Below are 71,118 nucleotides of genomic sequence, written 5' to 3' on the forward strand. Positions count from 1 at the left end.
GACATGCCTAACTTTGAGGATTTAATTCTAAAGTTAGGGTGAATGATTTGAGCTATAATTTATTATGCTCATCATTTGGTATGTCTGGATCATAGATTAATTTTGTATAATTTGGTTCAAGGTTTAGAACTCAAGGGAGGGGTTCTAAATCATTCTACTGCTTTTTCATGTCGCTATTTTGTTCAACGTGTTGTATGTTGCCATGCGAGTGTTTATGGTTACATGACCATGCTTAAAAGAGTTTATGTTTATGCATGCATTATTGCCCTAATCTCAAAGCGCTCTTTGAATTGAAGTTAGCTCCTGTGGAGATATGATATAAATATGAGAATGATGGTTTTTCTTTAGGTTGGTACATCAATTGTTGATGTCTGCATAATGTGTTTGTGGGAACCTCCTTGAGGTGGGATTAGGATTTCCTTGATTTTAAGAGATAGGCTTTGAGATGAATGTGTAAGTTTATGATAAGGAATAATGGATAGTAATAAGCTTTGATATTTGGTTTAGGTGTTACCAGTATCCAAGTCTAAGCTCCTTCGACTTTAGGCTCTCGGTTCCTCTGCTTTCAGGTAAGGGATAAGTTATATGAGCATTTGATAAGTTATGAGGTTATTTTAAAGTCTATTCTGCATTAAAAGGCTTTTAATTAGAAATATGGCATGTAATCATGTTTTAGATAAAGATATGTTCGTGAGCTTTTGAAACCCTATGTATATGATTTAAGCATTATGATGCTATTATTAATTCCACAAACATGATGTTTAAAGAAAAGAATGGAAATGCTATTATTATAAAATCTTATGCAAAATAAGAAATTTCAGTATGATGTATAGGTATAAAATGTTTTCGGGTTATGTCCTCTGATGATCTGAACTTTGCCAGTAGGGGTTTAATTACTGACTTTTCATGGAAAATGTTATCTGATTGACCATTAAGTGGGACTTGCTCCGCTGTACCCGCCCTTATTGGTTTCGACTAACTTGTGAAGGAAGCTAACCTACCCCCATGGTTGGAAGATATATATTATGATGTAATCCCAGGAATACCTGGCATTGTAGAGAATGCTAGATGCCTAGCATAGTGGTGCTAGAAGCCTTCCAAATAAGTACAAACTTATCAGATATGGACTAACCAATATGTAATTATGAACAGCTATATTATATTATTAATCATAAGAGAATGATTTTGTTAAATGCATTGTGAAAAGTTAAAAACTCTTATGAAAAGAAGAAGTTTCTTATGAAAAAAAAAAACTGTTATGTAAAGATAAAAGTTTCTAAAGTTTTAGCGTTCTATAAAGATAAAGTTTCTGATGAAAGCACAAGTTAATGTTAAAAGTTATCAGATATCTATTCTTTATGAAACGTTAAGCTTTATGATTATGAAAGTTATAATATTTTACGAGAAGAAGTTATATAAAGAAGAAAAGAAACAAGAATGAAAAGAAAGAGGAAAACTTTTGTAAAAGTTAAGTTGGTTCTTGTTAATATCAGGTGTAGGCTTGATATTAGCATACCGGTCAAGGTCACAAATCCGGGTATCGGGTTTGGGACGTGACATCAGCTACTTAATCTACACTAGTTTCTAGAAGGAGTGGTATACTTTGTTCATTTCTAAAGAAATTTTTTTGATCGACCTTGTTCTTCACCTATGCCAATCTCTTGAAGTTACCCTTGAAGTATTTTAGACCCCAAACTCTTGCTTCTAAGTAGCTAACATTGCTCTCTTTGTTGGTACCTAAGTCAAGATCCCTATAGTTAAGATAGGTAGCCCTAGGAAACTTTGACACACAAGGCCTCATGTACTTGTAAAGCATTCTTATCCAATGTACATGCTTGTTAGATGCCTTAATCCCATTCACATCCCACCAAACTAGATACCATATGTTATACAAATTTTCCTATGTGGAAAAGGTATTTCAAATTCTGAAATCTCATTCATTCGTCCCCCATAAGGATCCATTATCATAAATACGCTCTCTTCTTTAAAAAAACCATACCCATATCCCTTTTAGTCCAATTTCTGATAAGGGTTCCTTGACAAAGTCAGATTTTGCTTTCAAGAAGTCCTTATAGATGGTTTTTTTTTGTCCAGTAAGACTTCTAAGGGATCACCTGTTTGAAATCCATTAAAAAAAAAAAAGATAGATTGTATCAAATTCATTTCATTGCAATTTTCAGTTTGAAGTCCCAACTCTAGGAAGCTTTCATTCATCCCTATACGGTTTTGGTGCGAATTTTGCGATTTGTGCGGTTTAGTGAACACCCCTAGGCATGATGATTGATTCATTTATTGCATCATATCCAATGTAACCATGAGTCATATCACTCACATTACAAAATACAATTCGGATCTATCATTAAAGGATCGGATTTAGTAGACATATTATAAATTAATCATGAACTAAATAATTAATTGCTATTGGTTTATTAATGACTAATAAGATCCATTAAAAATAAAAATCTGATTTTTCTATAGGAGTATGGATAAAATAATTGGGCCATTTGGCTATGATGAAGTTAAATTCATATTATGAATATTTTATATTTTCTTTTTCTTTTTCACCGACAATAAGTAGGGATAAATTGAAGATTTGAACTGAAAACAACATCACTAAATTATAAATTTTTCTACTGTGTTAGAAATATTTTTAACTATAAAATTTTTAATGTATTAGAAATATTTTTAACACTAGAAGTAGAAGGTGATAAATGTTGTGTGCTTGCAGGTCCATTATATCATATTAGTGTGTAACCCCATGCATATGTACAAGTACATTTAAAAATAATCATATATATAGATAATTTATAATTTAATTGGATCCATTCTTTGGTTGAAGTATGATATGCATCAAAGACATTTATTACACGAAAAAGGAGAGGCGGGTCTGTGGGGTTGGATTAATGAAACTGATAATGAGGATGATGACTTGGCAAAGGGATGGGTATTTGTTCAGGCAATATCAATAATAATCCTATGTCAATTAACAACTTTTCTTGGTTTTTTTTTTAAATACTTATTAATTAAAAGAAATATTTTATAATTGGTGAACTAGTAGAGAGTTGAGATCCAAATGTTGAAAAAAGGCTGGCTTTGACATGTGGTAATAATATAAGAGAAATGTTAACGAATACCCTAAGGGCATTTGTTAATGAACCATTTTAAGAAAGTTTTTATGGGAAAAAAAAAAGTAATTAATGTTTTGATAGTTTTTTCTATTTTCCATAAAAGTGGTATCAAAACTTTTTTATAATGGTTTGTTAACAATTGTATCTGAGCATTCGTTACACCCATAATATAAAAAGAGTTCTCAAAATATAATATATACACACACACACATACTAATACTACATGCAAACTCATGTGATGCACTAGAGTTAATAATATACATATTATAGATATTTTGCAATATATCATTTATTAAAAAAAAAATTCATAATAAAATAAAATAAAATACAATGGGAAGAAGTATTTAACTTCTATTCTTTTCCATAGTTTAGAAGTGTTGTCTAACCTAAAACGTTATTGGGTTGCTAGGAGCTAGAGATATAAACTGTTAAAATTAGACATATGTACTTATGTTGTCAACAACTCAGTGCAGGTTTATAATTATAGAAACCTAGCTACAAAATAATTCACAATTCTTAAATTAATAAAACAAAACTCTCAAAAGTTATATATATATATATATATAGTTATATACACGTGCTCAAAACTAATATTGTTTGAATACATACATATTGTACAACCAAGTCTTAATTTTCCCATCAACCATTCATCATTCAATAATTACACACGAACACAACAACCTTTACAAGTTTGGTGCATTAAAAAATTTTAAATTATTTTTATGAGTTATTCTTTTTTATTAATATTAAACTTACTTGAGGAAACAATAGAACTTGAAGATGGTCCAATACTTTGGAAAATGATTTCTACATTCACACGATGAAGTTACAGAGATTCTGTCATATATATACTGAACAGAGTAAGAGGAAAAGATAGAAACTAACCAACTTACAAGAAACCAATTAAAACAAACACCTTTAGCTTATCATATACACATGAAAAAGCCTATTATTTATAATCCCATCAGCAACTGAAAAAAAAAAAGGTCACGGACCCGGTCAAAGCCTATCAACAGAAGTTTTGGACTAGGCTTTTGCAAGCCCTTCCTGAATCAACTCTATGTGGCCTTGCGAATTCGAAAAGCCTAGTATGAACACGGTTTTCTTTCGGTGTAGTGGGGGCCACTGGTATTTTGTCTGGTTTTTTTTTTTTTTTTTGATTCCTTTGTCTGGTTTTGATTATTGAGTAGTAGTGCGTGTGTATATGACAATTGACACAGGTTGCTTTAATAATGGTGAAGAGTGAACAGGAAACACTTGTGGTCCACACGGTTTTCTTTCGGTAGTGCTGAGGGCCATTGTGTTTTAAATGATTGATGCAAGTTGGGGAAAGATGCATGTTTTGTTCACATCATTGTACCCCACAACTACGAGTTTTACTATCATCCAAGCACTCAAAAAGTAGGAGAGTCTTTTATCTATTGTTCAATCTGCTATTCCATCCCTTTTCACAGATCACAGTTCTCACAAAGAGCAGCATTCATTCAATTCTCTCTAATTCAAGAAATGGCGGAAGGAGTTCTGTTCGACATTGCTAAGGAAATCATTGGCAAGGCGGGCAACCTAGCACTCAAAGAGGCTGCGCTCATCTGGGGTGTCAATGACGAGATCAACAAACTCAAGGAGAGAGTTTCCATAATCAGCGCTGTGATTTTGGATGCAGAGGCAAAGCAACACGACAGTGCAGAGATCAAACTGTGGCTGCAAAGGCTTAAGGATGCCATGTGTGATGCAGATGACTTGCTGGATGAAATCTCCACTGAGGCCTTGCGACGGGAAGTGATGACCCGTGACAAGAAGGCCAAAGAGGTACGCATCTTCTTCTCCAAATCTAACCAGCTTGCATATGGTGTTAGAATGGGTCATAAGGTTAAGGAGATGAGGGAGAGGCTAGTTGCTATAGCTGCGGACAGGCAGTTTCACTTGGATGAACGTTGTGAGGAGATACAAGTCAGGCATAAGGCAAGAAGGGAGACTCATTCTCTTTCACATGCTGAAGCAGTTATTGGGAGGGAGGATGATAAGAAGGCTATTATTGGATCTCTGTTGGATCCCAATGCTAAAGAGAATGTTTCGGTCCTTGCGATAGTTGGTCTCGGAGGACTAGGAAAGACCACAGTTGCTCAACTTGTCTTTAATGATGAAAAAGTCAAGAACCATTTTGAGCTAAAATTGTGGGTGTGTGTCTCTGAGAATTTTGATGCGAAAATAATTGTTAAGAAAATCTTAGAGTGTGTAAAACATAAGAAACCAGAAGACCTTGAAATGAACTTGTTAGCCAATGATGTTCTTAAAGAAATTAATGGAAAAAGATACCTGATTGTCTTGGATGATGTATGGAATGAGGATCGTGAAAAGTGGTTTAGCTTGAAAAAAATTTTGATGGGTGGTGCAAGAGGTAGTAGAATAGTAATGACTACACGTAGTCAAATGGTGGCAAAGATTTCACAAACTATTCAACCACATGTGTTACAGGGTTTAGATGAACAACATGCTTGGTCTTTATTTAAGAAGATGGCGTTTGAAGAGGGGGAAGAACCGAAGAATGCAAGCTTTGTAGAAATTGGGAAGGAAATTTTAAAAAAGTGTGCAGGAGTTCCGCTTGCAATAAAAACAATAGGAGGTTTGTTGTATTTTAAAAAAACCGAAATGGAGTGGTTATCATTCAAAATTAATGAACTTTCAAAAATACGTCAAAATGAAAGTGACATTTTACCAACATTAAAGTTGAGTTACGATCTTCTCGCGTCTCACTTGAAGCAATGTTTTGCATATTGTAGTCTATTTCCAAAGGATTACAAGATTGACAAATCAAGTTTGATTAATATGTGGATGGCGCAAGGGTTCATCACGTTGCATGACAAAATCCAATGTCCAAAAGATATTGGTCATGAGTATTTTATGGATTTACTTTGGAGATCATTCTTTCAAGAAGTTGAAAAAGATGAACTTGGCAATATTTCAACGTTCAAAATACATGATCTCATGCATGATATAGCAATACAAGTAACGGGATCAGAGAGCACCACCATTAATTCAAAAGAGAAAGACATTGACGAGAAAACTCGTCATGTGTCATTTGGGAATGTGTTGTACTCATCGTTGGAAATTCCGATCTCATTATATAAAGCAAGAAGGATAAGAACATTTCTTTTGCCATGTCAACCAAAGTATGATACCATAAGATCAAATGATTCAACTTATAGTGCAATTGTGGCTAGTTTTAAGTTCATACGCTTGTTGGATTTGCATAACATGGGGATTAAAACAATTCCAAGTTTTATCAAAAAGTTGAAGCATCTAAGATATCTTGATCTTTCTAAGAATGAAGACATTGAGATGCTTCCTAATTCTATTGTCAAATTGTACAATTTGCAAACACTTAAACTCTATTGGTGTAAAAACCTTAAAGAATTGCCAAGAGATATTAACAAATTAGTCAACCTCAAGTTTCTTGAGATTGATTTGTGTTGGAGTTTGACTCATATGCCAAATGGACTGGGCCAATTGACTAATCTACAGACATTGTCAAGATTTGTGATGAGTAAGGGTAGAATTGATTCAGTGCCTAAGAGTTACGGTAAATTGAAGGAACTTAACAGGCTAAATGATCTAAGGGGAAAACTGTCAATTGAAAATCTCAAACACGGAAAAGATGCCATATTAGAGTGTAAGGATGCAAATTTGAAAGAGAAACAATGCCTTGATAGGTTGGACTTAGACTGGGAGGGAGTGCGGGTAGAAGAAGACATTAATGAGACGGGTGCTGGTTATGATTACATGTCATTGGAAGCCTTGCAACCACACGTAAATCTCAAAGCATTGAGATTACAGAAGTACGGAGGAGTGATATTTCCACGTTGGCTTGAGACGCACACAAATCTTGTCCAATTTGATTTATATATGTGCAATAAATGCCAATATCTTCCACCGTTGGACCAATTTCCTTCTCTCAAAATTATCTTTTTGTACGGATTGGATGGTTTAGAGCACATATCAGATTCAGAGAGAGATAACAGTGATTCTTTATTCTACCCATCTTTGGAGAAACTCTCTATTCGGCGTTGCCGTAATTTAAAGGGTTGGTGGCGGGGAAGGAGGAATTCTCTTCCTTCATTTCCTCGTCTTTCTTATTTAGATATTATGGATTGCCCTAATCAGCTGACTTCCTTTCCTTTGTTTCCATATCTCGAAAGATTGACTCTAGAGAAGTGTAGCTTGAAGCAGTCATTGGAGAGGATGATGATAAACAACAAGACTTCTTCAAGGAATCTACCATCAATCGCTTCTTCTTCTTCTTCTACAATTGTTGCCCCTCTCTCCAAATTAAGTTTCATGTGGATAAAGGAAACGGAAGAAGCTTTGCCAGAGGAGTGGCTACGAAATCTCATTTCTCTCCGTACTCTATATCTAGACAAATGTCCTCTTCCTCAAGGCATTCGATATCTTACGGCACTTCAACATTTGGAAGTTAAGTTCTCTGAGGTGGTTGATTTAGTCAATGATTGGGATGAGATGGAATGGCAAGGACTTAGGACCCTTCTCTCTTTGCAATTCTATAAACTTCCGAAGTTGGTCTCTCTCCCAATGGGACTACAATATCTCAACTCTCTACAAAATCTCGAAATTTCATTCTGTCCTAGTTTGATAGCTATACCGGAGTGGATCTGCAAACTTATATCTCTTCAATCTCTTAAAATTTGGCACTGCCCTAATTTGGAATCATTGCCAGAAGGAATCGATGCCCTTACCTCTTTGCAAACACTACACATTTTGAATTGCCCTAAATTGGAATCATTGCCAGAAGGATTCGGTGCCCTTATCTCTTTGCAAACACTACACATTTCGAATTGCCCTAATTTGGAATCATTGCCAGAAGGATTCGGTGCCCTTACCTCTTTGCAAACACTATACATTTCGAATTGCCCTAATTTGGAATCATTGCCAGAAGGATTCGGTGCCCTTACCTCTTTGCAAACACTACACATTTTGAATTGCCCTAAATTGGAATCATTGCCAGAAGGATTCGGTGCCCTTACCTCTTTGCAAACACTATACATTTCGAATTGCCCTAAATTGGAATCATTGCCAGAAGGATTCGGTGCCCTTACCACTTTGCAAACACTACAAATTTATGGATGTCCCATCTTACTGAAAAGATGCAAGAAGCAAATCGGGGAAGATTGGCATAAAATTTCTCACATTCCCAATTTGAAAGGAGAACTGTCTCGGCCAGAAGAAGAGCCAGGTATTTAAAAGTCACCATTTTACTCCCAACCTTCAATTAAAAAAAAAAAAAAAAAAAAAATCCAAAAGCCCAATTCTTCTTCTCCATTGTTCTCTCTCAACGTCTGCATTTCTTGGTGATCAAATTTCAGATGAAGAAGAACCAGAGAAACCTGATCATAAGAATTGGGACTTAATTAAAGCTTTTGGGTGCTGCAATTGTTCAACAATTCAACAACTCACTCACTGGTACTATCTCCTTTCTTTTCTTTTCCATTTCCCTTTATCTAATTTCTTACATTTCAATAAATTTCATCTTTTTATTTTCAACCGGGTTGATGTGGTGATGTACTTGATGTGCTTCGTTACCCATTGTGTAAACAGAGTCAAAATTGGCACAAGGTAATATTACTAGGAGAATTGAACCGGGTAAGCATGCCATAGGAATCAGCTCATTCTACAGGTATTTTGTTGCTTTAATTCCTTTTTATATTTTTCAGCTTCCAGTTTTTTGTTATGTCTACAGATTTGCCATTTATCACAGTTTTTATCTTAAGTCAAATCACTATGGGGATCATGCTTTATAGTAAAATATAATTTTCAAGCATCCTGGTTTTATTTAGAAATGGAGCTTGATATTTAGAAAAGAAGATGCTAATATATGTTACCTAAACAATGAACTAACTAATTTTTCTCACTTTGTTGACTGATATTGTTGGTTGATTTGAGCTATAAAAAAAGAAAAAAAGAAAAAGAAATCTTCCACTGACCTGTTTTATAACACCTAATATACTTTATAGAGATCAAGCATCTATTAATTATTGTTATTGTGTTTACAGAAATATTCCAGTCAAGATGATTCCTTTTTTTTGAAGCTATTTTTTCTACGGATAGTAGAAGTGGAAGGGAAGGAACTCAAAACTGCCGAAGCTGAACCCTTGCCTGACGGCTGCCGCGGTCTCCACATCCATGGCTGGGAGATCAAAACTCGCAAGCTCTCCATTCGCAACGCAACCTCCGGCTGTCAGTCTCTCTCTCTCTCTCTCTCTCTCTTTTAAAAATTACTAAACTCAGAGCATAAACTGAACCATTTCATATAATGATTTTGTTGTTGTTGTGTTAATTTTAGCTCGTGCAAATTGAATTTTGCTTTGTCTCTCACTATATCGATAGCTATATATAGTTGAAAAGCGGTGATTAGTCAGGTTTTCTTGAATGTGATGAAAATGTTAGGTGAAGTCTCTTGCCATTGTCATTATACTAGGAACCTAGGATCATATGCCACCTTCACCGGGATTCAAAATTTGACATAAAAAAAAACAAATGTACATTGGATTTTATTTGGTAGAGGTCAAGTGTTTGAGTTAAGGAATCAGCCTCTCCAAAACAAATTGGGAATAAGGCTTATTTGGTGGTAGTTATGGAAAATTGGAGATCTTCATGTTGCCAGAAGAAGTTTGATGATATATGTTAGGGGTTTATGTTACCGCCTAAGTCATGATGGTTATGTTATGTGCTTGTAGGTAGGAAGAAAAGCTTCAGACTTCTCAATTGCCAGAGATGGTTTTGGGGAGACTTGTTTAATTCTTAAACATGTGGATAGTGGCACCAAAATTCATTTCAATGCATTCGATGCTGTAACTGGCTGGAAGCAGGAGGCGTTATGTCCAGTTAAGGTTACTGCAGCTGCAAAGTGGAAATTTAGAAGGTAAGCTAGGTGTTTGTATGTAATTTCTTTGTTGTGGGCAACTGGGTCTATAAATTTCTTCAAGTATAAGTCTTGAAGGATTACTGCTTTTGTGAACTGTTATATCACCTACTTTATTAGTTTACATGTGGAATTGTTTTTTTTGAACCTGATGCATCATTTTAATGCGGGTGCTGCAGGCTTTTGTCATGTACATTTATATAGCCAGCCTTCTACAGCAATATGTGGCTTTCTCAAGTGATTCATCAATGGAGGTAACTTATATACAATATCCTAACCTCCCACTCAAGTGTCTTTTGCCCTTATTTCTTTTGTTTCTTCTTTCACATCTTCGGTATGTGAGTGTGTTTGATGATTGTCTGTCATTTGATCCTGTCCATTTACATACTAACATCAATTCTTGTTTTACTGTATTTCTCATGCATCAGCACAAGACAAGAAGTGGAGAGTAAATATAGGGCCCCATGTATAAGTGTTGTAGTGCTTCTAATCTCAAAGTACATTGAGATACAGGGATGATTGCTTACATATAGTTTGCATATAGCCTCAAGACTCCTGTGAAAGGTAAGCCTACTTATCTAAAGTCGTAATGGTTTAACTACTTCTTTTGTATTTTTTTGGTATTTTAGATTTGCAACTTTTACTTCTCTTGTCTGATTCTGTTTCTAGGTATAATTTTTGCATATCCTCTATTTCCCTCTAAATATCCAACGATACTTCCCCTAGTAATGCGGTAGTTGTTTCACCAGTTCGTATAGCAAACGAGATATGCATTCATCATGGTGCTTCTTTTAAGACATTTTAGTTTTATCTATTGAATGGGAAAGGGGGAGGAAGAGGAGGAATTTAATCCTGCGAACCAAAATAATATGAAATAAATGATTGGAAACCACTTTGTATATCTTTTCTCGCATATTTGAAAAATGCAAGAGGAAATAGGTCATGAGTGCATTAACTTGCTCACATCCCAGAGATTGCAATTTCTTTTGGAAGAACAATAGGTATTGCATTTTGATTTCACACTGTATATTTGAGCTTTGATTTGTATGCACTGTAATGACAAATGCCCACAAATCTGAGACTAATTTTCTTTTATACAAATATATAGATGTTCAGCTACTTAATCAACACCACTTTTAGGAGTGGTATACTCTGTTCATTTCTGAAGAAATTTTTTGGATCAACCTTGCTCTTCACCTGTGCCAATCTCTTAAAGTTACCCTTGAAGTATTTTAGACCCCAAACTCTTGCTTCTAAGTAGCTAACATTGCTCTCTTTGTTGGTACCTAAGTCAAGATCCCAATAGTTAAGTTAGGCAGCCCTAGGAAACTTTGACACATAAGGCCTCATGTACTTGTAAAGCATTCTTATCCAATGTACATGCTTGTTAGATGCCTTAATCCCATTCACTTCCCACCAAACCAGGTACTGTATGTTGTACAAATTACCTTTCCTGTGTGGAAAAGGTATGTCAAATTTTGAAATCTCTTTCATTCGTCCCCCATAAGGATCCATTATCATAAATACTCTCTCTTCTTAAACAACCATTCCCATATCCCTTCTAGTCCAATTTTTGATATGGGCTCCTTGACAAAGTCAGATTTTGCCTTGAAGAAGTCCTTATAGATGGTTTTTCTATCAAGTAAGACTTCTAAGGGATCACTTGTTTGAAATCCATTCAAAAAAAGGATAGACTGTATCCAATTCATTTCAGTGCAATTTTCAGCTTGAAGTCCCAACTCTGGGAAGCTTTCATTCATCAATGGCATTAGTCTGTGTCAACTCCTCCAAGAAATAATGAATTGAAGGAAGCTTGGACTATCTTTTGAGTCCCATTTTCCACATTTTGAATGATGACTCTAATAAAGAGATCTTCATGTAGCTTATCTGATATGTACTGCCACTTGCTGACGAGCTTTGTGGCACCTTGCTCAAGTGTTTTCTTAATATTGAAAGTTGTCACTGTTGGTGGAACTCGAACCAGCTTGATTTTCCAGGAAAGTATGACTCCAAAGCTTTCTCCACCACCCCCTCTGATAGCCCAAAACAAATCCTCTCCCATTGCTTCTCTGTCCATAATTTTTCCATTAGCATCTATTAGGTAAGCATCCAAGACATTATCTGCTGCAAGGCCATACTTCCTCAACAAGGTACCTGTTAGAATAATGATCAAACGAAATAAATGTCATTCAAATTTTGAGATAATTCACACGTGAAGGAAGCATTAGAATAATGGTTAAATAATTGAAATCACAATTAATTTCTTAATAGTTTAAATTTATGGGAGACTTGCCAAAACCGCTGCCACTAAAGTGCCTACCTACCCCTACACTGGGGCATAGCCCTGCTGGAAATCCATGGATTCCACTTCTCTTGGCAATACTATAGTAAAGCTCGCCAAGTGTTGCCCTAGTCTGAACTCATGCAGTTTCATCTTCAAGATTTATCTCAACTGATCTAAGATTGAAAAGATCAACTAAGATAAATGGGGTTTTGCAGAGGTAGGACAGTCCTTCATAATCATGGCCTCCACTTCTTACTCTGATTTGTAAGTTGTACTTTTTGCTAAAAAGAATGGTTGCTTGGATTTCAGACTCTTGGAAAGGTGTAATGATGAGAAGAGGTTTTGGTGTTGAGGAATTTAACCATCTAGGATTTTGTTGGGATGATTGGAAAAGATGCAAATATAAGAGGGTATTAACTTTAAGAAAGATGTTGCTTTATTTGAGTGCAAAATATGATTTTGAGGTTATGTAATTAGGAAAAAGGAAAAAAAAAGGTCTTCTGTTCATTAATTTATAGCAATTTTATGCAAGCAGTTATGGGATATGCGAAATATAATGACACCAGTTAAAGAGTTCACGGGGCATACTAAAGGTAATGATACTTTGTAACATGATATTCCATTTTAACTGTATTATTGTTTTTATCAGTTTATGTTTATATGATTGCTGGTTTGGGAAACCATTAGCCATGCATGACTTTTTGAATTTTTTCCCTATCCCTCTCTTGTGCTTCCATATGTCTAGAATAATTGAATTTGATTGTATGCCCAATTTGCAGTAGCTGCTTGAGGAGTATTATTTGTTGATTACTATTGTTATTCTTCAAATAGAAAGTACTCATCATTTTTTTATTTGATTGATAGGAAATTATTTTGCCTTTTCTCATCATTTTTCCCTTATAAACTTCTCATGCTTTTCAAATTGACTATGAGTCACCTTTCCTTTATGAGGTCAGCTGTTCAGGCGTGTTCTTTAGTTGTAGATTCATCCAATATTTTGTTGCCCTGTTTCCCCATCGTTTGTATAACATTGAATGAGTATGGTAGCTATTCTATATATGGTTTATTGGAAACCTATTTAAGAAATTGACTCCAGTTTCATAGTGACTGAAGTTTATTCATGCCAAATTATGATCCTCATGATACTTACATGTGAATCCAGATGTACATAGTATTACAAATTGAATTATCTTTGAAGTTCAAATATTTTTTAATTGCTGCCTGATTATGTATATAATGGGTGCCATATTACTAGATTATAGAAGCTTTTGTTTTGTTTTGTGATTTGTTAAATGCATACAAAGATTTAGATGTGATTTGTTAAATGCATATAGAGATTTGGATTTCTATAAGTTTTTCTAGTCACCAATGGTTGGTGCAGTAGTATTTAATTAATGCCACCTTAGTTGTTCTAACTATGCAATACATATACTACCAATTTCCAATATACATATATCAAAATTTTAGTTTTGTTGTGCATGATGTTGAATATTTTTCACCTATCTGCATTTCTTACATCAGGTGTAATTGCGATGGTGTGGTGTCCCATTGACAGTTCTTATTTGATTAACTGTGCCAAAGATAGTCGAACTATTTGCTGGGATACTGTTTCTGGAGAGGTATGGAATTTGGCCTTCCTATCATGGGTCTGTTATTTTTTTTGAAGATTGTCCTATTATGATTTTTCTTCTGGGTTGTTCTTCAGTGTAGGATACTTTTTGCTATGGTAACACTTATTTGTTTTTGATTTTGACTCAGATTGTTTCTGAACTGCCTACTGGTACCAACTGGAATTTTGATGTACACTGGTATCCAAAGATACCTGGGATTATATCAGCATCTTCATTTGATGGAAAAATTGGAATTTATAACATTGAGGTATATACCAATTATATTTTTATAGATCTGTCTAAAAGGTTCTGCTTTCTTTTGAGCCTTATAACAAGTTGTAAGTTGGCAACAATTAAAATGGAAAATAATTGAGTAAAGTGATGGATCTTTTTATGCATATTATATGCCATTTTATCAATAACTGCAATTTAGCACGAGTGCTAAAGAGATGAGTGGGACAAAAGGGTGTAAGGGGGATGGGTAGAGCAACATGGGAATATTGCATTTACAATTTTTGTGGCATATGGATTCCAATATTAATGAATGACAACATGAACAAAAATAGAATGGACAATGATTGCATTTGTGTGAATGTAGAGTTGGTGTTAATTGGGGATTAGATTAAGGGATGGGGTGGGAAGTGCAAAGAAATTTTATTTAAAATTTGGTCTTATTTAATTTTGGAGTCAATTGAATATTTATTGGATAATTGCATTTTATTTTAGGTCTTAGTAGTTAATAAGTATCATTAGTAGCTTTATTTTACATCCTAGAGTTAGTGTTGTTTTTGTAATTCAATAATTGAGATTTCTCAAGTCATTTAGAATTAGGTTTCCTTAGTCAATTAGAATTAGAATTAAGGTTTCTTATATTAGTTAGAATTAGGGTTTAGTAGTCTATATAAGCACAATAATATACTCCTATGGAGAATTATTATTTTGATGATGAATAAAATGTCTCTTGAAATTGTCCCAATGGTTTGGTGCTAACTCTAGCCAACCCTAGAAGCTAACTCCTAGAGGTTTTCTTTTGCTCAGTTTGACTCCAAGCAAGCCTAGGTGTTGACTTCTAGGTTATGTATCCCTTTATTTCTTGTTCTTTAATTTTGTTGTTGCATTGTTTTGGTTTGTCCAGCATTAGGGAACTTGTCTAATATGGTTTGGAATGTGGAACAAAGTTTCTATGAAAACCTGATCTTGAAATTCAGAAAGCACACTGCTAAATTACCCATGCTCATGTGGGTTTTTCCAACCCTGGTAGAACAGGTTGATTCATTTGCAAAATGGCCTATAGTGGAACCTTCTTTGTAATGGATTTCGCTTAATTCTTATTGTAGTCGATATGGCGTTGGAGAGAATGAGTTTGGTGCAGGTAATTTTTTCTTATTAGCTCTCATAAATCATATCATCAAATTGCCTACAGTGGTTTGATATGCATACTGGTGTTTATTTTTACATACATTGTCTTGGCCATGGTAGCTTGTTTCTTAAAAGATTTGGGGGAGAAATTAGCACTTATTGGTTTTGAAATAAGTGAGATTTGAGCTTGTCTTTTTGTTGTGTCTTGAACTCACCTATTGATTCATCTCTTGAAATGATAGGCTTTAGTTGGCAAGAAGTTAACATGATAAAGTAATTGATAGGCTTTGGTGTACTTAAAAAGATATTAAAAAGTCTTTTTTATGGGCAAGTTACATATGTACCAAATGCTTCATTGGTGATATAATAAAAAAAGTATTTTTTGTAGACATTCATAAACTATATGTGTGTGTATATGGAAATAAACAATCTTTTGTTTATTTGTTTATTATTTTTGGGTTGTGGGTCACTAGTAAGTCACTTCTAAAAGGAGTTGGTTGTTTTGAGGATTGGGTAATGGTGCCTAATATGGGTCTATATGATCAATCAACATACATCCCATCCTTTAAAGTGTATGGTGGCAATCAACATACAACATTTGGTTTTGTCATGTTCAAGGAGAGTGATTAAGGCACCGGTAAGGAAGAGTGAGTTGATCCAAGTTGAGGGAATGAAAAAGGTAGAGGCAAACCAAAATAGCATGAGTAGAAGTGATAAAAATGGACATGTCAATTAAGGAAGTAACCAAGAGTATGATTTCAGATAGAATAGAATGGAGAAGAAGAATACATGTGGTTGACCCTAACTAATCTGTTGAGGTTCCATAGTTGAGCCCAAAAGTTTGAGACTAATACTTTGTTGTTGTAATTCTCTTCTGATTTGAAGTTAGTTGTCTGGTTTAATCCATCAATCAATGGAAAAAAATTTAATCCTAAAAAATTTTAAATCAGTTGGTAGTGTTTTTCATGGTTCTAAAGGATGAAACACTTTCTGAACTTGTATGCTTATGACTTTGTTGCTGATCATGTCTTGGACATTTTTTTTCAAGTCTTCTTCTAAATTGGTGCAACCTTTTGGGTAATTGATTCTTGTAGACACATTGCCATTCAATTGACATCCTGCAAGCTCAATTTTGATTTTGCCATTTTGAATTCATAAGCGTAACACTGCCTCTGCCGCATTGTTAATAGATTGGCCTTTGGGCTAAATGGCATCTCCACCTCTGTATAAGACCGGGGGTGGCTGAGATGCTGCAAATTCCAGTCTTGCAGAGTGCAAGTTCAACAACAACGCCTTAGTCCCAAAACATGGTTGGAATGATTTAAGCCACACTTTGACAAAGATCATTGTTTTTATTATTTTGTTTCTTGAGTTTCATGTAATAACATTATTTTTTGGGGGTTGGATCTAGTGTCCGTTTGGAAACAGCTTATCTAGCTTTTTGTTGAAAGTGTGCTAGTGTACTTTTCCCTTGAAAAAAGTGAGAAAAAGTGGGAAAAAGTGAAAAAAAAAAAGTGAGGTTTTAAAAAACTGTATATAAAAGTAAAAAGCTAAAAGCTAATACTAAAACCCAATGCCAAATTCAGCCCTATTATTATTATTTTATATGATTATTAAATGTCAAAACGTTGCATTCATTATAGAATTTCCATTCTGTAGTTGTTTCACCGATTAGCTTACATATGCAAGTCCTGAATTTCGTTGGGTAATTGCGAGCGAAATAAACAATTGTTTCTTTATAAAATGGATGAGTAGGGAGTTCATACAGGAAAGAGAAGATTGTACACTGTGTGAAGTAATTTAGGAATTGATGCATGCTAGTACTTATTTCTTTTTCTCCTCCTTTCCCCCTCCTTTCATCCCACAACCATTTGTTGTCACTTTTTGTAATTGATTATATTTCCTGTGAAATTCAGTTTCATAATAATACCTTTTTTATGCAGCCCCTCTGAGAGTTCCAAAATGGTATAAACGTCCTGCTGGGGCATCTTTTGGCTTTGGTGGCAAGCTTGTAGGGTTTCGCCCTAGGCCCTCTGCTGCAGGTGTTCCAGCTGGTGCTTCAGAGGTATCTTTATTGGTCAATGTCTCTTCGTTCTCTTATTTTATGTTGTATTTGTTTGTTAATTTTTTTCCCTCTTTGTCCAGGTTTATGTCCACACCTTAGTTACTGAAGACAGTTTGGTCAGTCGATCGTCTAAATTTGAAGCTGCAATTCCAAATGGGGAAAGGTCTTTGTTGAGAGTACTTTGTGAGAAAAAGTCACAAGAGACTGAGTATGTTATCTTTGCCGGCGAACAAATATTTTTATCTTTTGCTATTAGAAGTTGCTCTATTACTTTTGCATCTCTTGATTCCTTTTGAGCTGTTTTAACAGATCTGAGAATGACCGAGAAACATGGAACTTCTTGAAGGTTATGTTTGAAGATGATGGGACAGAAAGGACAAAGCTGCTCTCCTACCTAGGTTTCAGTGTACCTACTAAAGAGAAAGATGGTGTCGAAGATCTTTCCCAGGAAGTAAAAGCACTTGAACTTGACGATAGCATAACTGAGAAGGTTGGATATGGGGATGATAAAGAAGTTAACGTTTTCCCTACCGATAATGGGGAAGATTTCTTTAACAATCTTAGCCCAGCTGGAACGCCTGTGTCTACCTCTCATGGTGAAAACTTTGCTATTGGAGATACTGCCCTTGATTCAGAACAATTGCAACAAGAACCAGATGGATTTGAGGAGAGCACTGACCCAGCATTTGATGATGCTGTCCAAAGTGCTTTAATTGTTGGAGATTACAAGGGGCAGTTGCACAGTGCATATCTGCAAATAAAATGGCTGATGCTTTAGTTATTGCTAATGTTGGTGGTGCATCCTTGTGGGAGAGCACACGGGATCAATGCTTTAAGATTAGCCAATCACCTTACCTAAAGGTAGATTATTTATCTTGAATAGCCTCATTTTACTTTGACGAACATATGAAGATATGTAAAATGATTGGAGATAAATATTTTTTATCTTATCAATCGATTATTGACAATGTATTTATAATGTCTCTTTCATACATGGGGGTTTCATTTTTAGGTTGTTTCTGCAATGGTGAACAATGATCTCTTGAGCCTTGTAAATACAAGGCTCCTGAAATTCTGGAAAGAAACACTTGCTCTTCTTTGTAGTGTAAGTTTTATTACTCCTGGCAAAGATAGAGTTCTTTTTTGTGACATTCCAGCGCATTGTTTACGATTTAGATGCATGGAGAGTTAAATCAATTTTTTATTGAATCCAAATAAATGGTATTTTGTTGCTGAATTTCTTTCCCTGTTTCATGCTTGTTCCATTAATATATACTAGCTTTTAAACCAGTGCAAATGCACAGGAATTACATAAGTACATGTATTTTCGGGTTCTTGAAAAAGAAAAAGAAAAACAGCATCGATTTTCAACAAAATAAAAATAAAAGTAATGAAATTGAAAAATAAAACTTGGTATGAATTTCAAATTTAAAATGTATATAACAGTCAGTATGCTATCCATAAAAATATGTGTTGTCTAACAAATAGATTTTCTTTTAAGCCTATTCTAAACAACTAAAACTGTAACATTTGCTATGATGGAGAGAAATATTTCTAGCAATTGAAAAAAAAATCCAACTAAAGAGAATGGTGTGATCATCCTTCCTTGGAAGCAAATTGGTGGAGAAGCAAGATTGTTTTTCGTTTCACATTCTTCGTCTTAATACTTCATCAGCTAAAGAAATTGAAACCATGAACCTAAGTTTAAACAGGAAAAAAAAAAAAAATCAAAGAGATTTAGACATCAAATTTTGCAGCAACTTTGATAAGACAATTTTAATTATAAAAGTACAAACCAACCTCAAGAATATCTCATCATCTCCCAACCTAAATAAAACTTGCTTAAATTAATGTGCATGATAGTGGATGACAAAATCTTTGGTTTATGCAACAGTGAAAAACTAATGATTCCATAATGACATAAGACTTGATATGTCATATTAAACTTTACCTTGAAACTACCCAACTACTCATCTAAGCCCATTTTTTCACTAACAAAATAAACATTTCCAAGATGCATGATACTAAGAAAAAGCATGTAGTCCTTTCCTTACCTTGCATAGACTAAAGAAGTACCTTTAAATTCAAATGTAAATATAATATAAAGTGAAAAGTCCATCCTAGTGAAGTGGTAAATAAATTTAAATGTAAATATAAAAATTATGCTTGAACTATGTGTTGGGTAAGTACACTTTGGGGTGTGGAGCTATGCGGTTTTGGCTTAATTATCTACCGATTACTAATCTGTCTAATAATTTGCAAAAGTAAATATATTTTAAGCATTTATTAATTTGCTCAAAGTAAGAACCCACAAAAATAAGGAGATTCACAGAAGCAAACTAACCTAAGTAAAAAAAATAAAAAACCACATATAAGCTTGAAGCACACCAATCTAAAACTTACTTAACAATTTCAAATACCAAATCTGCTATTCTAAGGAACCACAATTGCAATTTTTTTTTTTTTTTTTGCTATCATTTCATGGTAAAGGAAAGAAATAAATTTTAGCATTTATTTGTAGAACCAGAACCCATATTTGATAATCTTCAAAACTATTTTAGTTCTATTTTAACATTGGTCAAACTGGTTGCGTGTCCACCACATCCCATACTATACAGTGTAAACTGGTAACTTTGATAAGGCACAAAACAAAACATTAGTTAGATAAAAAGGAGACAGGACACAAACACAACAGAAGGTTTGATGCAGACAGGACCAAAACAGAGCCCCTGCCTACCAGCAGAGGACCAAAAGATATTGACATCACAGTTTGATGTCATATTTGCATAGTACCTGACTTGACACAGAATTCTGGGATCAATCCTATTAGAGCCAACACTTCTTATACTGGTTAATAGACTTTGAAGGTCACCAATAGCACTTGCACTCACCCAGTCCTGAATTTGGCTGCTTTCAAAAAAAATTTCAAGCTATTTGCTGGTTGAGAGCACAAAAACACTTAGAATTCCCATATGCTTCAAGAGTTACAAATTAAATAATAGATACAAAGGGAAAATTAAGTTTTCTTGAGATACCAAATTCCTAAGAATAGTCAACATAAATGAGGTGCTAGAAGCTACATAAATGATCGGTTTGCCAAAAATAATGTACAATGATCATCATATATAATTTTGAGTGTAACTTTGCTTTAAAAAAAAAAAAAAAAAAACTCCAAAGCCAAAGTAATTCTTCAAGCACTTTGATGGTTTGAGGGGGGAAAAACTTATAATGCCATGAACATAATGTATATTGCTTTTGGATTAGATTAAATGCCATGAACACCACAATTGAGAAACAACAACAGTAGAGATAGTCTATAATGTGCCCCATCAAGATTGATAGTAAAATCATACTTTCTTATCAACTTCAATTGGTTTCTCTAACAACATAAATTATTCAATGGGCTATGGATGTTTTATTTAAGTAACAATAACATCAAAATAGGAATTTGGTGCTTCTCTCCAGAGTTATTAGTTCTATTATTCTTTTCATTATTATTTCAAGTTCTTTGATTTTAATATTGTCGACAGACCTTCTTCAATCAATTCTTTTCACTACAAAATGCTTATAGTTTTATTACTATTATTACGCAAACATCAATACTTGTATTAAGAGCTTACTTTTTTCAATTAAAAAAAGTAATTGAAAACTATAGGCACTCACTTAATCTTATTAGCTTCTTCCTGTAGTTTCCTCATGCTTAATAAACTCAATCGAGTTCCTCTAATTTTGTTTTAGAATAACCCAAACATAACCCTTTCTATCCCAAGTTCTTTGCAGGATTTCATTGAACACCTAGTACTCACTTTAATAACCCTCTAGATCTCCCTTTTGTTTTTTTCTTCCTTCTTTTTTTTATTTTTTATTTATTTTTTATTTATTTTATTTTTTTATAATGGAAGTTGCAATGGAAGTTCACTCAACATTCCCAAATTTGTTTTCAATATGCAACATTAAGAAGTAGGAAAGCAACAACAAAGTAGCATTGATCACATGAATAAGGACCTGAATAGGCTTGCTCTTGTGACTGCATTATTAAGTCATGTTACAAATGAAAAGAAGTAACTACATAAATTGAGAAACCAACACACAACATGTAAGGAAACCAAATGATTTAATTGACTAAATAGCTGTATGTTATAGCAAAAAGAGTGTTGAAATTACAACCAACCAAAAAAAAAAAAAAAAACTAAATAATGAATTTACCATAAATTGATAATATATATATATATACACACACGCCCACACACACAAAATATAGAGATGAAGGATAACAATGCAACAACACTCATCATGATTCCAAAGGTAAGCACTGATTAATCACATCAAGTGCAACAACGTAATAGAAAGCTACATGATAATTTCTGGAATCTTGCAGAGAAAAAAATATCGTATTTCCACATAATTGTCAAAAATTTAGACCACGGGACCCTCAGAACCTCTCTAACAAAAAAACAGAGTGCCATTTAAGTAAAACAGTCATCAGTTGCATACCTTATCCAAACTCCAATACCAACCAGTATAGAATGCCTCCTGAACAAACAACTATTATTATGTATAGGAATAGAAAAATCAAGCCTGTCAACAGTGCCATGTCATTAATAACACTAGAAATAGAAAGAACCTGAAGCATTCTATATCAGAGTCGAAGTCCCTTTTTTCCCACGTACACACCGCCTGTATTAGCAAAAAAAAATTAGAACCTTAAACAGGAGATATTACAAAAACAATCATCATATTCATAATATTGTCACTCTATTTTAAGTGAAAAGTTGAGATTCTTCCAAACAGTGGTATATTTATATTGCTGAATTACGTGCTCTTTCTAAAGATGAATCCATCATTGCCCAACCTTTCATTAAGTTTTGACCTATATCACATTAAAAGTAAGTCCCTCTCTCCCACCCTCAGTTTCACAATGATTATAAAATTAACACAATTATTATATGATAAGAATAAGAAGTAAATTGATTCCATACAAACAAAAAGAAACTATAAAATCTCTTTAAAAAAAAAACTATAAAATAAACTGATACAAACCTGAAGGAGAAAGAAGCCAATGATTTGAATCATTTAGGTACTATAATCATACTTATTTAATCTCAATGGTTTCGTAAAGATTAGAAACAGAAGCACCCAAAAACTCGAAACAAAAATAGAACAAAAGCGTACATCTAAAATTGAGAAAACAAACAGTTTGATAGAGAACCCAAAAACCCGAAACAAAAACGAATCAAATCTAAACATATCAACAAAAAAAAAAAAAAAAAACTCAATCAAAAGTAAAATTTCATACCCAAATGGCCAAATATAAGAAATGGGAAAAAAATTGTACCGGTGCCAATTTCAACGATCTGGGTGGTGGATGGTCAATAGTTTTTTATTCATGTGTGCTTGCGGTTCCGGTGGCCCAAGTTGGGCGAAGGAACAGACAATGGCCAGCCATAGATATTTCTTCTCTCCTAGCGCCTACGAACTCTGCTTGGTTCTTCTATCTCCATATCCCTTAATCAAAACCAAATTTGACCCAAAATGCCAATCTAAATAATAATTAACACCCAATTGATTCTCCAAATAAAAACCAAAAACCCTAAACTTTTAAATTTAAAACAAAACTTTACCAGTAGCGATTCCGGTAGTCTGATAGTGGGTGGGTGGAGGCTTATGGTGATGGCAGAACTTGTGGTGGCGCCCCTCTCTCAATCCATGGTGCGTTAAGAGCATCTTCAGGGGCTTGGGCATCCGGCTCTAGTAGCCAAAATTTGGAGAATGTGCTCCACTGTAGATGCTCCAACATGCTCCAACAGCTTCGGCAAAGGTGAATTTTTTTTTGGCTAATGAACAGTAGCCCATCAAGTCTGATGGGCTACTATTCATTCTTAAAATATATATTTTCTATTATAATAATAATGTAGTGTATTAAAAAATGTTGGAAGATGTGTAATTGTTAAAAAAATAATAAATAATGAATGAAAAAATAATATTTAAATGAGATAGAGAATGTGATAGAGAATCTGTTGGAAGTGTATTTGAAAAAGTGAGTAGGCAAAAGCTAAATGTCACTGTTCATTAGCCAAACAGTACAAAAATTTGGCTAATCTGCTGGAGATGCTCTAACAATCTAACGCTTATTCTTCCTCTTCTGCCAAAAAAATTCCAATCAGTCACTCTCTCTGAACAATAATTTCTTCGTATGTGGGCAGAAATCTATGTGGGCAAGTTTGGACTCTGTTGCAGAGAAGAAACAAAACAGTGCAAACTGCAAAGCAGATCGGCAAAGAAGGGTTTTTCTTTTGCCCGTTTGTGTTTAATGAATGGAAACAGCGGATGCTTTTAGCCAACGTTTAGCTTTGAGTCTTATTTTCGTTATTTATAGTGAGGCTTTCAAACAGTTTTGTAGTCTTGTAGAAGTAAAAGTTTAGTTTACTGAAACGATGTGTCGTGTGGGCCTTTTAATTTAAAAGTTGTATACGTGTCAGCATTTTAAGGGGGCTTTTTTGACTTACGTGTCAGCACCTGGTAAAAGCTTCTGCTTTTATATATAGTACTAGTCGCGGACCCGCGCGTTGCGCGTGATTATTTTTTTAAAAGAGGTCTCATTGTTATCATTATTTTGTAATTTGAACTAACTTAATGAAGAGAAATGCATTTCATAATCATGTTCATCACAAAATAATTTTTATTATTGTAGAATTGTTTTATTTAACTTTTGAAATCTTAATTCTACCATAGTTGGTTGACTAATTTGTACATCTCTAAGTCAATTATACACATTTTGCATGCTACATGTAAACCCTATTTTCCATAAGGCTGAAATAATGTGGGAAACATTTGATTCTATGGAAGTTAAAAACTAAATTCTTATATCTTGTCTTAATGTTGCCTAAATAATGTTAAATGAAATGTCAAAATGGGATTTTGAAAATTTCCATCTTCATTTTTTATATAATTCTATTATTATTGATGAATATCTTCTTTTTAGTTTTGATAAGAAATATGGTTTCCATATTAGAGTTTGATTAGTTTTAAATTTAAATTTTGTATGATTGTATTTAATTAAATGATTTAATTAAGTGAATGTAACAATTGATTTTATTGACATTCATATGATCATCTTTAATTAATTTTTACTCCTTCTATCAAACTCTTTGTTTTCCAAGTAACGGTTACTAACTGACATTTGATTTCTTAATGATAATTCTAATGTACTAAATATGCATTGTAGCGTTTATTTTTATTTTATTTTTTTCATTCCAATTTATGCCATTAACTTAGTGTATCCATAACTATTAGTTTGTTTATGATATGTTTGGTATGATATTCTATTGTTGTTGTTGTTGTTATTATTATTATTATTATTATTATTATTATAAATTTAGTGTTTCTAAAATAGCATGTGTTTTGTATTCCATTCTTCTATTGATGCATTGTAGCATTTCATGGGAAGACTTTATGAGAACATTTTTATTTATTTGAATTTAAGTAAAATATTTTATGTTTAATTTTTTAAAATAAAAAAATGATCGAAAATATAAATAATTTAATAATATGAAGGATATGGCTGAATTTAAATTTTGAATAAAATAAGATGAAAAGAAAAAATAGTAAAAATGAAATGTATATCAATAAACACCAAATTATTCTGAAGAATACCAAAAAAGATAACAACTTGAAACACAAATAAAATGAATTATGCATAGAATGGGAGAGGGAATTAAAAAAAGGCAAAATAAATGTAGATAAATGGCAAGATGGATAATGATATTAAGGTAGAGAGTAGTGGAGAGATGAAAAAGTAAAAGGGATGAGAAAGTGTAAAATAAGTTGAGAATTTAATAATAAGAAGAATAGTTTAAAAAAAGAAAAATATGATATTTTGATTGTAATATAATATATTTTTTAATTCACTTTAAACATTAAAAAAATTATAGGAAAATTTGGAAAGAAAAAGGATAATAACATAAAATAAATGCTACAATTGATTTTATTACACTATAAAGTTTTTAATGTCCACCGTAAGGTCATCTCTATTTTTTTTTTAACTCCTCCCATCATGTACTCGTCGGCCTCTTTATTTTCTAAATAACAGTTACAAATTGACGTTTAATTTCTTTTATTTTTCTTTCTCTCTCTACACTTTATTACCTATAAATCTCTCTCTTTTTGTTTATTTGTTGGCATCCTACTGTTTTCCCAAATTTGATAATAATTCTAATGTACTAAATATGCATTGTAATGTTTATTTATTTATTTTTTTCATTCCATTTTGTTGCCATTAAATTAGTATAGCCATCACTATTAGTTTTTTCAGTTATGTTTGGTTCGATATTCTATTATTATTATTTTTTTTAATTTGGCGTTTCTAAATTGGTATTTGTTTTGCATTTTCATTTTTCCATTGTAAGATTTCATGGGAAGACTTTATATGAACAATTTTTATTTATTTGAATTCAAGTAAAATATTATATGTTTAATTTTTTTTTAAAAGAGACAAAATATAAATAATTTAATGATATGGATTATGAAGCATGTTGCTGAATTTAAATGTTAAATAAAATAAAATGAAAGAGATAATGACTCTCTATCTCCACTATCTCTCTCTCCTAATTTGATTGTGGGTTTTAAACTTTCAATTTGGATAATAATTTGTTGCTCATGATTTAATTTATTAGGAATTGATTGCAACCGACAGTTTTAGTGTTTTCCTTCCTTTGGGTGAGCTTCCAAACTGGTTTGAGTACAAGAGTAAGGGATCAATTTTATATTTTGTTGTGCCCACGCTAGTAAAGCAAAAGATTCAAGGATGGTCTTTATGTGCGATATTTGCAAGAAGCTTTCGTGATATGGATGGATTCACTATAATCTATGAATTAAAAAATTATACCAAGAAAATCACATGGCAATATCGACAAAAGAATTGTCGTGTAATACCATGTTAGGAATATCTGTGATTGCATTTTATTGGAAGCCAGAGATGAAATGGTGTATTCAATAATACATAATAAGCAGTGGTTTCCAAGTGAAGAAGTTTTAAACTTTCAATTTGGATAATAATTTGTTGCTCATGATTTAATTTATTAGGAATTGATTGCAACCGACAGTTTTAGTGTTTTCCTTCCTTTAGGTGAGCTTCCAAACTGGCTTGAGTACAAGAGTAAGGGATCAATTTTATATTTTGTTGTGCCCATGCTAGTAAAGCAAAAGATTCGAGGATGGTCTTTATGTGCGATATTTGCAAGAAGCTTTCGTGATATGAATGGATTCACTATAATCTATGAATTAAAAAAATTATACCAAGAAAATCACATGGCAATATCGACAAAAGAATTGTCATGTAATACCATGTTAGGAATATCTGTGGTTGCATTCTATTGGAAGCCAGAGATGAAATGGAATATTCAATAATACATAATAAGCAGTGGTTTCCAAGTGAAGAAGTTTGGGGTCAACCTGATTTATGACAATGATGAAAAGAATTACCTATCATGTTTTGAACCAATAATCGAAAATGCATGTCTTCCTTGAAATGATGATTATATACTATTTTTGTATTACAGTAAGATAATATTTTACAATCAAAAGATAACAGCAGAAAACACAAAACTAAATCATATCAATTCAAAATAGAATTGTAAAGAATACAAAAGTTCAAAATTAAAAAATACACCAAAAACTGAGAGAGAGAGAGAGAGAGAGAGAGAGAGAGAGAGAGAGAGAGAGAGAGAGAGAGAGAGAGAGAGAGAACTTTTTGTGTGTGGAAAATAGAAAATTATGCATGAAATGATTGAGAGAACAACAAATTTATAGCAAGAGGTTAAGAATAAGAAGAGTCAAAAATAAAAGAAGATAAAGGGTAGGGGAATAGTGATATTAAGTTAGAGAGTAGTGGGGATATGAAAAGTTAAAATGGAATGAGAAAAGTTGAAGAAATAAGAAAGTATAATAATAAATAAGAATAATTAAAAATAAGATTAATATGATATTTTGATTTTAATATAATGGAGTTATTAATTCACTTTAAATGTTAAAAATTATATGAAAAATTGAAAAGAAAAAACATGATGACATGGCTGCTGATGTGGCTCAACGGGAGCGTAGCAACATTAAATGCTACGCTTCAGCTTTTAGTAATATATAGATTAGATTATTATATATATATATATTTCCCTCTTAGTTTGCTGAATGGTTTATTATGATCTTGAATGTTGTGGAATGGTTATCCGTTACTTGCATTTACATAGTATCTCTTCCTTTTCATGTTGATGTTAGCAAATGGTATACTCAACCTGTCTGACCTCCCTCCTCATGCCCACAGCTGAATGTAGTTGCAAGAATTGCTAGAGATATTGTTTCTTTTATGGGGCATCTTTTGTCTAAATTATCCTTGCATTCAGACATTATTATTAGAAGTCAACAGTCTGCCTCTTGAAACTATAAATTTAATGAGTTCCTGTTTCTGGATTTATTGTGGAGGTAATGAACTCTTGACTTGATGATCTTTTTGCTATGGCCCAAGAGATAGACAAGTTAAATTAAACACAATTGTTTCTTACTTTGCAATGATGGCTATCCTGTAGTAGTTGCTGTAAGAAATAGTTTCTTGTGCAATTAATTGCATTGATCATGAAGTTATTGTGTCTGCTAAATTCTTATTCCTTCTTTTTCCTAAAAAAAAGAAAATCATCATCAAACAGTTTGCACAGAGAGAGGAATGGACTATGCTCTGTGACACACTTGCTTCGAAACTCATGACTGCTGGTAACACATTGGCTGCTACTCTTGTTATATATGTGCGGGAAATATTGATAAAATGGAAATTTGGTCAAGGTGTCTTAGAACTGAGCACGAAGGGAAATCCTATGTTGAGCTTCTTCAAGTTAATTTGGTACTTTGTAGAGGTGTAATTTTGACCTGTATATTCTGGCCACAATACTTATTTATTTTTTAATCATTTGATTAGGATTTGATCAAAAAGACTATTGTCCTTGCCTTGGCAACTGGGCAGAAGCGATTTAGTGCATCTTTGTGTAAGCTTGTTGAAAAATATGCTGAAATTTTAGCAAGTCAAGGGCTTTTAACAACAGCAATGGACTACCTTAAACTTTTGGGCTCTGATGAATTGTCACCTGAACTTGTGATCTTAAGGGATCAAATTGCACTTGCTACAGAACCTGGTATGTGATTTTGGTAATATCTTCATGTAGTGTTAATTTATCTCAACTGATCTAAGATTGAAAGGATCAACTAAGATAAATGGGGTTTTTCAGAGGTAGGATACTCCTTCATAATCATGGCCTCCACTTCTGACTCTAATTTGTAAGTTGTACTTTTTGCTACAAAGAATGGTTGCTTGGATTTTAGACTCTTGGAAAATGTAATGATGAGAAGAGGTTTTGGTGTTGAGGATTTAACCATCTAGGATTTTGTTGGGATGATTGCAAAAGATGCAAATATAAAGAGGAGTTTGATGTGTAAATAGTCCCCACAAATTTGTGTGTAGGGACCAAATTGTGTAGACATGCACTGTATGAAGGTTTGTGGGGTTGGATAGGAAAAGGACATTGCCCATGATAGTGATATTGAAAGCAAGATCAAAAAAAGAAGTGTAAGACTCGTATTTCTTTTCTCTTTTGTGTGTGCATTAGGGTCATTGGTATAAGGACTTTTTGTTTAGTGCTCTGTCTGATAGGTTCAGGCTTGCTAGTATATTTGTGGTGTCACTCTTTTGTTCTCCTAAATTGTAATTGTCTTAAGGCTCTATTTTGTTGTATTTTTTGTGTTTATATATGAAAAAAATATGAAACTTGATCATTATGATAATTATTAATTTTTCAAATTTTTATATATAAATACTATTGAATATGAAATTTTATCATTATTTATCTCTTTGCTGAGATATCATTATGATAGTTATGAATGTCTATCTATACTATTAATAACAAGATTCCTTGTTTGGGTTCAATATTTTGTGTACTAAAATACCCTCACACAAATATTTAAACTCTCTAAAATACTCCTATCTTTTATATGGAACTATTAAATATATGGTAACCTTATTATATTTATTCTTTAAATGAAAATTCATCTAGACATATATTATTCTTATACTGATATAGACATAATTTTTTGCTTGAACTGATATGAATGCTCTTAGAATTGCTTGTTTGATACCATAACATGTTCGAGTCCAAATCTTCGTCTCATCAATTGTGCTCCACTTCATGCTCCACCAATAAAATTTAAACAGCTAGTATTTCTCATTAATGAGATATCTCATTAAATGAGACAACTAGCATTTCTCATTAAAGTCAGAGTTATCTCATTTAATGAGAGATACTAGCTGTCCAAATTTTTTGGTGGAGTATGAAGTGGAACACAATTGATGAGACAGAAGATTTGGACTCAACATGTTCTGATATTATTTATTATCACAATAAATTTAATAATTTATTATTTAAGTATTAGTAGAATAGAGATAGGATTTGAATTTGGATTAGTTGTTACTATTCTTCTATCATGCTAAATCGTAACTTGTAGCATACTAATTGGAAAGAGGAACTTACTGACAGTAAATGTGATTGGGGCAATTCCAAAACTTACAACTTTCTCTTAGATGGTGCTTGATGTCAAGATTGGTTGAGTAGCTGATCTTGTACATATGACAGCATGCATGTGCGCATTTATGTGTAAAATTAAGCTTTTTTGGGGGTTGGGGGAATTGTGGCCCCAATTTCTACTAGAAGAGAATGAAAAGGATGTGTGTGTGTGTTCACCATTTTGGTTGCATAATGGGCAAATAATTCTGTAAATGATCACATTTTCCCTGAGAAAAATCTTGCCTTTAGGACTGGAAATCCTGGGTTTTATCTGACAAATAACTTGGTTATATGAATTAAATAAAGTACATGAAAAATTCTGCTTATGAACAGGGAAGTAATACCCTGGTTGCTTTGATGGAAGTCCCAATTCTTGTATCTGCCTCAAATTCATTCAAGGCTATCCCAGAAAGGAAGATCTCAGTTTATGAAGAGTCTGCGCATGGAGGATTAAGTAAATGGATAAAGAATAATTGGGTTTATGTGTTCCAATTTGAATATGCAACTATTGAGTATTGGCCCTGCATTTGTTGATGATTATGTTTCACAAAAAAAACCATTAAGATACTCCATTTGGAATTTCAGATAGAAAATTGTAAGGTTTTATGAATTGATTACAATGTTGGAAATGTGTTATACAATAGTTGTCACTAGACAGATTACTATAGCGCCATTTAGCATTCTTATTCCAACTTCCTTCTTAATGTCAGTTTTGTCCCTTTCATATGATAAGTTTGTTGGCACTGATGTACAAGCAAAATAGAATGTAAGAATTGATCAAATGTTGGTTTTTTGCTTTTGATTCTGTTTTCTTACGTGCAGGACCTCAGTTGCTCATATGGATTCTCCAATATTGTGGACATGGGACTCTCCAGATGNTTGGCCTTTTTTCCGTTTTATTTTGAGTTGAGGCATGGGTGCAACGGTGTAATAAGTGTGTATGTATTTGCAATTCAAAAGCAATCGTGTTCTCTTTTGCAATTTATGTCAACTTACCTTCTAGCGAGTTTAGCAGACTCCCTTGGCTTTGATACTTATAGATGAAAAGCTCTTCTTTATTGGTTGAATGGTAACCAACAAGGGGTAGAATGTTTGGATGCTTTAAGCTCCCTATCTGGATCATCGTTTGGCTAAACTCCTCAAAGGATACCTGCAATTGCTTCAATCTTTTGACTGCATAGAGGGCACTATTTTTCAGTACTACCTTGTAAAGGCTGCTGCAAACGGTCTGGCTTTGCAAGTCAGCTGTGGCTTCAAAGAGGTCCTCCAATATGAACCTTTCATGCTCTTCAACAAAGAACACAAGCCCCGAGTGCCTTTCAACAGGCTTGACTTCCTCTCTAGCTTTAACTGGAGGTGTTTTGAGAGGAGAGTCCCGAACTTTCTTTAGAATCTCCCTCTCTTTGGCGGCCTTCTGTCCCGCTATGTACGTGTACAACAAAGAGTCCAATGCCAAGAACCAGATGTAGTACTCCAAACAGTGCAATCCAGTGTCCATTAAGCTCACTATCATGGTCATCATAAGGACTTGGGCCCTCTGAAAGTATGCGAGAATGCACTGCCTCTACCCAGTCACCAGTACTATTTCTCTGTAATGAACTTGATTTCGAGTAATAAGTATAATGAGACCTAAATTCCTGCACAAAATGCGGCTTGACGCTAGTTAAATGATTTGTAGAGATGTCCAATCTCCTGAGATATTTCAATTTAGTTAGAGCCAAAGGTAACCTTCCGCTCAGATGATTGTTGCTTAGATTTAAATAAGTCAGCCTTGTGCAGTGCAATATTGAGTAAGGAATATTTCCTCTGATGTGATTCTTTGCTAAGCTGAGATTTGGGAGCTTGCAAAGGGCATCAACATCAAGTATGCCACTAAGATTCAAATTTTCAAGCCTGATTTCTACTATAGACTGTGAATTGCATTTTACACCCCTCAACTTATGCAAGCAGGGATGTGCCACCAACCCATTCCAGGCAATTCCTAGTACATTTTGTGGATCAACAGCTCTAATGAAATTAAAAAAAGATTCAGATTCTGATAACTGACCTCCGATACAGACCGTGATTAAGAGAGGAAGGACAGTAATGCATACCAGCCTCTTCAAAAACAGATCCAGATCCCTCCTGCTCTCCATATTTGTTGTTATTAATATTATGTTGGATCATCAGAACTGAATGAATTATGCTAGTGGGAATTTTTTCTTTGTTCTTAAAAGGAATCTAAAATCCGATACTCAAGAATCTCGCTACATGATTGCTCCTCTTATTGTTTTGGTCCATCAGATGAGGACATCTTTCTCCATTGGTTCCAACGTTTTAATGACTAATTTTTTCAGTATGTGACACAACCAATGTAATACAGTAATTAGTTAACTTCAATGTGGCATTCAATTAAAAGAAATTTATCTTATATGTGATGATACATTCATGCATGTTATGTAAACAGTCATGAAGTCACAGTCTATTAGTAACTGGTAACAGTTTGGGCTACTAGTCATTTGTAACAAGACCACAGAATCATGAAAGAGAAACATTAATAAGGTATATGGAGAAATACATTTTTGATTTGCTGTACTTCAATAGTGGCAGTTTTGAAGCTGCCACCTGTGGCTTTGTTTGGAACCATTGTTGTTTACTATGTTTTAAGACCAAGTAAGAACAAATATTGGAAAGTTCATAAAAGGTCAAGTTCTTGAAACCTCAGACAAGAACTCAAAGTGGTTCTTTGCTTTTGACGCGCACTCGAACTTTCGCACGAGATCAATCCAACAATGCACATAGGCTTGATTTGTTTCAGCTCCATGTTAGAAATATCAGAGGTTTTCACGTGCGGACTCACCTATGATGTTTGGCCTTGGAAAAAAATAAAATAAAAAATGCAAAAAAAGAAAAAAAGAAAAGAAAAGAAAATAGTTTTAAGATCTCAACTGCTACTATGAAATGGAAATACATATTATTCTCTTTCTTTGTTCTTCTCTGCAACATAGTTATCACGAATACTGTTTTAAGTTCCGGGAACCAATAATTGATGCACACAATCAATATCACCTGTGATGACAGCTCGATTTACTCCTCTCTTCTTTTTTTTATTATTTTTATTTTATTTTTATTTTTTGGGAAAATTACAACTTACTCACCTCACTTGTGGCTGTTGTGGTTTAAGTTGCCTAACTGTGATTTGAAATTTGACATTTTACCCACTAAGATTTGACCGAAATTTAAGTTGTCTATTAGTGGTTTGAAATCTCATGATGCAAATGTTCCATTGGATTCTTTTTTATTTTGTATTTTTATGTTTTTGAAGGAGGGAGACATAAAAGTGGAGTAAAATTACATATTTAACCCTGTTTTTAACAGAGGTAAGTTATGGAACTCTAACTGAGCTAAACTCATGTGGATAAAGTGTCAAATTTCAAATCACATGTAAGCAACTAAAATTTCAAACAAATTATGTATGGGTAAGTTGTAATTTGCCTTTTTTGGGGGTCATTCCAACTTCAATGTTTATCTGGGAATCATGTGCAATAGTAATTCATTATTTAGGTGATGCTTTTGTTGGAAGAGGGAGGATCATCTAGTTCCATACTATACTACTTCTACATAGTGTACATTAGCTGTCTCAAACTTAGTTAATGGCTTATGCAACAAGATTGGACTCGTCAGTTTCTTCTTTCTCAAGTTCTTATAGCCTAGGGATGGCCATACCCATTGGGTAATGGATATCCAACCCTACCCGATCCATATATTTCGGGTAATACCCGGTTCTTCATGGGTAGAGCCTAATCGGGTAGGGTATGGATATTACCAAATTTTTTGGGTAGGGTATGGATAATATCCATACCTGACCCCAAAAAAAGAAAAAAGAAAAAGAAAAAAAAAAGAACCCTAAACCTCTCTCAGACTCTCACCGTCACTCACACAGTCACACTCTCTCTGCGTCTCCTCAGTTCTCAGTCCTCACCGTCACTCTCTCTCTCTCTCTCTCTCTCTCTCTCAGAGCTCCAGTCTCCGCCTCTCCTCACCGTCACTCTCTCTCTCTGTCCCTCCTCACTGCTTCTACACTATTGGTTTCTAGGTTTGACGTTTTGGGAAGGTTCTGTCTCTCACATATACACACAGTTATTGGTTTTGGCATTGAATTTTTGCTTGATTCTCGTTCCTCGTTCTCTACAAATCAACTGGGTCTTCCTACCGCTCTCTTCCTCAGGTAAATGATTCATTCTTTTTCCCTCTTTTGCTAGTTTGGCTTCAAAAGAAAATTCTTTTATGTGGGTATCTGGGTTTGATGTTTTGGGAGGATTCTATTGATAATTAGCTTTTGTTTCCTTTTCTAGATTGAATTTGTCAACTGGTGAGTTTTTTGTTCTTTGCATGTTGTTTGCTTGTGTTGTCTTGTTGAATTTATCGTATGGGTGTGTTAGATTTTGATTTTAGAGTTTGAATTCAGCTAGGTATGTGTCAATTTTGATTTTTGATTGAATTTTATCAACTGGGTATGTGTTAGATTTGGTTTTTGACTGCATTAAGGTGTTTGATTCTATGTGGGTATGTCTATTTGATTCAGCTGGGTATGTCTATTTCATTCAATTTCAATTCAGCTGGGTATGTGTCAATTTTGATTTTTGATTGAATTTTATCAACTGGGTATGTGTTAGATTTGGTTTTTGACTGCATTAAGGTGTTTGATTCTATATGGGTATGTCTATTTGATTCAGCTGGGTATGTCTATTTCATTCAATTTCAATTCAGCTGGGTATGTGTCAATTTTGATTTTTGATTGAATTTTTATCAACTGGGTATGTGTTAGATTTGGTTTTTGACTGCATTAAGGTGTTTGATTCTATGTGGGTATGTCTATTTGATTCAGCTGGGTATGTCTATTTCATTCAAAATTGAAATTGAATTAGAGTGTTTCATTTTCTCTTTTTTTTTTTTTTGATGTATTCTTTTAATGGCTGAACAATTAGTCTGTACTCTGTACACATTTAAAAAGAAATCAAATTGGACCATTATAATGGCTGAACAATTAATCTTTCTCTCTCTCTTTGCAGTTGCCTACATGTCTACCACATCCTCTGCCACAACCCCAGCCCCAAGGCCCCCAACTAGCACGACATCAGAATCACAATCATTGTATGGAGAGGAAGTTGAGTCCATTCCGGTTGAGAATCCACAACAACAAGGCACTAAAAGAAAAACAACTTCAGACGTATGGAATCATTTTAAGAAGAAGAATATTGATGGGAAAATTAAGGCTCAATGCAACTACTGTGGAAAACTTATGGCTGGAGCAAGTACATCAGGGACGACTCATTTAAAACTGCACATTGCAAAAAGTTGTCCAAGTGCTCCGAAGGAAGCACTTCCGGGGGAAGGAACAGATATAAGGAAGCAAGTTCTTGTCAAACAACACAACAGGGCAAGAAGTAAAGGGATCTCAAGCCCTAGTGTTTTTAATGAAGAGGATCAGAAGGCTTCGAGGAGGGACCTTGCCCGAATGGTCATTTTGCATGAGTACCCTCTTGCAATTGTTGATCATGTTGGGTTTCGGGATTTTGTTGGTGGTCTTCAGTCAAATTTTAAGATAGTAGGAAGAAACACATTGAAGCGAGATATCAAAAAAATTTATAATGAAAAGAAGCAGAAGACTATGGTAGAAATTGACAAGAATGCAAGTAAAGTTGCAATCACAACAGACTTGTGGACTGCAAACAACAGTAAGAGGTCATTCATGGTAATCACAGCGCATTACATAAACAACAGTCAGAACTCCATAGTGTATTTTATGTTAAACATTGTAAACTCTTTGTTTGTAAGCTTTAGTGGCTGGTTTAGGTTAAGATAAGTTGTATATGAGAGAAAAGTCTTAGTGTCCTTTATACTTTGCAGTAAAGTAATAAAGGTTTACGAGTGTTTTGCTTAAATATGTGTGTTTGTTGTGTATGTAGTACTCTATACGAAAATTCAGGAAAATACACTCATTCTGCAAAATCTTTTGGCTTCCTAATTTCAATTAGAATTTTGAGTGATGTAAATACAAGAGTTTCGAACATATTTAAAAATATATTATATACATAGATTACATCAACATCTTGCTTTGTTTCCTTTTCTTGTTCACGCTGAGGAAGGAGGGGGTTCATTTCAATCAAATTCAAATCATCACCAATAGTGTTTTTATCCAACGATAGAAATAGGTTAATAGATAGAAAATAATTATTTCCCATACCTAATTTTCATTAAGAAAATATTAAAAACTATTGGAAGCGCACTATATTGATTTTGAGAATGTGGCTTTTTTTGGGTCATGGGTATTAGTGGGAGTTAAAGTTGAGGCCTAATTTCTTAATGGAGTTAAAATTAGATATAGTTTCTTTGGTGCAATAAATTATATTCTTTAATTAAATTAAAAAATATGGTTGATTTGACCAATAAAGTACAAAGAATACACAAGGAGGATTGCTGATGTGGTCCTCCTTGACCAATGAGATGATACTATCTATGTAAATGTATGTGTGAGCTTTCTAATTAGCATAAGGAATAAAAAATAAAAATTACCATATGATGTCACATTTACATAAATAACAACTTTTTATTGGTTGAGAGGTCAAGGAGGATCACGTCAGCAGTTTTCCTGGTGAACCTAATAATTTCTCAATGATATTTTTTTTAGGGCAATTAATTTATATGTTTGAATTTAATAAGGAGCCTAATATAATTGTACCTAAATTTTGAATTTAATTAAGGAGCCTAATATAATTGTACCTAAATTTTATCCTTTTCATTCAGCCAAAAAAAAAAAAAAAGTTTTATCCTTTTCAATTTGTCATTATGTCCTTAATTTGTATATTTTTAGGATCATTATGTCATTATGCTTTAGTTTTATTTTTAAAACATAAAAATATAAATATAAATATTTTTCTAATAAGTATTATTCTTGCATCTTTGACCATTCTTTTATTAAAAACATTAACTAGTTTATAAAGAAAAACTTTTTCCACATATTTCTGGTTTCTATACTGAACCTTATCCACTGGAAGCTAATTTACTTAGTTTTCTAAACAATATCCTTAAAACAAGTACAAGTACCTGCTTTTAGGTTGTCCAAGTTTGTAAGTCTTAAATTAGAGGAAAATTAGTGAGAACTAGGCAGTAGAGATTGTATATAAGGTCTTGTAAATCTATTATTATACTTGATTTTGAATTCACTAATATTTGAATTGGCTCTGAGCTGTTCTTGACAACTATGTGTTTACGTCTCTATTTATTTTAATAAACTTAAACTCATTTCCTATTAATTCTGTACCAAATTGCGTTGCTATGCTGATCAGGCTCAGTGTCTCCCACTAAGATGTGATTAAAATGTCAACAATTCTGCAAGAAAAATAAGCTCTATCACTCGCATTCTTATGAAGAAGTTTTAATTGAGAAAAAGAACGAGAAAAAATGATTTTTAATTTTTGAACTTAATTAAAATAAAATGAAATCTTCCCAAGTCCTCCGATTCCATAATAGAACACTATAAGTCGAGGAAATAACAACCAAAAAAGGCTAAAATGCCTAGCCATTATAATCAAAGTATTTTTTCTAAAAATTGTTTGTGTTAACAAATGAGCAATCCGGCCACCAATAACATGTGCTTGAATGATGCCAACACCACCACCAATGCAACAGCGAGACGATGGCGACAAAGAGGTGACCTGGAAGAGTGAGTGAGGCAGTTGGAGAGGGAAACAGTGTGGAGAAAAAACAATATGCATCGAGAGGCAAGTGATCGACTTGGTCAAATCTAGCTGAGAGAAAAGGAGATGAGAAGATGATTGTAATCCTGAAAATAAAAAATTTAGTTTTTACATTATTTCATTTCATTATGAATGAATTACTTATAAAATGCAGGTAAATGTGATAATGTTGAATGGAATTATACTTTTTTTTATTGGATTAGGAGGTAACATAAACAATTTATGTTCTTTATTTTTTTAGTGAACATGAAAATTTTATGTTAATTTTTATAATTTGAACATGAAGACAAGATAATTGATTGTCAATTTTGTCACATACATTTGTATATTACTGCTAACCAGGAGGAAAAAAAAATTGTATTTTCCTCTACTTTCGAATTCTTGAAGTGCTTACTGCACTCATCACAACTTCCCTGGGTGTATTTCTAGAAAAGCTAAACTAGTACTAGTAGTATTTGATTTTAAATTTTTAATACCCATTTTTAATAAACGAGCCATAAAATGTTAAAAGTGTATCGCCATATCAAAAAGATCCATTAACGTACAGACAAAATAGAACAGGCACTTGAGGGAATGAGTGACTTTGACATTTTTTCACAGTCTTGGTAAAACCATCATCCTTCAGTAAAGGGAATGAGTGTCTAGGTGATGATGATCTTTCCCCTTCAAAAGTGGAACTTCTCATAATTAAGTTTGACCCAAGAAATAATGTAAGAAATTAATATTTGAAAAACATACTCCAACTCTTTGTCAAGAATTAAGAATTCCAATCCTTTGATCATAAAATTTTATCCTATTTTCCAATAGACTTTCAAAACTTTCATTCATATTATTAAAGATATAAGGTGAAGTAATTTAATTTATTATTATTATTATTTTTATGTTGTATAATTAAAAAAAAAAAATCTAACTATCTACATGCATTAAGACAAATATTCACAATTACCTTGAATTTGTGTGAAATTAATCATAATAAATATAATATGTTCTTTTTAAAAAAGATATGTTGGAGCTGACTCATATTTGTTATTGGGTCACTTACATAGTAAAAATGCTGTCGATGTGCATTATTGCTCTGCAATTGATGGTGACAATACATATGGGTGGGAACTATTTAGTTGAGAAAAATTACAAGATTGCTATGGTAACTTTGTTTTCATAATTTGGAAATAAGGAAGAGATGTTTTCATTTTCAATCATTCTAACTCATTTTTTTGAATTATGAGCGATGGAAATTGAGAAAAAAAAAATCAAGCCAAACAATTGGAATGGATGTGGGCCTCACAAAAAGTGAGTTATGGGTGATAAAAATTGAGTGATGAGTAATAAAAACTCTAACCAAACATGGCCTAAGTCGTGGCCTTATGGGAGTAGTGGAGTGGAGTGCAACAAGTGGAAAGGAACAAAGCAAAGCGCTAATATCTCATTTTCTTATATAGTAGTTGCTCGCTTTTGTGGATATTGATACATTGTTCTACTTCTATGTTGATTTCTCTTTTCTTTCTTCTTTAATTTCTGCATAAAGATATTATTTCACAACAAGATACATTTAAACTTGAACATATGGCCTTTGAACACTCATTTATTCCATCTTAAAAAAAAAACACCACTTTAAGACATATGAGGTTTCAGTATTTCGAAAAGAGAGGCACATGCAGTAGGAAATTGAGCGAGCTGTAAAGCCTTGATATTCGAAGAGGAATATAAGTCTTCCCCACTACTGTTAATAGCTAAAGACACCAACTTTCTTCTAGTTTTTTTAGTTTGAAACAATTTTTGTGCCAGCTTCTCTCTTGACACCTTGAATTCCAATTTGTCTATAGTAAAGAGAAAACCTGGATGCTACTATAACTCTTGAGTGAATGGAGTTAACTTGGTGTCTGTGTGGTCCTTTTCTTGGATAACACAATTTTTATACCCGGAAAATGCGTTTAAAGGGCCACAATAATAGGATAATTAGTATAATATTCGATGTCTATAAATTTAATTTCAGGTCAATGATCACAGCAAATGAGCACAATTATAGAAGGGCATGTCCTTTGATGTCTTGGATTGGAAGTGAAATGTTTCACTTTATGTTTTCACTTTGCAAAGTGACATGAAGTGAACTCGTTTTGATTGTTTTGGTGTTTGAAAGACAATTCCACATTCATCTAATCAAATAATTGCTGGAAAGACTATTTCACATCTAGAAGAAGACCAAAAAAAAAAATGAGAACTTAGAAATTTTTACAATTATTTGACCAAAAACCAAGCAAGAACATTTTGATATGTCATTTGTGCGTTTGTGGTAACGTCTCCTACTCTTTCTTGTTCTTTTTTGTTGACTTGTTGTGAGTCATGACCCGTTTCAAGGGGTTGGGGGGGACATAGAAACATTTCAGAAAACGGCAATTGAATGCATGCTCAAAATTGCTTGAGAATCCTGTGAGTTCCCATTTCAAATTTTTGGGTTGGTCTAAGATGATATCTGTAATTGGAAATACTACATGTGACAATCTTATTTACCTTCACAGGTTTTTTGCTTTTGCAATAAATATCCCATGGGGAAATCTTGTCGAATGATAGTTGAGAAATGGAGTCAATTAAATTTTCATTTTTCTTTAATTAACTAAATGCACAACAATACTATGATTGTACAAATGTGTGCTGAATCTTATTTTAGATATTTATTAGGTCAAACTAGGTTATATAAAGGATTACGATAAACCTTAATTGTAAATAAAACTATATTGACTTGAGGAGTCCTACTGGGGTAGCGTAAATGGGCTAACTTTTTTTTTTTTTTTTTTCGGATCATGACATTGACAAATGGTATCAGAGCTAACCTAATAACACCATGTATCTCAAGAGCAATGTGGTATATAACGTGTGCTTTGATAAAAACATTAATTAGACTAGTACTTTTGAGATATAGTATGGCATCAAATGTGATGGGAAGCAACATTCCAATTTTTGACCCGCAGCATCAGTAACAACTTTATAGATACATAAAGATGCAAGGGACCAAAAAAAGAAAAAAGAAAAAGAAAAGAAAAGCTAACATTAGTAGTTGGAGGCAGCAAGAAATTAGAAATCTGATCCATATAAGATAATAGCCTTTTCTTTTTCTTTTTCTTTTTGTCAAAAAAGAAGAAGAAGAAGAAATGACGAAATAGTCTCTCAGTAATGATCCCAGTTAGGTGCTGATGTTAAATAAAAGATGAAATGAGTTGGCATATAGAAATGATGACAGATCTTGAGTCCAGCCTTAATATCAGAGTTACTCCCAGATGAACCTCAATGATCAGATTACAAAATTGAGTGATTGCAAATTCTTATATAATTAAGTTTGGTTTGAAAGTGCAATGATTTTAGCCAACAAAGCACACCAATAAAAGACCATTGAGATTTAACAATTGAATGATGATCGTTTAATACAAATATGGTGAACACTGTCAAACATTGGTTGCCAACCTCCCTAGTCAGCCATACTGAGATAATGAAAATGATATCAAGAAAAAGAATTTAAAATCCAACAAAGAGTTACACTTGAATTTGAACTACCCTGCTATATGACATATGTAACAGATAACACCCAAAACAAATAAAAAGACATGGAACATTGTCATTATTATAAGGAGCGTATTTGGTAAGCTTTGTAAGAAGATGTTACAGCTAAGGTACCAACATAATGTTAATTTAAGAAAATCATGCTCAAGTAAGATACAATGACAGAGCTAGAGATTGAAAGGAAAATAACAACTCCACTGTTGAACTTTCCATTCCGTGCCAATAATATTAGAACTCAATTTGCTGCTCTAGCACTGAATAATATCCAATCCATCACATTTTATGAGGCCACTAGGGATCAATCATAGAAATGTTGCTCTTAAAATCTTGTTGTCATCATTGATTTGTATTATTGTATACTTATCTTTGAGCAGATGGGTCAAAATCAACTAGATATTTTCTGAGAAGCACACCATGGATAACACATGGGTGCTCTCAGGCTTGGATTCCACCCAAAGTAATGCTCTCTATCTGTTGCTTGTGTTAAATGAACAGTGTTCAGTATCAGGATTATATAAGCACCGCTTTCATGTGCTAGACCGTGGCACCTGACTGGAAGCATGTAGCGCGATTCTTTTTTCTCGTGTCTATGATTAGCAAGTCGAAAAATTTAGACTTATCTTCAGGCTCCAGATTTTGGAACAAAGTAAAAGATTATCCACTCAAATTCAAAACATCTGTTGGGTACAGAGAATTGATACAAGACTCAAGAGGCCATATTTGGCTGTTACTGTGACTGAGGATTCTTGAAATATGGTAAAAAAAAAAAAATCATTTCGTTAAATAATTATGTTTACATGAAAAGAAGGACAAAATGCAAAATTAAAAATAACAAAGGTATGTTATCAAAAAAAAAAAAAAACAAAGGTATCAGAACTACAGTTTGTATTAAAAGAGTACAAAAATCTGATTACTGCCCACTGATGGATCTTGATATGTATTCAGCAGCAACCTTTTTTCATACATTTCATGAGAAAGAAGGATAAACAACCTATAAGGGGGACATCAGCAATGTACCCTTTATCCACAAATGTGAATAAAACAACACATAAACATTTGAATCAACATGGAATAGGTTGATTTTGTAAAATCCACAAATAATGAGCTACCAACAAATCTACATCAATGTAATCTGCAAACAAGAGAAGCTTACAAGACTGGGTTTTGCTCCATTGTCGAATTGCTCTGAGTGAATGTTATGCAGTTAATTAGATATACCCTCAGCTGCCTGAGAACTAAAATTTGAACGAGACATTACATCTTCTCTTGAAAATCTATCTGAACCTTCCCCAGCAGATTGATTTTGCTTCAAATGGAGAACATCAGTTTCATTACCACAACTCCGGTGGAAATATCTTCCACTACCTAATTTAGCACTCCAATTCCCTGATTTAGAACCAGGCTCAACCTCATCACCCTCCCCATCATGACCAGCCATAAGTTCCATCAAGTTGCTCCTGAACCCCAAATCAGAATACACTCTCCGTGAATTCCTCATTGACAACCTATTAACTTTCCCATCTACAGCATCCAAATCCCCTCCTTGCACACTCTCCACTCTCGAATTCACATCTCTCAATCCCACCCCCACCGGAACCCCAACATTCTCTACCATCATACATGGATTATTAAGACCATTCCACGAGTGAAGTGGAACCAATTTACTCAACCCACTAAGCCACCCAACAACCTCCTTCATTGTCGGCCTCCTCTCCCTACACGACCTCACACACTTCCCAGCAATCACTACCAATTGCTTCTTCACAACCAAATCCTTAGGAAGTTCAATCCTTGGATCATAAACAGCAGAAAGCTTCCCTTTCTTTATAAGAGGAATTGCCCAATCCACAATTGAAGGCGGCGAATGCCCAACATCAATAGCCTTCCTTCCACTAATAATCTCCAACAACAAAATCCCAAAACTAAACACATCAGTCTTTGTGCTCAAGTTATCTGGGGTCACATAGCCCGGGTCTAAGTACCCCATAGTCCCAGCAGGGGGTGTAGACCTCAGTCTATAATCATCAACATGACATCTAAGTGCTAATCCAAAATCACCCAACCGAGCATTATGGTTTCTATCTATTAACACATTAGCAGACTTAATATCTCTATGAATTACAGGTGGGTTTGATGAATGCAAAATGTCAATGGCTTTAGCAGTATGCAAAGCCAATCTAATTCTTCGACCCCAACCAGGAGATCGAGTTGTGGAATGAAGAATGTCATACAAAGTACCATTACTCATAAATTCAACCACCAAAAGTCTATTTTCAGAATCAGTGGTAAAACCAAGTAGATTTACCAGTCTTGGGCTGTTGATTTTGGACAAGATTTCAATCTCATTATCCACCTCACTGGCTGGCATATCTGGTCTGAGAGAAGGAGTTCGAGACGGTTTCTTGACAGCAACTTGGCGGCCATGAATGAGGGCCTTGTAGACATAGCCATGGCTGCCTTTTCCCAACAGCTTTTGATCAGAGAAGTTGTTGGTGGCAGCTTCAAGATCACAGTAGTTAAAATGCTTGATCTTGATGGGTCTTTTGTGAGTGGTGCTGGGAAAATTTGAAGATGGGGTGTGGGAATTGGAGATGGAAATGGCTGATTCAGCTTTACAAGAAAGATAGCCCATCAAAGTTTGGTTTTTTTTTTTAACTGGGTCTTTGAGGTTTTATGATGTCTGGTTCTAGTATGTGAATCTAAAAGGTGTGGTCTTTGGTTAACATAAGATGAAGAAGAAGAGGGAAAAGTGAAGACAGTTTTTGAGGTTTTTTTTTTGGGTTTTGGCAGTGCAGATGTTGTTGGGATTGGAAAATAGACAACTGTTATATGTGTGGTTTCTGCATTTCTTGAGAGAGAGAGAGAGAGAGAGAGAGAGAGATTTGTAAGGGATGAGTGGCGGATTGGACGGGTGGTGGCTTTGGAGACCACCAAATTGGAATCCCTATGGTGTAAAATGTAAATAATGCACTCTAAAATATTGGATTTTTTTTTTTAAAATAAGATTTTTTATTATTTGATTTGATTAGAACTATAAAATATTGGTGATGCATATGCAATTATGCATGTGTTTAGAGGATAATATAATGAGAAGTGCTATGTTTACAAAATTTTTAGAATATTTTTACAGCTATTATTGGTTTTAATTTGAATTTATCATTAAAAATAATTTTTTAATCTACTAATAATAGTGAGTGACAACTTACTATTTAGAATTTATTGTGAAATTATTCTATACATAACATTTCTCTAACCGAATACAGTAATTGTTAGAATTTTCTAACTCCAAAAGTCCTTTTTTGGGTCAAAGTTTGACTTTGTTCCGATTAATGTGAAGTTTTATTTTTTAGAGTATTTTAGTTTCTATACTTGATAGCAACCTTAAAATGAGTTAAAAAGTTATCTTTTAACTTCTTTATTTGGTTTTGTGTAAGGTAAAATTATTTTCCTTATTTAGCTTCACATGAGATAGAGTTATCATTGTCTATCTCATGTCAAGCTAAATAAGGGAAATTAGGAGATAATTTTTCTTTGACCAATTTTTTTGAAACTACAAAATACATGAAAATGTGATAATTTTTCTTTGACCAATTTTTTTGAAACTACAAAATACATGAAAATGTGAAAAACTATCCTAATATAAGGTTTCCAAGTCTTTTTAGTTTAGTGATATAGTAGTATTTTTTTTATGAGTAAAATTAGAGTTTAAATCATCGCTCCCTATTATTATAACTATTGAAACATTTTAAATTATACACATTTATACGAGATGAAAGTGTAGTATACTGGATGTATGAAACAATTTGACAATATAAGATAAGAGAAGAAGGATGTTAGTTTACAATAAATATAATTGTCATTTTATCTTCAAGAATTATTATATGTCAATGGAATTAACAACAAAGAATTAATATATTGATACATTTATTTCTTACTTTCATTAGAATGCATCTCATTCTATGAGAGAAGAGATGTTGAAACAAATTGTGAAGGTAAAATAAAAACTCCTATTATGTATTACATTGGTACTAAGCACTAACCTTTTTTTCCCTCTCTCTCTCTCTCTGTGTGTGTGTGTGTAAAACTTCCAAACATACCTTTTTATTTTTATTTTTTAAGTATACTTAACCCTAATAAGGCTAATATTATACGGTGATTTCATGCTTTCTAGCCCTCTAAAAACCATTATCCTATTTCATTTTTAAAATAAGATTAATGTAGTTATTATAATATAATTGTTTTTTTTTTTTTTTTTTTGGGGTGAAAATTGGAAATAAAGATCATAGTATAAAGTTGTGTGAAGTCCTAATGATATCTATGTTTGAACATTTAAAAAATAATAATTACGTGAGATTTAATTAGCTCAACTGATAAAGTCTCTAATCATTGAATAAGAGATTTGGAATTCAATCTTCGCCTACATTAAAAACTGATTGATATCTGGGTCTGATAATAAAGAGCTATCATTAAGAGCGGATGCCATAAGTTGAAACTTTCTAAAAAAAAAATAATTATATTTATTCCCCTAATTATGTTGTAAAATTTGAGGTCACACTTACACATTGTTGACAACCTGTGGCACTAAATAATTGTATGTTTATTTGATGCTGTTTGTATTGAAATAGGGACTGGCCATGTCTAGTTGTGAACCACTAAAATGTACCATCTCCCTTTTACTCAATAATGAGAGAAAAGAGCAAAGTACTTTTTGTATTGTATTGCAGAAACAACAAAAACATGAATGGTCCAATGGTCATCTGTCATGCATAACTCATATAAACTTTGAACTAGATGTAAAATTGACCTGTTTTAGTGGTTATTATGTCTAAAAAGTATTTTATTCATATGTCAACACTCTTCTTACATATATGTGAAAATAATGTTGAGATACCACCTATCAAGTTGTTTTCCCATATTCTCAGCTGCTTAATTTTAGTCAAAACATTGAATGTTAAAAAGCTCCATTTTTGTCAAAACTGAAACCAAATTCTAAAACAGCAGTCATGACATGACATATTGTCAAAACTGAAATTAAATTCAAGTTAACTTAACTGGTAAAGTCTTCGATGGTTAAATAAGAGATAATCCTCGCCTATACCAAAAGCCAATTAGTGTCTTGGTTTGATGATAAAGAGCTATCATCAAAAATAGACATCATAGGTTGAAACTCTTTCAAAAAAAAAATTTCAAAATCAAAGGACTTATTAGTTTTCCTAAAAAAGAGTTACCCTAGAAGAATTTTTCTCCGTCTAGGAACATCTTATTGAAAGTTTTTAAGTAACCTTCAAAAAAAAAAGTATAAATAAACTAAAAGTTGATCCTTATTAGCTTTAGTCAAACAGTTTAACAGATTCTTATCAAGCTGGTTTTTAATTGTTGTCTTTTCCATGCTGACTGACTAAAGGGCTAATCTTTCTGTTTATGGTCATATGCCCTCTAACAACTTGAAATGAAAATAGGCAGCTGAATAAAATGTTTGATAAAAAATATATATATAAAACAATCCAACATGGTTGCAGACTATCCAGATTCACCGACTACATGCTACTTCTGATAAGGGGATCAAGATTTTAGAGTAAATAATATTAATTGAATCCACAAGAGGAAATTAAATTTAGCTTTTTAGGAAATTTCAAATTAAAGTCTAGACTATAAAAAATCTTTCAATTCAAAGTTCAAACTATTAACTCATTTATCTGTGATGCCATGAATGAAAAATGCTTAAACAAAATAATGTTATGGCTATGTCAAGTTGTCAACACAATATTGTTTTAATTCAAGCCACACAATATTGTTTTGTTTTAAGTATTTTCCATTGATGACATCATGCATAATGGATTCATAATTTGAATTGAACGTTTTCTAAAGTCTATGATTTTATGTAGAACGTCTATAATTTGAATTGAACGTTTTCTAAGGTTTGAGAATTAATTTGAAACCACCTTCGACTATGGGAATTTAAATTGTATTTTACTCAGAATTTTATTATGAAATAAAATATATTATAAAGAGGAAAACTGCTAACCCCATCAAGATGAAAAGCTCTTGGATTATCCAATAATTGGACATGGCGGATAGGGTCAATTGTTGTAAAGTAAGCTCTGGTAATTTAAGTGAAGTTCTCCTAGATAATATATATTAGTTATTTTGAAAAACAAATTAGCCGTTGTTGTTGATTGCACGTAGATGAAGCAGCTTGCTAATTAGGGGCCTGTTTGATAGAGGAGTTTGAGTAATATTATTTATATTTTTTTGAAATAAACATAAGTGAAAAAGTGTAAAAGTACATGTAATGTTATTTAAAAACTAAAAATGTGTAATTAACAACTCAACCAAATGGGACCTAGGATGAAAATCTGAAAGTAGCTCATAACGGTGATTATTATCAGAAAGATTTAAAATTCATATATAATTCATGCATCTCGAACACGCTGCCAACTAAAAGAGAGGCAGCATACGGATGTGATTCACAGGAGATTTGTGGGGGCCAAAGAAGATTTAATGGATTTTTATGGGATTTAATTGTAAAATAAGCAATTTTGTAAGCATATAAAAATATGAGTCCGGTTAATGTGTGCTCTAAGTTTTTTATTTTTGAAAATATTTTTTCTGGAATTGAAAAAGATGTCATTACTTTTTCAATTCTCGAGAAAACTTTTTCCAAAAATGGAAATTAATGTGTGCCCTTAGAGCACACATTAGTAAAATCCTAAAAAAAAATATATATATATATATACATATAGAGAGAGAGAGAGAGAGACCCGTCATGATATTACCGGTGTGACAGGTTTAGTGCACCCTACCTATCACCTTCAAAATAGATGCATTTCACTATTAGTATTTAACATATGAATGATCTGATTTGCTCGATCACCTTCAGTATTTAACATATCATAATAGGTTTAATGCACTGGACCCAAACCAATTCTGACTCCTAAAACTTATGAATGATCTGATTTGCCCAATCACCTTTAGTATTCAACATAACTACATAACGTGTGGCCCCTGGTACTCTTTCAATAAACGACTTGTCTCAAGTAAACTTAGAAACAATAACACAAAATATATTTGTTTTCAAGAAGTGAATGATCCGTATCATTCAATAAGACCAAGAAATTATAAAAGAGGTACTGTTTAAACACGAGAGACAAGTCTCGGTACTTGACTTTGACAACCTTCAGGGTCAAAAATAGAATCCAAATCTCCTATCCCAACTTATATGCTCCACTCTATCCTCTACCGTCCATATCAAGCCACGTGGACAAAAGGTTATTAAACACAAACAGAAGACTTAACAGGGTCAATTTCTTCTTCCCAATTCACGTTCCAAAATCCAACACCCCTTCCCCCCCCCCCCCCCCCCCCACAACCAAAAAAAAGAAAAAAAAGAAAAATACAGGATCACATCAGTGAATCTCATTAGCCACCAACCCATATTTCTGTACACCAAAAAATAAAATCACAAAACCACCACCCACAGTGGTGCATAAAAAATTCTTAGCGCCTGCAACATTCCAACACCAACTCTAGTGCTGGAGAAGATGAACCCAATCCATTCATTAAGACAACTCTTCTACCCACGGTTGTCTTTTTTGCCAAAAACCCATCAAAAATAAAAAACAAAAAACAAAACAAAACAAAACAAAAATCCAAACTCACCGAGATCCTAGCTCCCATCAGTTAAATTTTCTCTTTTATACATCAAAATAATGGATAGAAAGCAAAGGAGCCCCCAAAACCCTCAATCTAGATCTGTACAATGGATTTGGATTTTGTTTGAGAGGAACAATCTCATATGGATTTGTGAGAAAGAATAAAAAATTAGAGTATTGGCTTGATCATGAAGGCTTAAGCTCTGTTCTTTGCTGTCAAGATTCACCATCATCATCTTCTCAAGGTAGCAATAGTGGTGGAATCTGGTTGTGGTTGGAGATTTTGATGGTGGTCTTGTGATTTTTTGTTTTTGGGTTTGGAACGTGAGTTGGGAAGTTTGAGATTGACTCCGTTAAGTCTTCCGTTTTTGTTTAATAAACTTATGTCCATGTGGCTAGATATGATTTGTGGAGTATGGAGTGGAGCATATAACTTGGGACAGAAGATTTGGACTCCAAAAAATGATAAGATTTGCTAGACAAACTTTCTTAGCAGAGAAAAAAAAAAAAAAAAGGTCTAGGCACTAGGTACTTGATTTTGAGTTTTCAACAAACTAATTGTTAAATAAGATATCTGAGATTCAATTCCAACTTACACAAAAAATTGATTGATATTTTGATCTGATAATATAGAGTTACATCAGGAACGGACATCATAAATTGAAACTTTCTCAAAAAAAAAAAAAAATGAGATGAGATGATATATTAAGAATTTTCCCAATTTACTAATTTTTATTTGAGACTAGTCCCCTTAAAACATTTGTTAATGAACCATTTAATATTCACTTTTATGGAAGCTATTAAAAAAGTTAATTACTTTTTCTCTTTTTCCATAACAAGTTTTTAAAATTATTTTCCCCCTAAAAAAGAGTTTTTAAAATTATTTCTAAAACAAATACCTTTAAGATATTTGTTAACTTTTCTCTTTGTGTGTAACACGGCTGCTCACATTTACCAATTCTCATTGGAAATAACCTTAGTAATTGACTTAAAAATCATATTATTGATACCTAAGTGACATTTTTTTTTTTTTGGGCTAAATACCTGAGTGACATATTTTCATATAATAAAAGAAATTTAATTACAATAAATATAAATTAAAGCTGGCCAGTTGTACTTGTAAATTATTTTTTTAATACAAAATAGAATTTTACTCTAGCCTAATCTAAATATATATGTGTGTGAAGCTCCTTCTTGGAGACTTAAACGCCAGCCCTTCTCCCCACACCCCACAAGCATTTATATTTGTGGAGTGACTATCACATCAAGAGTGTGCGGTAGTTAATTGACATTCCTTAAATTGACAAGAAAATGTATATTAAAAAAAAACCAGAAATATTCCTGCTTTTAATTGTATCGTTTTGTCATCAAGAGAAGGTATAAATGATTAATTAGTAATTCTACCAACCAGGTTTTATCATTTTCTATCAAAAGACGTCACCTACTATTATTATAGATTTCACCATTCTAACTTACATTTTCCGAAATATACAGTCCGCAAACTTTTTCTTTGAGAAGAAAATACAATTATCACTCATGACTTATGAGTACAAAATGACCATAACAAGGAGTTGTGTAGCAACAACATTTTCCTACTATCAAATGTAGGTCAAAATATGCCACCCCACTAAATAGCTTAACCCTATCCTTTAACCCCCTATGTTTGAAAATCTAATATATTCTGGTCCCTCTTCCCTTCCAAAAAAGGTAGCATATGCTAAATTGATAAATTCAATATACGTAACATCTCTTTTACAATATATAAGCATCATACCATGCCTATGACATACAGATGTAGTAGATATCTATGTTGAGCCGAATAAAAATCATTTGTACCACTTCTTGTATTCCAAATATACCTTAAATAAAAAGTACATTACATAAATCTCTTCTCTTTTCGTTCCAAACATGTCCTAAAAAATGCACTGAGTAGCATTCCTCAAAAACTAGCCTAATGCCACGTACTCTTCAAAAGCCCAAGCATCAGCCTTAAACTAGAGGAATGGTGGGGAAAACAGCCAAAATGAGGTAATGAACACAAATCCAATTGCCAAAGGCCCCGAAATCAGCCATGGCAACCGCCACCTGCGGGTAAAAACCACCATCTTCAAGACAACCTCAACGACCAAACACAAACCATGTAAGAGGAAGAACCAAGTGACATCTCACGAGGGACTCATGCTCCCCAAGTAGTAGAAAATAAGCTCATGCATAAACCCTAACACAACAAACGTGGCAAAGACAACAATGAGTGGGGACCACTTTTTGTTGATGCCATGTGTCACAAGGGCAAGTCGGTTGTGATTATATACGGTGATGCGTAGCATAGTGGTGACCATGAGGTTCCATCTTCTACCTTAGAAATCTTGTAATGAAGTGGAGAGGTATGGCTTATTGAATTGTGGCTCAAGCTCCATTCCTAGTAGGACTCGAGCCAAGGTTGCCACAATGGCTAGGATGAACTCGAGGAGAAAGTATATGTGAAAGCTATAGAGAATCAAAAGGACTTTTGGGTGCATATGGTCACTAACTATAGTCATATAAAAGTGCCAAATGGCCAAAAAAAACACCCTCTACTGGATAATTAAGAAGGGAGATATGCCCTTCTTGAGTCTTTTTAGATGTTGGGTTTTCTTTGTAGTAGGAGTGTATTGCTTCACATAATGCTTGGTACGTAGGAGTTCAATAGTTCAAGTAATAGTTTTTCAACAAATATGTCATGACCACGATGATAGCTCCATCAAAGCTTGGTAGTATACGCGATATTACTTATTGTCATCACATGTCATGTAATTGATGTATCCACACTAGAGAACTTTTTCTTTTTCTTTTTTATAATATAATACACTAGAAGATTGGAGGCATAGTTGCGTATAGATGTTTCACAGGATATTTATCAACTTCAACCGTGATCTTCGGGGCCAAAAAAGGATTTAATGGATTTTTAATTGGGATTTAATTGTGGTAGCAATATCGTAAGCATATAACATAGACACCTAAAACCTGTGGAAAGAAGACTGGACCAGTTGTCACCTTTAGTATTCAACATTAACTACACTGGCCCCTGGATTTCAATAAACAGCTGGTCTCAAGTAAACTTAGAAACAATCACACAAACTATTTTTGTTTTCAAGAAGTGAATGATCTGTATCATTCAATAAGACCAAGAAATTTAAAAGAGGGTATTGTTTAAGCACGAGAGACAATGCTCAATACTTGACTTTGACAACTTGCAGTGTTAGAAAATGAGAAGATTTACTAGAGACAAACTTTTTTATAGCAGAAAAAAACAAGTTTTGGTATTTGATTTTGAGTTTTTGAACAACTTTTAGGTGAGATGAGATGTTGAATAATTTTCCCACTTTACTAATTTTTATTTGGACCCATCTAAGAGCATTCTCATCAAGAATTCTAAATTTTTTAGCATTTAATACTTCAAAAATCTACTTTATTTATTATACCATCTCACTTTAAGATACATCAAACATCAAAACTTCTATATTTTTTACCATTTCATTTAAATAATATAAACTATTCGTTAAAATAATAATAAAAAGACTACACACAAACAACCAGCCAACCCCCCAGCTAACGTGAGAATAAAAAACTTTTTTTTTTTTTTTTTTTTTTTTACAATTCAGGCTATAGTGAGCTTGTATTAATACAAGCTCATTCTAGCAGTATGCCAAATATTTTACCATTTGAAAGTTTTGATGGAGTTGCTTTTTTTGGTGTTTTGATACTAAAATTAGCATATACCCCTTTTAGCATCCTTCATAGGAATGCTTTAAAGGGTGCTTCATAGCATTTGTTAATGGACCATTTAATGCCCAATTTCACAAAAAAAAAAAATTAATAAAAAATTGTTAAAAAAATTAGTTACTTTTTTCTTTTCTTATAAAATTTTCTTAAAAATAATTTTTATACCAATATGTTAGGACAATTGTTAACTTTTTCTTTTTTATTTATCACCGCTGCTCACATTTCCCAATTCCCATCGGAAATAACTAGTATTTAACTTTTTTTTTTTTATGAGAACTAGTAATTAACTTAAATCATATTATTGATACCTGAGTGACATATTTTTCATATAATAAAAGAAATTTCATTACAATGAATAAAAGAAAGCCGGCCAGTTGTAACTTATAAATATTAGACCTTCCCTAGATTGACAAGAAAAGGTATCAAAAAATTTTACTCAAAAAAAAAAAAAAAAAGGAAGAAAAGGTATCAAAAAAGACACAAAAATCTTCCTTCTTATAATTGTATCGTTTTGTCATCAAGAAAAGGTATAAATGACTAATTAGTAATTCTACCTCCACCGGTATTATCAATTTCTATATCGAAGGACGCCACCTACTATTATTTATATTCTAGTCAAAATAAAATTCACCATTCTAACTTACATTTTCCGAAATATACAGTCCACAAACTTTTTCGTTGAGAAGAAAATACAACTATCACTCATGACACATGAGTACAAAATGACCATAACAAGGAGTTGCGTATCAACAACATTTTCCTACTTTCAAACGTAGGACAAAATAATTATGATACCTCTCTAATTAAATAGCTTATCCTACCTTATTTAAAGATTCAATATATATAACATCTCTCCCACAATATATAAAAATCGCAATCATGTGTAATTCACATGCTATGCCAATAAGACATAAATGTAGTAGATATCTATGTCGAGCCAAATAAAAACCATTTGTACCTCCTCTTGTATTCCAAATATATCTTAAATATGAGGTATATTCCAAATATATCTTAAATATGAGGTATATTACATGTATTAGATACATTAGATTCTTCAATTTCTTCTTTTTTCTCTTTTCATTCCAAACATACCCTAAATTAATGCGCAAGAAACATTCTTCAAAAACTCACCTATTAACGCATACTCTTCGAAAGCTCGAACATCAGCCTTAAACCGGAGGAACGGAGGAAAAAACAGCCAAAATGAGGTAACGAACACAAATCCAATTGCCAAAGGCCCCGAAATCAGCCGTGGCCACCGCCACCCACCAGTAAAAACCTCCGTTTTCAAGACAAGCTCAACTACCAAACACAAACCGTGTAAGAGGAAGAACCAAGTCACCTCCCATGTGGGACTCACACGCCCCAAGTAGTAAAAGATAAGCTCATGCATGAACCCCGAAACAATAAACGTGGCAAACACAGCTATGAGTGGGGCCCACTTTTTGTTGACGCCACGTGTCACAAGAGCATGTCGGGTGGGATTGTATACGGTGATGCGTAGCATGTTGGTGACCATGAGATTCCATCTTTTACCCCAGAAGTCTTGTAGTGAAGTGGAGAGGTATGGCTCATTGAACTGTGGTTCGAGCTCCATTCCTAGTAGGACTCGAGCCAGGGTTGCCACAATGGCTAAGATGAACTCGAGGAGAAAGTATATGTGAAAGCAATAGAGGATCAATAGGACTTTTGGGTGCATGCGGTCACTATAGTCATATAAACATGCCAAAATGGCCAAAAGGACACCCTTTACTGCATAATTAAGAAGGGAGATATGACCTTCTTGGGTCTTTTTGGAAGTTGGGTTTTCTTTGTTTTGGCCATTTAGGTGTGCCATTGGTGGATTTTTGAGTTTCTCTATTGGTTTTTGAGGTGGGTTTTCTTTGCTGTGGCCATTTTGTGACTCTAGTGGAAAAGGGTTTACCTTACTTGAGGTGTTTTGGGGTTTTGAGGGTGTGTTTTGTTGGATCTTGATGGGAAGGCAAGCAAGAGCAACAAAGCGTCCAAGAGAGATTGATGGGTCAGAACACAAAGGGCCTTTACCAAAAGCAAAGAGCAAGAGCTTGAAATTGGCAAGCCAAGCTATGAAAAAGGCAGTTGTGCCTCCAAGATGAATGGAATGGAGGTCAAGAGGAAGGAAGAGAAAGAGGCAAACAATTGGGAGAACACAGAGGAGTCTTGAAAGACCTTTGTAGACTTTCTTACTAATTGTATAGCAATAAGAAAGACATACGAAGACTGAGAGCCATACCTTTATGAAATTGTATATCTCACCTTCCATTGTTCTCTTGGATCTCTCTTTCTTTCTTGTTCTTGATATCTGCAGTGTTTGTGGTGAAGAAATGAATGAGATCCAGGACCAAGAGCTCAGAAAAAGTGTTTGATGTACATAAATAAAGACCGCGAAAGACAAAGACGCTCTCTTTCCTTTTCTTTTTCTTTTTCTTTTTTCTTTTTTTTTTTAAGACAAATGTTAACGAGCATGCTTAAATAAATAAAAATGACATAAACTAATTATTTTAATATTTTTTAGCTTAAAAAAAGACAAAAAATTGTAAAAAATAAAAATAAAAATTGCTGTTAACGAAACACTTTTTAAAATATTGGGCCAATAAAGATTGACCGTGGAAAACGATAACCGCAAAGTGCTTTTAATTGGTGGAATAATAAAATAAAATAAAAAACAGTTTTGATTGTTCTTTTCTTCAGCCTGAAAAAACATACTTTAACTCAGGTTTGTTAGGCTTTTTTGACCTTTAAAAAGTAATGACTTGTGGCAGCAACTTCTTTTTCTTGGTAGTGCTTGTAGCAGCAACTTCGTACGAAGTTGCCGCCACAAGTATTACCAAATGCGTTGCACCAGTTCCATGTAAATGGCCCACATAAAACCGTGCATTTTAAATTACATCAGCTTTATGTAATGGACAACATAAAAATTGGAGAATTCTAGTATTTTGTCTTTATTTTTTTAAATATTTAGTAATATATTCATGTTTTGAAACTATCTAAATTCATAACCCTGTTTTGAAACTCGATTTTCTCAAAGTCGAGTTTCAATGTATAACTCGATTTGCTACAAATCGAGTATTGGGCGATCAAACTTTATATATATATATATATATAAAGGAACTCGAGTTCCATTCAAGGTACTCAAGCTACAGGAACTCGAGCACCTTGAATGGAACTCAAGCTCAATGAACTCAAGTTTCACAATTTTTTTTTTTTTTTTATAAGTTTCATTTGGCATAACTCGATTTTAAACCAATCGAGTTTTACATTAAAACTCGATTTTATTAAAATCGAGTTTCAAAACAAGGACATGAACTTAAATAGTTTCAAAATAGGGACATATTACTAAATTTAAAAAAAAATTAAGGGCAAAAGGCTATAATTCCCCATAAAACTATGCACTTTAAACATCATATACGCACATGGTGCACAGAAAGTCTATGAGAGCCAAATAAATTAAGAACTTTTGTATATCGACATATTAGCTCTTCTCCTTTTTTATGGGAATTAAACTTAAGGTTCCTGAAAAGAATCAAGGTGTTCATGGATGTGTTATATGTTGATGTTTAACACAAGGATAAATTGACCCTTTCAAGCTTACTCTAATGGTGGAATAGAGTTAATTCTTGTCTACAATAGTTGGGTAAGGCCTATATGACACATAAATTCCCTCAAAACAAGGGCAATGGTGAAGAAAAAAATCGACCATATGACATGTCTGTGTGCCAAAAGGGTAGTAGGTAATGTATTACCTAGTAATTGACCACAGTAATAACCTATTCTCAGTGGGAATTAGGAGTATATATGATCTTCCCAAGGTAATGATAGCAAAATTGGACAAGACCTGTGATAGCAAGAAGATTTAGTAAGGCCTATGTGACACATAAATTCCCTCAAAACAAGGGCAATGGTGACGAAAAAAAATCGACCATATGACATGTCTGTGTGCCAAAAGGGTAGTAGGTAATGTATTAGCTAGTAATTAACCACAGTAATAACCTATTATCAAGAAGAATTAGGAGTATATATGATCTTCCCAAGGTAATGATAGCAAAATTGGACAGAATATGTGATAGCAAGAAGATTTAGTATGGCCTATATGACACATATTCCCTCAAAACAAGGGCAATGGTGAAAAAAAAATCAACCATATGACATGTCTGTGTGAAACCACAGTAATAACCTATTCTCAGGAAGAATTAGGAGTATATATGATCTTCCCAAGATAATGATAGCAAAATTGGACAGAATCTGTGATAGCAAGAAGATTTAGTAAGCATTCCTCTAGGCCCAAGAACTGTTGGGCTTGTGGACAACCTCAACCCTTGGGAGGACTTGAGTCTGGAAAACAAATGCTAAAAAAATAAAACGAGAACCAAAAAGTAGAGGGGAAAACAAAGGAAAAATGTTACACAAGCAATGATTTGTTAAAAGGGAACATATTCAAGGCTCAAACATGTATGAATGGGCGACAAGTTTTGGATTTGAATTCAAACAATATGGGACATGAATAAGTTTTTGGGGAGGGCTAGGAGCCTAGGATTACCTTCTATTTTGTAGTATAAAAAAAGACAAATAAAAGTGAAAGTTAAAAATCTAGAGTAAATCGATGCTACCTCCTTTATACAAAGGAAGTTTCTTTGCCATCCAAATAAAGACCCTCATTCTGCTCCCATAACTCGACCTTGGATCATTTCAAAGCACTAATCAACAGTTAAACACCAAACTAGAGATAATACTTATATACTCCGGAAGCATTGCTCCCTCCTCTCAAATGAGGGATGGGCCCATGGTGGGACCGGACCCATGTGTGAAGCCACCCTCATGCGAGAGGAGGGAGCATTGCTCCTAGACTATCTAATAATTTTTCCCCAAATAAGATACACCCATAAAAGAATCTCTAAATGCACGGTTTATGTTTTATGGCCAAATGACAATTTATGCGGATGTGGGGAAGTGGTTCCCAGTACTAATTATAATTATTTGAAAGAGAGATCATGACCCAAGTGTCAAAGCAGTGTATCATATCTTAATTTACTAATAGTATGAATTTGGGAGCAGGATATGGATATTCATATTTCTTTTATCAGATAACCATTTAACTAATGAATAAAACAAATTTCAGCTTCAAAACAGAACATTGCTTGAATAAATGTCTTAGTTCAAGGCTTAGAATCTATGGTTTCGGACACACTGACATTTAATGATGACAACCCAACAGTATCAGGGCTCTTGAGTTGATCTAGCTGTTTCTGACCACGGCGAAGTAAGTACTCAATGTAGAGGAAATTTTTCCGATCTACCTGCTTGGAATTACGGCGGAACTCACCTGACACAATTGATTCAATCTTATGTCGATCTTCAGCAGATTTGGTACGAGCTGCCCTCAAAAACCCTCTATATAGACTAAGTACTTGCTTCTGCATTCCAGAAAGCTTTGGACTGCTAGAGGCTCCCATAGCATTTTCTCGTTAAGTTTGCAATTGGATATGCTTTCTGAACAGCAAGAAAAGGAATTTATGAACTTTCTATACTCACAGGCAACATAAAACAGTTTTTATTCCTAAAACTTAAAACAAAAACAACCAAAACTATATTTTTAGGAACACAAGAAACAGAAGTATGTTTGTAAGCAAAGTGAAGAGACATCTTACTTCTCACTTTCAAAATGATTATAAGAGAAAAGGAGACGAATATGATAGGAGAAGAAAAACCATACAAAGTGGTTATCATATCAGTATATGCACATGCAAGAGTTAAAAGCAAAAGAGTAACTCATGAGTATGGTCACAAATTCAAATAGAAATTGCTAATTTAGGTTATGCAAAGTATCAAGTCGCATTTCCAATCACATAAAAGAAGATAGACACAAAATTGTTCCACATGTAGTACTCGGATATTATGACTTTCAGAAATAATTTCTCTTCATGAGCTTAAGACATCCTAACAATGAGGAATCCAGTTAAAATACAGTTTAAAAGAATTGCTAACCAAAATAAAAATTGGAACAAATGAAGGAAAAACAGAAAGACTTCTGGAAATCTTGTTAAGAATTTATATGCAAGTCAAAGATTTTTACAAAGACTCAAAACCCATAGTCTCATGGCTAAAGATGGATCAATCAAGGGAAAATAATTAAATCTTGATCGCATCTCATTTGTATATGAATTGGGGTAGAAAAACAAACTGGTAACTTTTTTCTTAACTTGAGACACAGACTTTTTGATGCATGGGTACAGAAATAATGAAAGGGGATTGCACATGTTTTGGCTAGTTGTTTGTGCATCTACCAAATTCTGAGGTTCAGAGACAATAAAAAAAGAAAGTAAGACCTAAGAGCATCTTCGAGAAACAATGCACTAGTCTCCCAACATGTTCTCCTTGAAACAACCATGTCTCAACTTAATGGGAGGGGAAAACCATTGAGGAAATTATGAGGGACAACATGTATAAAATAAATAAAATTACTTCTGGACTTTTATATTGCACCTCAAATGGATAGTTGTATGTACAAGGGCATCAGTGAAAAAACACAGGCAACATCTACCGTGCTAAAATCCAAGCACACAATACATCCTATCTAAAATTAGACAATAAATCTATCAACAGTGCTACTGAAACAAAAAATTTCAAATTTTTTTACAACATCTGAAGTGGCAGATTATGATTAGTGCAACATCATTTCACATGAATTACCACTAATGTCTCTTTCATTGTACACCAATCAAAACCTACCAGGCTATCATCTCAGCGGTTGTGAATTTTATTATCTAGACTTATTGAAAATCAATAACCTCAGTGTGCTTAGACAAACAATGTGAGCACTAACTTTTGAACATTCTATTGTTAATGTCAAAAAATACCATGCAAGATTAGGATCACCGAAACACATGAAAGACAAGTAATGGAAGAACCAGAAAAAAGTATTGGGGTTACATCAGCCACCATTTTGTGTCTTCCAATCACAGAATATCCATAGAGGACTTTCGTCAAACACATGGTGCACTCGACATACCCACATACAGAAACACCTACAAACACACATTCATACGTGCATACACACCTACATGCACATCAACACAGCATTTTCAATCAGACCCATAAGCTAATTGTTCTGTTTTTTAGGAAACTGATGTGTTTATGCCAAAATGGTAGCTAAAACAAACTCCCAGCAATCAAGCAATAGCAAGGCAATGACTTTAAAAATTACCACTCTGTTTGATTGGTAGTAAAGGGTCAGATTACAATGCAAAATATACCATTTTTAACGTTAACTTGTTTGTTAAAATCAAGGGAAAGAAAAAGAAACAGACACATATGAAAACTATGAATATGATCAAATGTAAAATGGGAATTTTCAGACACAGAAATAGGATTATATAATCAAGTATACTCATAAATCATATTTGGAGTCAAAATCATCAAGCTCATAATTCATATATAAATGGAAGTGTAGTGAGTAGTGTGAAGAAAATACCTGTAAAATGAGACACTCAGCAAGAGAAAGAGAGAAACTGGGAATGGAAGCCATTAAAGAGCATATTGAACTTGGACACGTGTCTGAGGACTGTTGAAGCATTGATGACTAGGTAGATGCGTGCATGCGTTAAACCCCTATGGGCTGAGAATTCCAATGTAAGAAACCAACCCAGACCAAATGGGCTGAGAATTCCTACAGGCTGATTATGTTTATAGATTGGGCCTTAAATGTTTTTTGTTTGATAAAAATTTTGACAATTATTCTTTCTTTTTCTTTTTTCAGAAGTAGACCTCATCAACTATCTAAACATTAAAAATTATTTTCCACATTAAAAATTATTGCAATTTACATCATTGTCCCTAAATTATATTAAAATTTTGTAAATTTATTAAAATAATTTTTAAAATATCAAAATAAGGATAAATAAGGATAAATAAAATAAACTTATATGTATTTGTCAGGATAAGTTCGGATTGAGTTGAAAAAATATATATCAATCCTTCCTTAACCCAACCCAACCCAAATCTCCAAAAAAAAAAAAAAAAAAAAAAAAAAAAATTATATAATCAACCTAATCCAACTACCACGAAAAACTAACCCAACACTTTGAGTTAAGTTGAATTAAGTTGGTTTTTTTCGAATTAGTGGGTTAAAGATATGTTCACATAAGAATGGATGATAATTATATTGCTCACAAACTAGCTTGGAGAGCTTTAACAATTGAAGGATGTAATATGTGATTTGATACACTTTAAGTATTAGAGGCACAATAAGATCTCACAACATCCAAATTTTGAGTTGCGGTGGGTTTAAGTTTATTTTATCTTGATTTATGGTATGTTAACACTTCTGTTTAGTATGAAAATATTGTGAAATTTTCTTGTGTACATAAAATAACTCGTTTGAATCATGTACTAGAAAATGATAGCATAGAGTAAAAAAGGCTAAAACTACTTGATTCTTTTTTTCTTTTTCTTTTTCTTTTTCTTTTTAAAGGCTCACATCTGCCTGTAAGCAGATGAACAGTTGGGCTTGTGGACAACCTCGAGAAGATTTGAGGCTGGCTGGATGAAATTTTGTTTGATTACTATGGTCTATGGCCCATAGGCCAAATAAACCTCACTTCCACCCTGTCCAAAAAGGATGGAGAGAGAGAGAACCAGAGAAATTAACAAAACAAAAACCAAAAGAAGAAACAAGAACCAAAACGCAAAAGAAGAAAACAAAACAAGATATTACATAAGCAATGACAAATTAAAAAGGAACATATTCAAAACTCAAAGATGGGTGGGGTTATATCCATCAATAACACCAAAAAAAAAGAAAAAGATCCCAAGATATTTAAAGACACTCACGGATGGATGGGCAACAAGTTATGGACTTTTTTGCTAAACAACAAGTTTATAAATGGACTTGAAACCAAACAATAATGGACAGAAATAAGTTTTTTTGGGAGGCCTAGGAGCCTAGGATTACTTTTAATTATGTAGTGTAAAAAGGCAAATAAAAGTGAAAGTGATAGTGAAAAACCTAGGGTAGATCAATGGTTACCTCCTTTATACAAACGAAGTTTCTTTACCACCCAACTTCCCAAGTATAGGTGAAGGCCCACATGACTTGACATTGTGCTTCTCATAACTTAAAAGAAAAGGGTCATTTCAAGGCAAATATTCAACACCAAACAAAACAAGCACCCAATAAAGAACCTCATGAATTGTCCATGTTTTATAGCCAAACCTCAATTAATGTGGATGCATATTTGTGGACGTATATGTGGTTCTTAGAGCCAATTATAATTGTATGAAAAGAGAGATCATAAGTCATGACCCAACGTGTGAATCCATGGAGGGTAAGATGCATATTTCAGGTGCGGTGTGGTGCCCCCTCTTGAAAGGCACGTTTAGCCCATTTTTGTTTGGTGTGTGGCAAATAGGTAGATGTATTTCTTTTCTTTTTCTTTTTTGTAGGTATAAAGAGGTAGATGTATGTTATAATGTTTAGGGAAGCATCTGGTAGTGACCATATGTTTTAGCAAATAAAAGTGAAAAAAATAATGATGTGGTAAGAAAAACCACTTTGAGAATCCAATCCTACAAGAAAATTCAGTACAGAAGAATAATTACAAAAGCATATACTTACAATACTTTGTAGCACTAAACTCTCTATGTAACCTCTACAAAGTACAAACGCTATATTTATTTCCTACCGCAGTAATCCTAGAAATTTTTGTTTACATAAGGATCTTCTCCACGAATGAACCTCATCCACATGAATCACTTATAGCATTTCAAGGGACTTCTCAAAGATTTGCTACCATGAACTCACTTAAAAGAATATTTATGGTTTTCAAGAAAGATTTGAGGCTCAAGGTATATAAAGAACACTTGTAATTTATTGATGAATCTGAGAAGTTCACCAATGAGTCGCACAATGCCCTTTTCGCTTATATGTTAACCTGCACAAAGCAAAGGAGAAAACCTACCAAAGGGCGCCGGTGTGGCGCCGGCCAAATACCCTCCGAAGGTCAAGTCAGAAAGTGTTCTCTCAACTCTAGAGTGCTAGAGAGGGTAAAATAATGCGTACCTTGGTTTGTGAGGGTATTGAGGCTTTTATAGTAATAGAGGGTTGACATCTCTTTCTTGGTGCGGAAGTCTTTTCCTTATAGGACTCTTCTTGTAGAATCCTAAACGTGATGGACAGATTTCCTCATTATAGAGAAGATCTTTACCAAATATATAAGATTTCTGGAGTCCAACTAGCGCAAGGACTCTGTTTAGGGCCTTATGAGAGTGGCCCAGATATCCCCACTAAGGGGTCCAACAGGCCCATGGCTTAACCAGCCCACCTTCCTTCGCTCCGTCCGTATCCGGTCCGTCCACACTAGATCCGTCCACTGGAGGACCGTGCAAATGACGGGCTCGCCCATCTTGACGTCCGCGGACAATATTCGGCCCGCTCAATCAACAAAGGCATCTTAGCGTGTATTTTCACCCTTTCATTTATTATTCTCGTTTTTTTGGATCAAAGCAAAAGGATGAATATATATTTTCGAGATCTACTTAGTGTGATTGCCTAAGAATTATTTGTTTTCTGGAAAATTCTTAGGTATTCCTTAAGTACAGAGAAATTGTATTTCCTACTCTCATATTTATAGTGGACCCTACGATAAATTTAATAAGTGGATCTCATCATAAATGTGAGAGGAGTAGTATTATTTGCCATACTCTGAAAGTACTTAAAAGTTACTCATTGCTCTCTCATTGAAAAACCATGCTTAAGATGCCTTATATAGGTAGGTTTAAGATAGGCACAAACATGTTTTCTAGCATAATTTGGAATGGTAGAGACCAATGATTTCGCTCAAGCGAGGGTAAAGCAAAATACTAGTGAACTTTTCTTTCCGCTTTAAATGTTAAACTTGAGCAAGCTTGGTTTCTCTTGAGCGAAAAGGAAAAATAAAAATTCTAAACTCAAAACTCTTCAACAAGTTCTTTATTTAACTCTAATCAATCTCAAATACAACAAATTCTATGCTTTTGTACTAATTTTGTCATTGAAATAAGCCAACTGTAAATCCTAACATACACAATAGTTTTTCATGAAGCCTAACAAACCTAGCATGAGAAACTTCACTAATTAAATTGATGTTAAAAATGTTGGGTACTAAGCTTTTAAGTTTCCAAAACTATTATCCCTTTCAGAATTAAAATTTATTGATTTAAATTTTTAATTTTTTTTAAGTTTTCAATAGGTAGCGGAGAGATTTTCCATTACAAGTATTTTGGTACTTAATAAACTTTGCATTATTATTCTAAGTTTTTCATTTATGTTTTTACTAATTATGGTTAAACTTTAATAAAGAGAAATGTATTTTATAGATATTTGGAATATTATGTTACTAATGTATACAAAAGAGGGGGAATGTTATTTTCTTCAAACCTCAAAGGGGGAATGTTTTCTCCCTTCAAATTTGTGGTAGTGTCATTTCTCTGGGTTCGCGTAAAATAATTTTCGAAAAATAGCCTATTTTCCAGAAATGCTATTTTCAAGAAAGGAAAATATTTTCAAGTGTTTGGTTGCATTATGAAAATTATGTGTAGAAAATATTTTCATGTGTTTGGTTGTATTCTTGAAAATACTAGGAAACACATTTTCTCACATTTTCTCACCTTCCAAACAAATATTAACATCATTTCCCAGTTCACAGACAACAAAAGAAACAAAACACAAAGAAAAAAAACATCCAATCCGGTCAAAATCATCAAATCCGATGCGATCTCCGATCAAAATCATCAAATCCGGTGCGATCTCGGAGGACGGCGGACAGTGGCTTTCTCGGTGCGATCCTGGGGTGCGATCGCACCGAGATCGCCTGAGAGTGACAGATAGATCAACGGAGGACGGCGGCGATCGGTGCAATCCTAGGATGAGGGATGGTTCGATGAAGGGAACCTCGGTGGCTTGCATGCGACAGCGGGAAATGGTTCTTCAGGTGTTCTTCGGGTGTTCTTCAGGTGTCTTCAGATGTTCTTCAGGAGTGTATTTTCGGAAATGCATTGAAGGTAAAATAGGAACAGAAATCATTTTACGAGGTGAGAGGGGTTATTTTTCGGTCAATTTCCGTTTGACCGAATTTTCTGGAGCTACCAAACACACAATTTTCTGTAAAACTATTCTTGAAAACGTTTTCACCCGAAACAAACGGACCCTAAATCTCAAGGAAAAAGAGTATAGTTACTCCAAAAATTGAGTCAACTGTCGGAAAACATATTCGGTTTGAACAAACAGCAAAAAAAAAAAAAAAATGTTAATCTAAGATTATTAAAAAAGCAAAATATCTACCGACTTTTTAGTTTCTTACTCAACCTTCGATTGACTTTGTGCTTAACCACCTAATAGGACTCAGAAACTGCCGGTGTAGACAGTATATGCCGTAACCATACGCATGCAAAGACTTAACGAAGCTATTAGTAATAGGATATATGGATCCAAAGAGTTGACCAATGCTCTAATAACATTTTATTTCTCTTTCTCTAATTGTGTCTAATGTAAGCTTTTAATTTTTTTTTTCCCCTGAAGAGCACCTCTTTATTGAAGAAGAGAACAGCAAAAACCTCGAGTGGGCTTCCAGCCCAGACCAGTTACAAAAAAGAGCCCACTGGCCGAAAGCATGCATGAGCAACCACATTACAAGCTCTCAGACACAAAAGAATTGGAAACATCAAGAAAGTCCCTACTACAATTTCTTATATATCATCTATAATGTTATTAGATAGACATAGAATTAGTACTGCATTAAAACATTTACATCAGTTTGTTCAAAAATTTCAGTCTATTTTAGCGTAAAAACTTATTTTTTATATTTTACACAATCACTTATAAACAACATCAACATCAACATCAAATTATCTATTTTACATTACATTTAATAAAAATATTATTTCTTTATCAATTTTTTATTTCTCTCTCAAATCATCTATTTCTCTTTTTGTGTACGAGTAAAGAAAGTATTAAAAAATAGATATGTATGTGAACACTAACCTTGTATATTACAATATAAATGTACATAATTTTAACTTAATTAATGTTAGTAATTTTTGGATTTAAATGTGCTAAATTTAGTTCTTATAATATTATATATTGACTGATGTGAGTACTCTAATGCCCATGAATTACAAGGTGGAGAAATTGTTAGGCAAATTGCATGACTTCCAAATGGGAAATGTAAAAAGGCATTTCAAATGACTCATGTATCAATCATGTAATTGACTAAATAAAAATGGCTATATGAACTCGGCGTTGAATTTGGACTTATTTATTTATTTATTTTAAAATTTGGTACGAAAGGGTTGTTGAGTGTTGTAGGCGAGACGACAACGTTTTGGGGCGGGCTTATTCAATGCTTTTATTTGCAGACCACATTGTCTGCGTTTATGTATTTGTACTATTAAATTATTAACTAGTTAGTTTTTTTTTTTAATATATAAATAATATTAAAAGATGTTTTTTGGTCATTTACAATTATTAGCAAAAAAAAAAAAAAATGCCTTGTTTTAGGATCACTACTACTGCAATATTTCTGAAGTGGACTAAAGGGGCTACAGAAGGGACGAATTGAATGAATTTAAAAGTTAAATAATTGAATTGAATGAAAGTAGATTTAAAGGATTAAATTGAATTTTAGACAAAGTTAAATGGTTCAATATATAAATTAACCTATTTAAAATGTCTATATTGTGTAGACCATTACATGAAGCTGATGCAACTCTTTTGGGTCTAAGTTTTATTTGTAAGTTTTCTCCAAAAAAAAAAAAAAATGTAAGATGCTCTGTGCTCCTGAAGTTCTTATCGCATGAGTCATGACTTCTTTTATTAAGGTAAAAAAAAAGGAAGGGAAAAAATAGAAAATTATTAGTTTACATTTTACTGTTTATGAATTTTTTTATATATAATAATTTAAAATTTTTTTATTTGTCTACCCTTAAAAAAAATTTGGGAACACCTGAAGTTTTTTTTTTTATGTCAATAAAATTAAATTTTGCTCCATAATTTGTTTTATATTCAGTGGATGAATAATTGCTTAGTTGTGTATATTGAAAGAGATGTAGCTTATAACATTGATAATGAGGTTATCATGCACTGATTTCAAAATATGAAAACTCGTAGAAGGCAATTGTAAACTTTATGTATTTGCGTGTTTTTTTTTTATTGTTGTTATCAATATATGAATTTCTCTTTTTATTAGATTGTGTAATTTATGCTTCTTAAGGAATACCTTAAAAAAAATTTCTGAAGCCGCCACTGGACTAAACAAATGCGTACAACATTGTACACATTTGCATTAACAGTGTACAACATTGTATAATATTCAAGAAAATTTGTAAAATTTTCATGAATAGTAAGTGTAAACCAATAATTGTCAAAAAAAGAAAAGAAAAGAAAAGAAAAAAAAGGCAAAGTCTAACATCTCCCTAAGTTGATAACATGAGCTAATTAGAGGTTTGCCTTTATCTCAATATTAGACCAGTGACGGCTTCAAGAATTTTTCTCAGGGTGTTTCTTAAGTAAAATAAATTACACAATCTAATAAAAAGAGAAATTCATATATTGACAACAACAATAATCAAAAAACACGCAGATAAACTATGAGTTCATTTGAAATATTAATAAAATTATTAATTATTGTTGTTTAGTTGTTTCATTAATTTGTTTGTCTTTTATAAACTATAATTTGTTATATTGTTGTTTCATTAATTATAAAATTATTAATTGTTGTTTAGCTTAACATAAGTTAATTTGTTTGTCTTTTATAATGTACAAGTATATAGCCCCGTGCTACTGCACGGGAATAGATATATTATTAATCATGAGTTTATTCATGTTTAAAAAGGCTCAGTTAAGTCTAAATTCATATTATTAACCAGAAAATTTCATTAATAAAACTTAGCAGTATAAATATTTTACACAGAAAGATGAATCTTGGTGACAATATTTATCCAAAAGATTTTTTTTTTTTTTTTTTTTTTTTGATGGGCTAATTTGTAGTTATTTTTTTAATTTGGTTTTCATATGGTATGAGTCATGTTGAAAAGGAAATCCACTCTGTTTATCTAACATTTGGATCTGTGTTGAACAAGCAATGATTGTCAAGCTTTTTAATTAGTTATAGATGGGGAGAGTAATGAAAGCATTAGCTCTACCATAAATTGTGCTTGTGTCAAACAAGGAAATGGGTTCTTGCATTTGAATGTGCCAGAGTTGATAGAAGATAGAAAGTATGAAAATTAATGCTTGCTGTTGCTTGTTAGGAAGTTACTATTTTTCTATCTTTAGCAAGTAGTAGAGGTTGATTAGACAATGAAGGATGGTCTAGATTGTATTGTGGAGATGCATAGGCATCTGAGATAAATAAAAAAAAGTGTTACATGGTTGTAGAGAGTATAATAATGAGACTTAGTTAAAAAAAAAAATTAAAAAAAAAAAAAAAAAAAGAGAGTATAAAAATGAGACTAGCAGTGTGACGATGGATGATGCACTTGTTTTATTAAGAAGTAGCTTTAATACCTTCTTAGTCTGATTTTTATCTCTAGAAATTTTCTATCTCTCAGGACATTTGACAGTTGATCCAAAATATGGGGTATTGAGTGGCCTAGGGAGTCATTTTTATCTATTTGGAATTTGATAAATCAGATTATAAGGTACAGTGAACTGATACAGTGATACCTGTTTGGATGGAAGTTCTTACTGAAAGTAAAAACCAATTTCTGGGAAAGTAAATGAAGAGGGAGTCAGTGATAGAGGTAGAAATGAACTTTGTGAATAATTATCTTTCAAAGAATAGTACCAAGCATTTCCTTTGGCCAATGAAGGCATAATAGCTGTTGCCATTGGCATTGACATTTTCTTTCTTTTTTGGTTTTTTGTTGTTTTGGAAAAGTAGTGGGGTTAGTGCTTTTTTTGGGGGGGCAGGGGGTGTTGTGGGGGGTGTTAATATGTCGTTAAGCTTAATTACAAGTTTGCATACTGTTGGGAAATAATAACAACTATGAATTTACTAATAAGGAAAATGTGGTTCATCAGAGAGCTCATGTCATCTTTGTCTTTTCTATTGAAATTCTTGGGATGTTTGCAATTAAATTGCACATTCTGTGAAAATATTTAGAAATTAATATGAAAATTTTGAATCAAACATATGTAAAATTTATGTTTTGTATGATTCATGAATTTTTCATTTTGGGAGAATCTATCAAGTTTTCCCAAGTTTCATAATTTCAAATTATGAAGCTAGGAGATGTTAACTAACATGTATAGTTTCATGTTAAGATTCTCCATGTTGTTTTCTTTCTTTCTTTCTTTCTTTCCTTCCTTCCTTGACATGTCCATAGCACTGAAGAGCTACTTTATGTTGAGCATTAGCTGTTTTGTCACATCCCTGTATTCCACATGGCCATATCTGTTGATAGAACCTTAAGAGACCTTGTTAAAAGGAACTGTTGTCAACTTTCATTGTGTCATTGCAGAAGGGAATGTTCGTTCAGTTCAGAGACAATGGATCAAAATAATGGAAGCTTCTGTTGCAATAGGACACAACCTTCAGAGCATTCTACATGTACTGATAAAGAAAATCAGTCCAAAGAAAAAGATATGGGCACTTCCGTATTTGTCAATCACGGTAAGTCTCTAGATTTGGGTGATCTTGTGCCGAAGGGTTTTGTAATGCTAGTTAAAAGTTAAAACATAAAACAAGGTAGTATCTTTTTTTTTTTTTTTTTTTTTTTTTGGGATAATCCTATTCTGTCAATTGCAGCTATGTTTTCCCACGGACCAAAATACCCGCTATCCCAATTCGTTGATACAATGGGATCAGTGACAGTAGTCAATGTTAAAGATATTATACTATCTATATATTTTACTATTTAAGCAAATAGTCTTCTTTTTTTAGAATCATAAACAAATAGTCATGGAGATTGAGAGATGTGTTATTCTGAAGCCTGAACGAAAATCTGTGGACTTGCAAACTCAAAAGAACTTTTTTGGTCTCAATTCATGAAAGCATAGGTAGTGAGTATAAACAAAAGGGTGATTCATAATAGAGTGACTAAATTTTACACTAGCCGTCAACCTACCACAACCCTCCTCTTTTCTTGGGCTTGAAACCAACTGTGAGCAAAATATATGGCACTAGCAAAAATAAAAGGATGATTCAGCTTCTCTTTTTTTTTTCTTATTGGTGAGTTTTTTATTTATTCATCTTCATTATCAGACCTAGTGTCATAAAATGAGGATCCTGTTGCAGATTAGGTAAGGAAAAAAGATTGCTTACATACCTACAAAAAAAATATACACACACACACACACACACACACATGAGAAAAATGAAGAAGTCCTCTTGTTCAAAAACCCAATTATGAAACTCCTTTCCACATCACACCTCTGAAAATAATGTTCTTATAAAGTGAGATGTGCTTTCACATCTTTTAGGGTACTCCTGAGATATAGGGCAGGGCTTGTAGCTTAAAGGATTAGAGCACATGGCTGTGAACCACCAAGCCAGGGGTTTGAATCCCTTATATTTGCTTCTTCTTTTTTTTTTTTTGGGTGTCTATTACAATATTTTTGCCCATCACAGTCTTTGTCCAATGTCATTTTTCTGTAGTTACATGATTGAAAGATATCTGGAAAATTTATTGTTTCAGTTGGTCCATGGCATATGAAGATCTGCTCTTGACTAATGAGCCTTTTCCTGAGCGAATTCCTCTACCCGTAAGCTTCTCAACACACACAATTCATACATGCATGTCATGTTCTTGTATTGAATATTTCTTTATTTATAACAGCAGCACAGGGTGCTGATTTGCACGTGTTTGTTGTGTGTGTATTAGGGAGAGAGGGGGGAGAGCGAGAGACTTAGATTTGAAGCTTTGAAAATTAAAATGAGAGCAAAAGATAGAACTGATCACATCATTACATAACTTATTCTTTTTGGTGCTGACTGCTGAGATCACATTTATGTCTTTAAATTGATTCCGAGTTACCCATTTTACCCCCCAAAAAATATTTCTAACCAATAATTTGTAGTAACAGTTTAGGACAGGGGATGTCTAGAGTGTATTATAACTGCCACTTTAATTGTGTGCGCAGCGCGCCTATGATTTTGGAAGTGCTTATGTGAATCTGGTTGATTGGTCGCTTGTGCAGGAGATGGTAGACTTCTTGGTTGATATTTGGTATGATGAAGGTCTTTATGACTAGATAGCTAATTGATAGTGTTTGAGTGATGGAATGGAGACTGATGGAAGGTGGATACACTTGACAGCCAATTACAGAGTCTATTTCTTGTAGCCGATTCTTCCATTTACTTCGAATTAACACGACTCATATAGTCGGATTTTTTAGAAAGTGAGGGAGGTTTTTTTGGGGGGGGGGGGGGGGGGGGGGGGGGGGGGGG

At 33.4% G+C, this 71,118-nt stretch overlaps 7 protein-coding genes, 1 long non-coding RNA gene and 2 pseudogenes across 11 annotated transcripts in view; 3 read left to right on the forward strand and 7 right to left on the reverse strand.

Annotated features, from left to right (window-relative positions):
* The window catches only part of LOC111997494 (disease resistance protein RGA2), a 10,533-nt gene extending 1,155 nt beyond the window's left edge, over positions 1-9,378 (forward strand). Inside the window, exons 2-6 of the mRNA XM_065778969.1 lie at positions 508-569; positions 4,583-8,376; positions 8,507-8,603; positions 8,739-8,817; positions 9,194-9,378. Of these exons, the coding sequence (XP_065635041.1) occupies positions 4,635-8,376; positions 8,507-8,603; position 8,739 (3,840 nt within the window). The 5' untranslated portion in view covers positions 508-569; positions 4,583-4,634 and the 3' untranslated portion in view covers positions 8,740-8,817; positions 9,194-9,378. The remainder of the gene's footprint in view (positions 1-507; positions 570-4,582; positions 8,377-8,506; positions 8,604-8,738; positions 8,818-9,193) is intronic.
* Positions 9,379-11,178: 1,800 nt separating this feature from the next.
* LOC111997493 (berberine bridge enzyme-like 22) lies at positions 11,179-12,767 on the reverse strand (annotated as a pseudogene).
* A 7-nt stretch (positions 12,768-12,774) lies between these two features.
* Positions 12,775-28,577, forward strand: LOC111997492 (protein transport protein SEC31 homolog B-like). Its single transcript, XM_065778992.1, is given in 13 exon segments — positions 12,775-12,810; positions 12,882-12,939; positions 13,868-13,965; positions 14,105-14,225; positions 15,287-15,328; positions 17,259-17,380; positions 17,461-17,588; positions 17,690-18,111; positions 18,114-18,241; positions 18,393-18,485; positions 28,075-28,156; positions 28,159-28,256; positions 28,341-28,577. Coding segments are annotated over 13 exon segments (1,650 nt in total). The 3' UTR covers positions 28,563-28,577.
* On the reverse strand, positions 18,777-24,018 carry LOC111997488 (uncharacterized). Of its 4 annotated transcripts, XR_010631087.1 has the most exons (6): positions 23,002-23,999; positions 22,716-22,885; positions 22,005-22,057; positions 21,875-21,913; positions 20,174-20,317; positions 18,777-19,078 (listed from the first exon to the last, which is right to left on the reverse strand). It is a non-coding gene; the product is annotated as an uncharacterized LOC111997488 (long non-coding RNA). The 4 variants fall into 4 exon arrangements; XR_010631088.1 differs by having other exon boundaries at positions 20,174-21,925; positions 23,002-24,018; XR_010631086.1 differs by having other exon boundaries at positions 20,174-21,913; positions 22,716-22,920; positions 23,002-24,018.
* A 2,381-nt stretch (positions 28,578-30,958) lies between the features above and the next one.
* Positions 30,959-32,111, reverse strand: LOC112034457 (putative inactive receptor-like protein kinase At1g64210). The gene is made up of 2 exons (XM_024067277.2): positions 31,484-32,111; positions 30,959-31,398 (listed from the first exon to the last, which is right to left on the reverse strand). The coding sequence occupies exons 1-2, from the start codon at positions 32,109-32,111 to the stop codon at positions 30,959-30,961; spliced, it is 1,068 nt and encodes a 355-aa protein (XP_023923045.2).
* Positions 32,112-34,990: 2,879 nt separating this feature from the next.
* LOC136069898 (zinc finger BED domain-containing protein RICESLEEPER 3-like) lies at positions 34,991-42,017 on the forward strand. Its single transcript, XM_065778993.1, has 2 exons — positions 34,991-35,710; positions 41,958-42,017. The coding sequence occupies exons 1-2, from the start codon at positions 34,991-34,993 to the stop codon at positions 42,015-42,017; spliced, it is 780 nt and encodes a 259-aa protein (XP_065635065.1).
* Positions 42,018-42,135: 118 nt separating this feature from the next.
* LOC112034453 (serine/threonine-protein kinase-like protein At3g51990) lies at positions 42,136-44,183 on the reverse strand. The gene has a single exon (XM_024067275.2). It carries the CDS (start codon positions 43,897-43,899, stop codon positions 42,472-42,474), a length of 1,428 nt encoding a protein of 475 aa, XP_023923043.2. The 5' UTR covers positions 43,900-44,183; the 3' UTR covers positions 42,136-42,471.
* A 6,649-nt stretch (positions 44,184-50,832) lies between these two features.
* On the reverse strand, positions 50,833-52,917 carry LOC112034456 (acyl-CoA--sterol O-acyltransferase 1-like; annotated as a pseudogene).
* A 409-nt stretch (positions 52,918-53,326) lies between these two features.
* LOC136069886 (acyl-CoA--sterol O-acyltransferase 1-like) lies at positions 53,327-55,129 on the reverse strand. Its single transcript, XM_065778970.1, has one exon. The coding sequence runs from the start codon at positions 54,960-54,962 to the stop codon at positions 53,775-53,777; it is 1,188 nt and encodes a 395-aa protein (XP_065635042.1). The 5' UTR covers positions 54,963-55,129; the 3' UTR covers positions 53,327-53,774.
* Positions 55,130-57,688: 2,559 nt separating this feature from the next.
* LOC112034458 (succinate dehydrogenase assembly factor 1, mitochondrial) lies at positions 57,689-60,420 on the reverse strand. Its single transcript, XM_024067279.2, has 2 exons — positions 60,168-60,420; positions 57,689-58,186 (listed from the first exon to the last, which is right to left on the reverse strand). The coding sequence occupies exon 2, from the start codon at positions 58,147-58,149 to the stop codon at positions 57,853-57,855; it is 297 nt and encodes a 98-aa protein (XP_023923047.1). The 5' UTR covers positions 58,150-58,186; positions 60,168-60,420; the 3' UTR covers positions 57,689-57,852.
* Between the last annotated feature and the right edge of the window lie 10,698 nt (positions 60,421-71,118).

This window comes from Quercus suber, unplaced genomic scaffold (genome assembly GCF_002906115.3).
Source record: "Quercus suber isolate HL8 unplaced genomic scaffold, Cork oak 2.0 scaffold_195, whole genome shotgun sequence".
NCBI lineage: Eukaryota > Viridiplantae > Streptophyta > Magnoliopsida > Fagales > Fagaceae > Quercus > Quercus suber.

Coding starts and splice junctions, on each gene's coding strand:
- LOC112034457 (XM_024067277.2), bottom strand. CDS start 32,111: ATGGAGAGCAGGAGGGATCTGGATCTGTTTTTGAAGAGGCTGGTATGC. Junction 31,399..31,483: donor TCCTTATGATGACCATGATA/GTGAGCTTAATG, acceptor ACACGTACATAG/CGGGACAGAAGGCCGCCAAA.
- LOC136069898 (XM_065778993.1), top strand. CDS start 34,991: ATGGCTGAACAATTAATCTTTCTCTCTCTCTTTGCAGTTGCCTACATG. Junction 35,711..41,957: donor ACAGTAAGAGGTCATTCATG/GTAATCACAGCG, acceptor TGTTGGGTACAG/AGAATTGATACAAGACTCAA.
- LOC112034453 (XM_024067275.2), bottom strand. CDS start 43,899: ATGGGCTATCTTTCTTGTAAAGCTGAATCAGCCATTTCCATCTCCAAT.
- LOC136069886 (XM_065778970.1), bottom strand. CDS start 54,962: ATGGAAGGTGAGATATACAATTTCATAAAGGTATGGCTCTCAGTCTTC.
- LOC112034458 (XM_024067279.2), bottom strand. CDS start 58,149: ATGGGAGCCTCTAGCAGTCCAAAGCTTTCTGGAATGCAGAAGCAAGTA.